Source organism: Eumetopias jubatus, unplaced genomic scaffold (genome assembly GCF_037043125.1).
Source record: "Eumetopias jubatus isolate StellerSeaLion01/CBP00866 unplaced genomic scaffold, mEumJub1_p1.0 scaffold_1, whole genome shotgun sequence".
Classification (NCBI taxonomy): Eukaryota; Metazoa; Chordata; class Mammalia; order Carnivora; family Otariidae; genus Eumetopias; species Eumetopias jubatus.
In genome coordinates, this window is record NW_028274807.1 from 210,118,364 (window position 1) to 210,186,920 (window position 68,557).

Consider the following 68,557-nt stretch of genomic DNA (forward strand, 5'->3'; position numbering starts at 1 on the left):
CTGCCCTCCCTCCTTCCCTGGCTTCCAAGGCCTGTGGCCTGAGATTCAGAGCCACGGTCCTGTAGCCCCCTTGGCTGAGCCCTGGCAGAACAGCCCCTTTTCATGTTTAGTTGCTTTTGTAGAGGAGGAGGGGCTGGGTCGGGGATATCTATCAGCCGCAAGCCCTTAAATAAAGCAGCCGATGCAGACTCCTGCCTCTCTGTGATTTCCTGGGTTCTGGGTCAGGCCCCGGGGCTCAGTGAGGGAGAGGGGGAGATGGAGGCATTCGGAGGTGGCCTGGCGGGCCGTTGGAGATGGGGTTTGGTTGGTCCCCAAATGTCCATTTTGTCCACGCAACAGGCATTCAGGGTGAAACCAGGGTAGTGCTGGCCCCAAGGAACATGGGTGAACTCACAGATGTCTGGCCAGGCATTTACAGGCACAGACTGTATGGGGCCACTGGAGCCTGGGGTGGGATGGGCGGTTGGTTGGGGCAATCAGAGAAGGCTTTCTGGGGGGCAGCCTAACGGAAGTAACATTCCAGGCCCACTCTGTCCCTCCTGTGAGGCGGGTGCCCCGGGCTCACAGTGACAAATTGGGCCAGAGATGGGAAGTCATTGGCCCGAGGTCCCAGAGCCAAAAGGATGCAGAGCAGGGCCTTGAACCCAGGAGGCCTGGCTTCATAGCCCAGGGTCTGCCTTCCTATGAGTCCAGGGTCCAGGCTAAGGAACCTGCTCATGGCTTCCTTGGGGAGGAAGTGAGAGCACTGTAGAAGATGAAGGGTCCATGAAAGGGACCTTTTTCCAGAGGTGATGAGGGGTCACTGAAGGCTGGAGGTGGGGCCAGATGCACGTGTGTGATACAATAAATAGTGGCCTTTGTCCCTAGTTCCTGGCACAGAGTTCCTCAAACCCTTGCAGTTTCCTGAATGATGGTGTCTTTTGTCACTCAAAGGCACCTCTTTTGATCACAACTGAGTTGATGCTGGCCACCAAAAGACGGTATGATCACTGAGTGGGACCCTCAGTAACACCCACAACCTCTGAGGAAGAGAAAGGGGGGCTGCAGGTTAAGCTGTATAAAAACTTCAACACGATTTGATGAGCTCGGGGATGGTGAACCTGTGGAGCTGCTGGGAGAGGGGGACACCTGGGGAGGGCATGGGAGCTCCACACCCCGTCCCCACACTTTGGCCCGGGCACCTCTTCCATCTGGCTGTCCTGATTTAAATTCTTTTCTAATAAACCTGTAATCTAAAAAAATACAATGTTTCTCTGAGTTCTGTGAGCCGCTCTGGTAAATGAATCAAACCTGAGGAGGTGGTCAGGGGGAATCCCGGATCTATTGCTGGTCGATGAGAAGCACAGGTGACAACCTGGACTTGGCAATGGGCCTGAAAGTGGAGGGACAGTTTCATGAGACTGCGCCCTTACCCTGTGGGATCTGATGCTGTCTCTAGGTCGTGTCGGAATTGAGTGAATTGCTTGGTGGTTTTGGAAAAAATGCCTCTGAACCTGGCTGATGCTGAACACCTGCGGATTGCATGGTGCCCTCAGACGGTCTTGCAGTTACAGAGGTCCTGATGCTCTGACAGCCTGGGGCTGATCAGCACCTGTACCCAGCCTCGAGCCTGGGCACCAGGTGACCTGTGCTTTGCAATCCTCCTTGATATAGCAGGAAGGATGATGGAACCTTCTGGGGCCATGTTGAGGTTGGAGGGGCCCGGCAGAGTGCCTGGGTTTGAGTGACTGGGACCCACCCAGGGCGGTAAGGGGTGTGAACAGCCGAGGGAGGGAGATGCTGAGCTGGCTGGGAGCCTGGGCCAGAGCCTGGGCCACTAGGCCCAGCCGCTGGGTCCAGCATGTGCCCCCCCCCCCCAGGCCCACCCTGCCCCTGACATGCCTCTCCCGGGTGTTCCCACCTCCCCCTCCAAAGTCCCAGGTTAAGGTCCCCTGGCCCAGGCAGGAGCCAGTGGGCATGGGCAGAGCCTTGGACAGGCGCCTGGGTGGGGGGTGCCCTCGGTGGTCCAGCAGAAAGGGGGCTCATTCCTCTGGCTTCCAGGGCCCGCCCACCCCAGTTACACAAGCCAAGTGCTAATATGGTGCCGTTTTCCTGAGGAGGCAGGGCCCTGGGCCAGGCATGGATCCTTCTCAGCATAGCTTCCCCGTGCCAGCCCTGGGGGAGCAGGACCTACACTAGCCAGGCCAAGAGCGCCTGGAATCCCTTTTACAAGGCCCCAGGGGCTGTGTGCGTCTGTGCATGTGGGTCTTCCAGTGTCTGTCTCTGCAAGTCCCCATGTTCCAGCATCATCCCCTGCTACAGGGAAGGAAGGGGAGAACACTTTTCTAACCCCTGCCACCACCACCCCATCTTCTCCTTGGAACTCTGCAGGTGGTGGCTTCCAGGCAGGACAGCTGGGGCCCACATCACTCGGAGGACAGGGTGCCCTAGGAAATGTGGGGAGGTTGAGGCTGTCCACACATTCCTAGGGCTCTGGGCTGGCAGGCCAGCCTCGGAAATCAGCCCTAAGAAGAGGGCAGAGAGTCAGCCGGGCGCACAGGGCAGCCGCGCCGGGTAGTCAGCTACTCACCGGCTCTGTGCCAGTCTTTAAAGGGCCATTGCTCTGGGCCCCCAAAGTGCCCATCCTCCTCCACTGCCTTGTCCCCTCCCACCTGCCCACAATCCAGGGCGGAAGGGGCCCACCTGCCCACGGGGGCCTCCAGGACTCAGCTTGTCTATTCTCATCGGTCAGTGCCAAATGTCAACCCCTGTCCGGAGGCACGGTTTCATGTCAGCTTCCCCATGTCCCCAGGAGGCTCTCTGTCTTCATCTTCCTGATGGGAAAACAGGCCTAGGGAGGGCAAGTGAGTTGCCACAGGTCACCCAGCTAGTGTGAAGCGGAACCGTGATTCACACCCCACCTAGCCTGTCCCAGTGCTCGGGCTTTTTCACCACAACCCCAGGCTTTCCAGAGAGGCAGGCGAGTGCCGAGCATGTGTGTGGGTATTGTGTATGCGGGCAAGGGTGTGTGCTGATGTGTCTTGAGTGGGAGCGTGTACCGCATGTGCGTATCTATGAAAGGGGTTGTGTGTGTGCGTGCGCCCAAGGCTGCAGAGTATGCGCTCGCCATCCGCACACAGTAGTGCATGTGTGCGGATTTTGTGTGTGAGTGCGTGCCTGTCCTGGGTCCAGCCGCGCGGCCGCGGGCTCCATGTGTGTATCTCACGGCATGTGTGTGTGTGTGTGTGTGTGTGTGTGTGTGTCTGCGCCGCTGTGTACATGGGAGATGGAGCGGATCCGAGCAAGCCTCTCGGCACGTGAACCGGAGCCACGCAGGCTCCAGGACAGAGCAGCCCCGAGAGGATGATTTTACAGCTGTTTATTGTGCTCCAGTGAAATAGAAAAAGAAAGTGCTTGCATTACAAACGCCGCTGTCACATCCACATTTTATGCCAGTCGCTGCAAACCAAACCGCGTGTGTCCGCTGCACCTCTGGGCATGCAGTTTGCTCCCACTGCGGGGATGGGGTGGGGGCGGGCCGAGCCTGGGCTCTGGGGGCTTTGCCTGGGGGGACTTCTTGTCCTGCAGGGACCCACCTGTGAGGGAGTGGGGGGACAGCTGGGGTAGCTTTGCTCAGTGCGTCCTTTCGGTGCTGTTGGGCACACCCGGCTCGATGTTGGATCCTGCGGCGCTCCAGGGAGGAGGGCCCCCTTCCCCCCGACACACACGCCCCCCAGTCTGCCCCCCCACCGCAACGCTAACCCTGTAGGCAGATGCCAAGGGGCTGGAGGACGCCATGCAGGGGGAGGGGGTCGGCGGGGCCAGCTCGGCCGTGCCGAGAGCAGCAGCTAGCCTCCCTGGGGGGGGGAAGGCAGGGTGGGGGGCCCAGGGCCCTAGGCAGAGTTGTAGTAGTTGTGCGCGTGGTGGTTGTGGGTGGGCTCGCCCAGCTCCGGGTACTCGGGCGTCAGGCAGTACTTGGGGTCATAGACCTGGCGTGGCAGCCCATACACTGTCATGCCCCGCTGTGAGGCCCCCTTGTTGCTGCCCATCTGCAGGCTGACGTTGAGTGTGTCACAGTGCTCCATGCCCAGCCCTGGCTCGAAGATCTGTCGCTTGGTCCCGGGTGCAGTCATGCCGGCCTGCAGAGGACACAGCGATCAGACCCTGGGGACGGCGGAGGGCAGGGGCCCCACCAGCCCCACCCCATGACCCCCCACACACCTGGCTGGCTCCCTTGTTGGTGCCCATCTGCAGGCTGATGGTGGCCTGGTCCAGGGGCTGGTCCGTGCCCAGCTTGGGGTCGTAGAGGTGACGCCGGGTGCCATAGGCCGTCATGCCCTGCTGGCTGGCAAACTTGTTGGTGCCCATCTAGGAAGCCAGAAGGAGAATCATCCCAAGGGTCACAGAGCCTCACCACGGGCATAGCATGGGACGTAGCATGTCAATGCACGCTTGCATGGCCCTCTAATGAGCCACTGCATCCACTCTCGGGCTCCGGACTGGAAACAGGCCCAGAAAAGGCATGTCCCATAACCTGTAAGTGGCTCAGACCACTGGGGCTTGACTTCCAGGGTTTGAGCCCCAGCTGGGCCACTTATCACCTGGGCAGCCCCGGCAAGTGAAGTAGCTTCTCCAGGCCCCCGTTTCCTCATCTGCATAAAGGGTGCAATGATAACAGCACCCACTCCTTAGGGCTGCTGGAGGAGTGAGTTAGGGTATGGAAAATGGCAAGCACAGTGCCTGCCATACATGTGAGTTAAAGCCAAATATCCTGTGCCCCAAAGCCTGCAGGGACCTGGGTGCCCTCCTGGCCTCCTCGACCTCCCGGCTCAGCTCAGCAGCAAAACCCCCAGGTGAGGAAGGGCCAGTACCTGCAGCCCGATGATGTTCCGCCCTTCTCTTAGCTTCTCTGGCTCAAATTTCCGTTCCTGCTTCTCTGCGTACTTCACCCCTACGTTCACCTTATTCCCTTTCGTCTTGGCCTGGGGAGGGCAAAGGGAGCAGGGGGCTGACAAGGGAGCCTCTGGGCCACATTGTCCCCTCCTGGTACCTGCTCTTCCCCCTCCCACCCACACTGGGCTGGGCCCCACTCGCAGCCCAGACCCTCCAAAGCCACCCCCCCGCCACGGCCCCACGCCCCGACCCTTCGGCCACACTCACCATGCTGGCCAGGGCCAGGAGGGTGGACTGCACCTGGGTGTGGTTGGTGTTCTCAAACAGGTCGTTGGCCTCAAAAATGTCGTGGGGCTTCACCCCATACTTAGTGATGGCCTTGATGAAGTTGCCGATGTTTTCCAGCTGGAGGGGAGCAGGTGGTGGTCAGTGGAGCAGGAGCAGGGGTGGGGGCTGAGGGGCTGTGGGCCAGGGGTTGAAAGAGTTAAAACAGAGCCTGGGCTCACCTGGTGCCAATTTTGGGTCGACTCGTTGACCTTCTTCACGGAGCCTGGCTGGAGCTTATTGATGAACCTACAAGGGGTCAGGGAAGGCAGTGAGAAAGGTGAGCCCCCCCCTCCGCACCCCTGCCCAACCCAGTGGGAAAAGGGGTCAGGATGACAGCCAGTGCGCGATTCTGCCGGTTCCTACTACAACCAGCTCAGCTGCAGCCCCACCGATCCACCCCGCACACCCAGGCAGGACTCAGATGGCAAACTAACCTCTCAGGAGCTGGGCTCGGGTCTCTAGCAGAAAGCCCCCTCATCCCTGCTATGCAGGGGTCTCCTGCTGCTCCACCCCTCCTCCCTGGTGACCACATTTCCATCTCCTGGCCTTTAGGGGGAGCCTGCACTGTGGAGAGCCCGCCGCTCAGGCCTCCGACTTCCCTTCTCTGGCCGACCTCAGCCCCTTGATCTCCTCCAGTCTCTCGCCTTTCGATGACACCGGTACGCCAACAACTCCCCACGACTTCCCTGCAGCCAGGCCTCTCACTCCCCGATCCAGCGCCCTACCTGGCATCTCGAATCAAATGCACCCCACCCCAGACTCCAGACACCCACTTCCCCCAACTCAACTCCCTCCACCCTCCCAGGCTCAGGAAACACACCCTCCCAGGTGCTCAGGCAAAGCCCTCAGATTTGCTCTTGACTCTCCTCTCCCTTTCTCCCATTCCCACACGCAACCCCTCAGCACGTCCGCTAGCTCTGCCTCCTGAAGACATTCAGAAGCCTATGGCTCCTTGCCACCTCCGCCCTGCTCTGAGCTGCCCCTGTCTCTCTCCTGGGCTCTTGCAGGGGCCTCCTGTGGCACCCAGCTTCCACCTTGTCCCCTGAAGACCCTTGTAGCTAGAATGGCCTTTTCAAAATAATTCCAGTTACTCCCCAGCTCAAAACTGCCCCATGGTTTCCTTCAGAATACAGATCCCCATCCTTTAGCAAGACTAAAAGGCCCTACCTCATCTGGCCCCCAGCTAACTTCACTTCCCCTAATCTCTCCTCGCCGTTCCTCCAACACACTATGCTTGCTCCCACCTCAGGGCCTTTGCACCACTGTTCCTCCCACCCCCCCGCCTGGCCCACTCTTGCCTCAGATGCCCTCCCAACTCCCTCACTCACTTGATCCAAGATTCTGCTCAAATGCTACCTCTTCTGAAAGACCTCCAGACCATTCTGTACAAAGCAGCAACCCAAAAAGGGATTATTTCATTGATTCGATCTCCCCAGCTAGGACTCCGGCCCTGTGTGAGCTCCGAGGTAAGTCTGTTTTGTTCACTATCCCCAGTGCCTAGACCTAGCACACAGTAGGTGTTCCATAAATTCTTGGCGCATGAATGACTGAGTGGGTGGGTGGTTCTGCGCTCTTTAATGCCCGAGCAACCCTGTCTGAGCTGGGACACCAAAATGTCCCCCTATTCCTTATTCCCACTGGATATGGTAGAGTAAGATCCCCCCCACCATGCCACCTTTCCAGCACCTAGATCTTGGTAAGGCTGTACCTTCGGGAAGCTTCCCAAGGTCACTCTTTGGCCATCACGGTCACCCTGCCCTGGGTGAGACTCAGAGATACAGACAGGACCCCACTGGGCTCAGGGCCCTATCCAGCATTAGTGTCACTGTGGAATCTGGAACCAGGGCTTGGGAGCTGCGTGGATGTTCATTCCTCTCGGTGATTTAAGTTCTGAGAAGAGTAGAAAACCAGGGCCTACTTAAATTACCGTGGCATAATTCTCATGTCACCAAGCCAGTGATGAATGGCCATTGTTGCCTATTGCTTTTAGCTGTTCCTCCACACTATGCTTGGAACTCTTTCTTGGAACTCCGGAGGCCATAAATGGGCCTGCCCTGTCTGCGTGGTGGTTAAGCCTAGATTCTGGTCATTTCTGTTGGAACAGGTTGGGACTCTGGGCGATGTGTTTTACTTAACTGAGCCTCCTTCTTCTTTCCTGTTAAATGGGCACAATGATTCTTTGCCACCGCTCTTTCAAGGTCTCGGCTATAAAGTATCTAACCCAGCTCTGAGCTCATAGTTGTTTGAGGGGCTGAGGGGGTAGGGATGAATGTCCAGGTTGGGGGGCAGCCCAAGGCAGTGTAGGCTCCACTCACTCGCAAAGAATGATGCCATCTTTGAGGCCATCCATGAAGTTGTTCCCAATGCGGCGCCCTGTCACCCCCTCGATCCACTCTCGAAGCTCCTGCTCCCGCTGGTGGTCATACTTCTGGGCCAGCTGGGGGTGGGGGACACAGAGAAGGTGGTAAGGACACAGTGGGGAGCAGAGTTAACTCTCTGGACCCAATCGGAGGTTCCCCAGGCCCGATCTTCCTCATCCCTTCCCAACTATGGCAATTCTGACCCAGCGTCTATGGGGGGGGGGGGCGGGCTGAAGTGGGCCAAAGGCCAGGGCTGAGGTGGCACCTGCCCCGGGGGAGGGGGGCATTCCAGACGTTCTGAGGTTTGGCACCAGAGAATGCCGACAAGGGGGAGGTTGGAGAGCAGGGTATTCAGAGCTGGGGGGCGGTGCCTGGCCTCTTGGTCCCTGCCTCTAGGCCAAACTTGGGGCTTAGCTTCCCCTGGCCCTGCCCCCCAACCCCCAGCTGGAAGCCTGGGCGCCTCAGGCAGGGGAGGAGGAACCCCTAAGGAGGTGGCTCTGAGTACTGCCTTGCAGGGGACTGTTCTGTCTTGCGTGTCTCTCTGCCTCAGTGTCTCTCCAGGTCCTCATCCCCTGGGCTCCGGCTCTGGCTGGAGGCTCTGGGGGCTTGTCTTTGTCTTACTCCTGGCCCCATGCGCGCACGGCTGTATTTCTCTCTCTCTCTCTCTCTCCATCCCCTTGCCCTCTATCTCTCCCCAGCTCTGTCTTTCCTTGGCCCTGTCTTCCTGTCCCCGTCTGGCCGCGCCTGGCTGGGGGTGGGGCTCCTGGCGCGTCCCTCTCTGCCTCCCCGGTCGCTCTGGTCTCCGACTCCAGGTTCTCTGCCTCTGGTGGGGGGGTGGGGCTCATCTGTCTCCTCTCCGGGCCTCTCCATCCCTGTCTCCGTCTTATCTGGCTCGTGGCTCACCCTCCCCGTCCATCCCTCTCAAGTCTCGGGCTCCCAGAATCTCGGTCTGCGACTCTCGCCCTCTCTCCCCACTCCCCACCCTGCCTCCTCCGTTTCTCCAGAACCCTCCGCCCCAGCCCAGTCAGGCTTCCAAGACTCTGGGGGACGGAGCTGCCCCTTCTCCTGGGGGAGGAGGAGGTGGGAGGGGGCGGCCCCTCACCTGGCCCCGGCCCTGCCGCCCCCCTCCCCACCAGCCCGGCTTTATAAAGCAAACCGGCCCTTATATAGCGCGGCCCCGCGGGCCGGGCTCCCCGAGGCCGCCTTATATGGCGCGGCGGCTTCGCGCGGCTCTGGGGCCGGCGCCGGGGGGGGGGGGGGGGGGGGGGGGGGGCGGGGAGGGGGGGGCCGCGCTAGGATCCCGCCCGGCCCGAGCACCCGCCCCCAGCCAGCCCCCTCCTCCAGTCGCGAGGGTCCCCCCCCCCCGCCCAGGATCCAATCCCAGCTCCCCACTACTTCGCTGTACGCTGGGAAAAGCCACCCCGGGCCTCAGTGTTCTCCTCTGTCAAATGGGGCGCTGCGACTCCTGGCAACGCTCAGGGGAGCATTCCAGGGAGTTAGAAGTTCACTGCCCTGGAGAAGCTGAACCCCATTCCCGGGTGTGTGTGTTGCAGGGGGGCGAGGCCGGGATCCGAGTTCTGCAGCTCCTTTAGGTAGAACCCAAGCTACTCGCCTCTCCTCTCTGAACCTCAGTTTACCCATCCATAGCACGAAGGTGGTATCTGGATGTCTTCCCAGCTCAAAATTAGGAGATACCTGCCATGTCCCTAATGCTCACTCTCTGACCTCCCCAGCTGTCTCCCTCTCCCTTCCGGATCTCCCACACTATCTGGGCCTCACTTGCCCAGAATTCCTGCTCTCAAGCACTCCCCAGTTTCTTTTTGAGATGGGGGTGTGTGTGAGGAAAATCAAGTCCTTTCCCACCGCCCCCGGAACGCAAAAGGAACGGGGGCGGGGGGCAGGTTAACAGGAGACTCTGATCCAGGGGGGATCTTTCTTTACAAGGGAGCGACCACCTCAGTTTACCTGTGGTTGCCCGCATGCCCTCCATTTTACCCACCCCCCAACAGTAGCTGAGGGCTCTGGGATGCTCTGGATGGGGAGTAAGGCGGCCCCTACCCCGTATCTGTCCTCTTTCCCTCTCTGGTTCCAAGTCACATGGAATAGGCAAGAGGGGGTCCAGGGAACCCCAAGAGCAGAGCCTCTGGCCTGCCAGGGTGTGTGGGCCGAGCGGGGGCCCTACCTTGTTCTTGACCTCAGCCGACAAGCCATAGGCGGGGCCCCGGTTGAAGTGAGCAGAGGACATGCCGGCTGGTGGTGGGCCGCGGTAGCAGTAGCTCTGAGGACCCTCTGAGGACTGGACCAAGGCAGCTGCTAAGGCTCCGTCTGCAAACTCTTCCCTCCTCACACGTTTTTGAAGCTCTGGAGGCGGCCCGGGCCTCTTCCAAGGTCATCCCATTGGCTGCAGGGGCCTGCCAAGGGGCGGGGCAACCCCCACCTCGGCCATCCTCCCCCCCGCCCTCCCCCCCTCGTGATGTCAGGGCCTTGGTATTGGGAGCTGATTGTGTCATTGTTTCCACCTAGGGGGTTGGCCTGGGTTATTATTTGGGGTGGGGGGGCTTGGTCATAAGAGATGAAGACTTCCCCATCCTTGCCGGCCCTCTGCTGTTCGTCGGACCTCTGACTGGGCCTCCTCGCTTCTTTGTGTCTGTCACTGAGGCCATCTCTCCTTGTCTCTGAGGTCATCTCTCTTCGTCTCTCTGCAACCCATGGTAGCTTAGTGAGAACCACCCTGAGTTTAACTCCAGACACCGACAGTCTCTAAGTGGGCCTCTGTTGCCACATCTGTAAAATGGGCTAATGGATAGTGCATGCCCAGTGTGCAGTGCCTGGCACAGGGAAGGACTCAGGATAATCGCAATATTTCCAATGAGCATCTGGCACCCTACTTCTGTCCCCTGCAGTCCCTCGTAAGGATCTGGGGGAGCAGAGATCCTGGATGTTACCCTCTCCACTACCTGTGGGTTGCCATGGAGTGACTGTGTTAGCAGGTTCCAGGCCATGGACACCCCCTGTGTTTCCCTGTTCCAGCCAGGGTGGCCTGGAGGGAACACCTGCAAACAGCCCCATCTGGCCAGATCTCACCCCTGGATGACATGACCACATCATGCCACATATGTCAAGGCGATGTTAGTGACATCTGGATGACATGTCAGCAACCTGCCATATACTGATGATACCTTAAGGACATGCTGGCCACATGCTAAGGACACGGCTGTGACATGCTAATGTGACAGCCACCCCCATGTCAGGCCCTGTTACAAGTACTGTACGTGTATCAACTCATGCTTCAAAACAACCTCAGAAACGGATGCTGTTATGCACACTTTACAGATGGGGAAACTGAGGCACGGGATGTGGAATCCGTTTCCGAGTGTCACACGGCGTCAGTGGCAGAGCAGAATTTGAAGCCAGGCCCCTGTGCCTAATGCTACCAGGCTGTCAGGGTTCCTCACCCTCAGCACTGTCGACATCAAGGCTGGATAATTCTTCCTGGCTGGAGTCTCTCCTGGGCCTCCTCGGACTTTAAGCAGCATCTCCAGCCTCTATCTACTAGGTGCCTAGAGCACTCCCTTAGTCTCCACAAACAGAAATGTCTCCAGACATTGCCAAATGTCCCTGGGGAGGGGGGGGGCATATCTTTCCTGTTTGTGAACCACTGGGTTCAACCAACACGCTAAGGGCAAGGTGACTAAAATACGTAGAATGAGCTAACAATTAGGTCCTGCTATACTATATTCTAAGTGCATTGGGTCTGTTAACTCATTCCTCACAACAGTCTTCTGAGGTGGGGTCCGTATGAGGCACAGAGAGGTGAAGCCGACTGCCTGGCGTTACACAGCGCGAGAGTGACGCAGTCGGGACTCGAACGCGCAGTTTGCGGGATCCTGCCCACGCTGGGCGGCCCCCCCCCTCCGCCCCCCCAGCGGGGCCACAGGTCGCTACTGCGCAAGCGAGAACCCACGCCTTGGCGGAGCAGGCGGCTGGCGCCCCCTGGCGGCCCAGGAGGGGCGAGGGCGGGGGCGGGGCCTGGTGGGGTCCGGCCGGCGGTGACGCGAAGCGCTGACTCACTCGGCTCCGCCCCCGGCCCGCGGCCGCTTGGCCATTTATAGAATCCGCGCGGACTCTGAAGTCACGGCCCAGGCACGACGGGGGCGGGGTGGGGGCGCCCTTGGCGCGTCCCCCGACGGGGTAACCCGGGGTCTCCCTAGGGGGGTGGCCCTTTCTGGGTCTGTCGTGTCCCTCGGATTCTAAGTCTGTGTCTGCATCTCTTGCTCTGGCTCTTGGTTGCAATAGGCCTGTCTCTGCCTTGCCTGGTCTTTTTCTGACTTTGTCTATGAATCTGCCTGTCTCACTGTCTGTTTGTCTGTCTATCTCTGTTCCCCTCTCTCCATTATCTCTCCATCTCTGGGTTTCTCTTTCACCTCTCTAAGTCATTGTTTTTCTCACTCGATGTCTGTCCGTCGTTTCTGCCTTTCTCTGTGTCTCTGTCCGGTTGATAGGCGTGGAAGCCGAAGGCGAGGACTGATCCCATCCGGAGGTCCCAACCGCTGGGAACCCACCCTCCCCCACTACTGGCTGCCCCGTGCGCAGTCGCCTACTTAGCTCCTATCTGGTGTTTCCCAGGCCCCAGCCCCTCTGTGCCTCAGTTTCCCATCTAAATGAAAGGTGGGATCTTGTTTTTTGTTTTTTAATATTTTATTTATTTATTTGATAGAGACACAACGAGAGAGGGAACACTAGCAGAAGGAGTGGGAGAGGGAGAAGCAGGCTTCCCGCCGAGCCGGGAGCCCGATGCGGGGCTCGATCCCAGGACCCCCGGGTCCATGACCCGAGCCGAAGGCAGACGCCCAACGACTGAGCCACCCAGGCTCCCGAAAGGTGGGATCTTGTAAGAAATGGAGTCTCCCCGAAGGGTCCAGGAGGTCATGAAAGAAAAACTCTGCCCCGCCTTATTTTTTGGAGACCCCTAAGACCTTCGTGCCTCTTAGGGCCATCTAAAACACACACACACACACACACACACACACTCACACTCTCATTCTCTCTCTCTCTCTCTCTCTCTCTCTCTCTCTCTCTCTGTACTTGTGTGTCTCCAGGAGAGAGTCGCAGCCACCTTCCCCCTGCACCTGCCTGTCTGGGCAGCCCCACTCTGCCAGGCCCCTCTCACTTAGCTTCCCCCTCCTGAAAACAAGCAGGAGCTGTTGTTCATAATGGCTTCTGTTTCTGGAGGGCTCATTCCATACCAGGCACTGTGCCAAGCACAACCATTTAATCCTTACTGCCACTTTCTTGGGGTGGAAATGTACAGGCCCATTTTATAGATAAGGAAACTCAAGGTTCAGAGAGACCAAGCCACTCTCCCAGGGCTAAGCTGCCCCTGCTGCTCCCGCTGCCCCCAGATCCTTCCACATGTATTTCCTGGGCACCCAAACACGCTCCCACCTCAGGACCTTTGCACTGGCAAAGGACACATTTCCAAAAGATGCCTGCATGGCCTCTCCCTCACTTCCTCTGCTCAAATGTCACCTACTTTGGGGAGGCCCTCCCTGACCCGGACCTGCTCTAATAGCATCTCCCACCCCCAGGCTGATTGGGAGAGGATAGGCATGAGGGAACTGTTCCCTTAGTGTTTGCACCTGACAGTGGCTATGTCTGCCTCTATAATAACTTTCACTTTAAAAAAATCGTTTTTAGGGCGCCTGGGTGGCTCAGTCATTAAGCGTCTGCCTTCGGCTCAGGTCATGATCCCAGGGTCCTGGGATCGAGCCCCTCATCGGGCTCCCCGCTCCACGGGAAGCCTGCTTCTCCCTCTCCCACTCCCCCTGCTTGTGTTCCCTCTCTTGCTGTGTCTCTCTCTGTCAAATAAATAAATAAAATCTTTTTTTTTTAAAATCACTTTTAGGTAGGGCACCTGGATAGCTCAGTTGGTTAAGCATCTGCTCAGCAGGGAGCCTGCTTCTCCCTCTCCCTCTGCCGCTCCCCCTGCTTGTGCTCTGTCGTGCTCTCTCTGTCAAATCAATAAATAAAATCTTTAAAAATATATCATTTTAAAGCCCCCATTTACACCTGAAACTAATATAACATTGTATGTTAAGTGTATTTTAATGACAAAATAAAATAAATTTTAAAAAACCACCCACCAAGGGCGCCTGGGTGGCTCAGTTGGTTAAGCGACTGCCTTCGGCTCAGGTCATGATCCTGGAGTCCCGGGATCGAGTCCCACATCGGGCTCCCTGCTCAGCAGGGGGGTCTGCTTCTCCCTCTGACCCTCCCCCCTCTCATATGCTCTCTCTCTCTCTCATTCTAGCTCTCTCAAATAAATAAAAATCTTTAAAAAGAAAAACAAAGCAAACCATTAAAAAAAAACAAAAAAAAACAAAACCACCCACCAATCTCTATCTCCTTTCCAGGCTTTCTTTTTCTTATCTCCTATTTGCTTACATCTATCTCATCCTATGAGAATAAAAGCTCCACAGAGGCTGGGTTTTGCGTGTTTTGTTCAGTGCTCTAGCTCCAGTGGCTAGTACAGTGCCTGCACGCAACAGGGGCTCAAAAAAAGGCTCCCCGGATAAATGGAATTAAAGTTGGTGAGCCAGGACTCGAACCACATTTGTCTGAAATGTTGGTGTTTAACCACGCACAAAGGAAGGGCCTACTTTGCAGGCACTTCCTGGACTAAGGACAGTTGAGCTGGGTGTCTCCTTTGTGTTTCCATTCCAACCTTCCCCTAGAAGATAGGGGGATGGGTCACAGGCTGCGGCTGGGGTTATGTAGGTCATTCTACAGCTGCCCACTCCCTTGTCCAGCCGTGAGCTTTGCAAGATGTTTTGTCGGAAAAACATCTGGTTGAACAAGAGGAGCCTTTTTACAGATGTGGCCCGCTGACTGCCAGATGGGCAAAATTCAGAACACCTGACAACAGGTGGTGCTGGGGAAGCTGTGAGAATGGGGTGGGTGGGTGTGGGCAATTTGTGGATAGCTTTCAAAATGACAAGTGTCCTTACCTTTTCTGGTGGTTAATTTTATATATCAAGTTGATTGGGCCATGGGGTACCCAGATAGTTGGTCAAACATTATTCTGGGTGTGTCTGTGAGGGTATTTGGGGATGGAATTCATATTTGAACTTATAGACAGTAAAACAGATCGCCTTCCCCAATATGGATGGGCCTCAATCAGTCAGAGGCCTGAATAGAACAAAAAGGCTGACCTTTTCTTTTCTTTTAAGATTTTTATTTATTTGACAGAGAGAGAGAAAAAGAGAGAGGGAACACAAGCAGGGGGAATGGGAGTGGGAGAAACAGGCTCCCTGCTGAGCAGGGAGCCCGATGGCAGGACTCAGTCCCAGGACCCTGAGATCATGACCTGAGCCAAAGGCAGATGCTTAACAACTGAGCCACCCAGGCGCCCAAAGGCTGTCCTTTTCTATCCAGTAAGAAGAAACTCATGGGATGCCTGGCTGGCTCAGTCAGTAGAGCATGTGACTCTTGATCTTGGGGTTATGATTTTCAGTCCCACATTGGGTGTAGCGATTAGTTAAAAATACAATCTTTAGGGCGCCTGGGTGGCTCAGTCATTGAGCGTCTGCCTTTGGCTCAGGTCATGATCCCAGGGTCCTGGGATCGAACCCCGCACTGGGCTCCCTGCTCAGCGTGGAGCCTGCTTCTCCCTCTCCCACTCCCCCCTGCTTGTGATCTCTCTCACAGACAAAAATAAATAAAATCTTTCTAAAATAATAAAATCTTTAAAAAGAGAGAGAGAGAAGAAGAAACTCCTCGTATGTGATGGCTTTGAGCCGGGATGTTGGTCTTCTCCTGCCTTCGGACTGGAATTGAAACATCAGCTCTTCTTGGGTCTCAAGCCTGCCAGCTGTGACACTGGAACTTATTGGCTCCCTGGGTTCTCGGGGCTGCAGACTGAGACTAGAACTACATCGTCTGCTCTCCTGGGTCTCCAGCTTGCCAACTGCAGATATTGGACTACTCACCCTCCATAATCATGTGAGTCATTTCCTTATAATAACACACACACACACACACACTGTCTCTGTCTTTGCTGCTCTTTATTCTGTTGGTTCCATTTCTCTGGAGAACCCTGCTATCTAATATAACTTTTGATCCAGAAAAATCTCTTTTTTTAGAATATACCTAAGAAGTACAAGTGTAGGTGTGAAAAGAACATTTATTGCAGGGACCTTTTAAGAACATTTTTACCCTGTAGATCCATCAACAGGGAACAGGTGAGACAGACACAGATGAAGGCAGAGCATGCAGCATTTTGTGTCAATGACATAGCAACCCTGTGGTGCTGTGGTTAAGAGTAGGGACAAGGGGGGTCCTGGATCCATATTCCATGGGTTTGGGGCATGCCCTGGTGCTTTCTGGCTGTGTGACCTTGGATAGGTATTTTAACCTCTCTGCGATTCAGTTTCCTCCTCTGGAAAATGGGCCTATTGATAGTGCCCGCTTCCTAGGTTTATTTTCTAATTTTTTATTTTGAGATAATTTTAGACTTACAGAAAAGTTGCAAAAATAGCACAGAGAATTCCCATATACCCTTCACCTTGCTGCCCCCACTGTTAACATCTTACATAACCATAGTACATTTATTAAAACTAAGAACTTAACCTTGGTACAATACTATTAATAAACTACAGACTTGATTTGGATTTCTCCAGGTTTTCTACTGGTCCTTTCTCTGTTCCAGGACCCAATCCAAGATCTCTCATCGCATTAGGTTGTCATGTCTCCTTAGACTCCTCCAGTCAGTGACAGAGCCTCAGTCGTTCATGACCCGACACTCTTGAAGGGAGCCGGCCAATAACTGTGTAGACTATCTCTCAGTTTGGTTTATGTTGATTAGATTGAGGTTTTCACATTACTGGGAAGGATACCAGAGAGGTGATGTTCTCTTCTCATACCAGGGGCTTATGATGTCACGGTGACTCACTGCTGGTGATTTTAACCTCCGTCCCCTGGTTAAGGAGCTGTCTGCCAGGATCCAACCCTGTGAAGCTGCTATTTTTCCTAGGGTTGTTTTGAGGACTCTGCGTTAAAGGGTCTACATCGGGGCTCCACACACACTGTGGTGCTCTGTGTTAATAAATACAAAAAAGAAATATGTAAACGCCTCTGTTTGAATCCGTTACTTCTGTAAGGCTAAATAAGAAAATGAGAGCCGTAACTGCCTCAACAGGAGAAGGGATACACTGGGGGCTCGCCAGGTCCGCGACACCACCATCACCCACGCGTGCCCTCACCCACGACCCAGCCGAGCAGAGCGGAAGTGCGCCTGCGCAGAGCTGGGCCCTGGAGCCAAGGGCAGAAGCTCTCCCAGCAGCTGCCCACGTGGCTGTCAACGTGCTGGAGTGGGGCGCACCAGCCCCCCTGGACCGGCAGCTGATTGGCTGGAGCTGCTTTCAAGCCTGGCCAATCACAGGAATCTTGATGAGGCGGAAGTGCGGCGGCTGCGCAGTCTTTGAGGCATCCTACCCGTCGCTGAGTAGCCTCTTGTCCCCCCCGGCAGCGCCCTGCGTCGCGGAGGCCAAGGGACTGCAGATATGGCTTTTCGGAGGTGGATAACTGTCCTCGCCTGGAGCCTCTGTTACTGCCAGGCCTCTGTTTTATGTGTTAATCCGCTTGGGTTAATAGCCTTCAACTGGAGCTCCCCGCTCCCCCGCCCCCCAGCCCAGGAGGCCCGAACTCCAGTCTGACTTCATCTCTTATCACTTGTTTGTTTTTTTTTAAGTAGACTTTTTTTTTTAATGCCATCTCATTGTTCCCATTTGTACTTTTTTTTTTTTAAGATTTTATTTATTTATTTGACAGAGACAGAGATAGCAGGAACACAAGCAGCGGGAGAGGGAGAAGGAGAAGCAGGCTTCCCGCCGAGCAAGGAGCCTGATGTGGGACTGGATCCCAGGACCCTGGGATCATGACCTGAGCCGAAGGCAGACGCTTAAGGCCTGAGCCACCCAGGCGCCCTAAAGTAGACTTTTAAAAAATTGTGGTAAAAGGTACATAACATAAAATGTACCACTTTAAGTGTCCAGTTCTGTGTTACTAAGTACGTTCACATTGTTGCGCAACCATCACCACCATCCATCACCACCATCTATCACCAGAACTTTTTTCAATCTTCTAAAACTGAAACTGGGGCGCCTGGGTGGCTCAGTCGTTAAGTGTCTGCCTTCCGCTCGGGTCATGATCCCAGGGTCCTGGGCTCAAGCCCCACATCGGGCTCTCGGCTCAGCGGGAAGCCTGCTTCTCCCTCTCCCACTCCCCCTGCTTGTGTTCCTTCTCTTGCTGTGTCTCTCTCCGTCAAATAAATAAAATCTTAAAAAAAAATAAAATAAAACTGAAACTTTTGCCATTAAATGCTAACTCCTCATGCTCTCCTCCCTCCAGCTTCTAGCAACCACCATTCTACTTTCTATCATTTGCCTTTTTTAGGGACCTCATATGAATGGACTAATACAGTATTTGTCCTTTTGTGGCTTGTTTATTTCATTTAGCACCATGTCCCCAAGGTTCATCCGTGTTGTATCATGTGTCAGAATTTCCTTAATTTTTAAGGCTGAATAATATTCCATTGTATGTGTATGCCACGTTTTGTTTATCCATTCATCCATCCATGGACACTTGAGTTGCCTTTGCTATTGTGAATCATACTGCCATGAATATGGGTGTATAACTATCTGTTCGAGTCCCTGCTTTCAGTTCTTTTGGGTATATACCCAGAAATGGAATTGCTGAATCATATGGTAGTTCTATTTTTAATTTTTTGAGGAACTCCACCATACTTTTTTCCTTAGTAGCTGAACCAGTTTTAGTCCCACCAGCCAGTGTACAAGTGTTCCACTTTCTTCAAATCCTCAGTGACACTTGTTTAGACTTTTAAAATATATTATACATACAGAAAGGTGTGTAAATTATACCTCAATGATTCAGTTATATTTTAAAACTTTTTTATTTTTTTAAAAGATTTTATTTATGTATTTGACAGAGAGAGACACAGCGAGAGAGGGAACACAAGCAGGGGGAGTGGGAGAGGGAGAAGCAGCCTTCCCGCAGAGCAGGGAGACTGATGCAGGGCTCGATCCCAGGACCCTGGGATCATGACCTGAGCTGAAGGCAGCTGCTTAACAACTGAGCCACCGGTGACCCCATATTTTAAAACTTTTAAATTCAGCTATTACCTAAAGTAAAATGTACAATCTTAATGGAGAGCTTGATGAATGTTTACATACATATACACCCATGTAATCATCACATAGCTCTAGCCATTAAATATTTCTTTTTAAAAATTTCTTTATTAATGTCAACATTTTGTTAATCACATGTAGCATTTTACATTTTTACTTCATGAAAATATGTGCTTCCTTGGAAAATTCTAAGTACTTGGAGAACTTAAGTTTCTCTCTTTTTTTAAGATTTTATTTATTTTTTTTATTTTTTTTAAAGATTTTATTTATTTATTTCAGAGAGAGAGAGAATGAGAGATAGAAAGCACGAGAGGGAAGAGGGTCAGAGGGAGAAGCAGACTCCCTGCTGAGCAGGGAGCCCGATGTGGGACTCGATCCCGGGACTCCAGGATCATGACCTGAGCCGAAGGCAGTCGCTTAACCAACTGAGCCACCCAGGCGCCCAAGATTTTATTTATTTATTTAGAAAGAGAGATCGCGGGAGTGCATGCCAGTGGGGCAGAGGGAGAAAGAGAGAGAGAATCTCAAGCGGACTCTGCACTGAGCACAGAGCCCAATGCAGGGCTCAATCCCATGACCCTGAGATCATGACCTGAGCCAAAACCAAGAGTCAGATGCTCAACCAACTGAGCCACCCAGACCCCCAGTTGGAGAACTTAAGTTTCTTTACCTGTTCTCAAATTAATTTTACATTTCCTTCTGGATCCAGCACACAACATGATTTTTTTTTAAGATTTTATTTATTTATTTGACAGTGAGAGAGAGAGAGAGCACAAGCAGGCAGAGGGAGAGGGAGAAACAGGCTTCCTGCTGAGCAAGGAGCCCAACATGGGGCTCGATCCCAGGACCCTGGGACCACGACCCGAGCCAAAGGCAGCCATTAACCGACTGAACCACTCAGGTGCCCTGAATTTGTTTTTTAAAATGTATTAATATTTGTTGAATTAATAAATGTATTTTGATGCTTTGTTTGAAATGGCGGATTGACAGAAGGCATAAATCTGAATACTTAAATTATACACAGGACACAGAGATTCTGGCTCTACACACAAGCAAGAAGGGATTAAAATATTTTTTAATTACAAAAGGTAAATGTTCCGGAGCACCTGACTGGCTCAGCCGTTAAGCATCTGCCTTCAGCTCAGATCATGATCCCAGGATCCTGGGCTCGAGCCCTCATAGTGCTCTCTGCTCAGCAGGAAGTCTGCTTCTCCCTCTCACACTTCCCCTGCTTGTGTTCCCTCTCTTGCTGTCTCTCTCTCGGTCAAATAAATAAACAAAATATTTAAAAAAAACAAACAAAAGGTAAATGTTCCAACTTCAAATAGGTTAACATTAACAAGATAATACATTTGATCTTACCTAAAAGGCCAAGATGCCATTAATGTTAACAAGATGATAGACACAATTATATCCTAAGCAGTTTTGAGGTTGCACTTAAATTTTTTTCAAGCTGCAAGTAGTTGTAAAATGTTTCTATAGAACAAGGGTCTTTTGTCTGTCTCCCCGAAGGACTTGTCTGTGCTCACTGTTCCTCCTCCATGCTTAGAACAGTATCTGTTACAAAGGCAGCGGTCAATAAATTCCCGTTGAGTGAATCTGAGTCCTCTCATGGTGGGGTGGGAAGAAGCCACAGGTTCCTACACACAGCTCCCCACACCCTTTGGCCGAGGGTCCAAGTCTGCAGCAGGATTGAAGAAGCTCTTCTAGATCTTTTCAATAACTTCCCACTCTCTGCTCGGGGTCATGAGATTTCCCTTGCCTCTGGCCTTGGACAGTGTGAAGTGGTACATCCACAGCATGCCGAGGATGTCCAGGGCCAGCAGAGCCAAGGTCAACACCCCTCACATTTGAGAATGGCCTCACAATGATGCCAGCTACATAGACTATAGCAAGGCCACTAGTGAGTTTCAGGGGCAGCTCGCTGTACTCAGGAACCAACTGTGGGCAGGTGAGTTGGAGGATCGGAGGCTGAAGGAGAGGGAGGGGGATGCAGGAGAAGACCAGAAAGGCCCCACATGTCCCCAAACTCAAGTACCCAAGATTAACGAAGGGCTTTGAGCAGACACACACTGGCATAGAAGTCTTCCAGGTAAAGCAGACTGCCCTGGGGCTGGGAAAAGATGGGGAAAGGTAGTGGCAGGGTAATTAGTCAGGCATGCGGAAGGCAAGCCACATGGGGCTGTCACAAGGGACTGTTGGTAGGGTTTCAAGATTGGGATGAGCATCAGGCCCATTCATGCATTAATTTAGTCATTGTTGTAACTAACATCTATTGAGTACCTACCATGTCTAGGCCCTGTCCATAGAGCTGGGGACACCACATATAACAAACAGAATCCAGGGGCGCCTGGGTGGCTCAATTGGTTAAGCATCTGCCTTCGGCTCAGGTCATGATCTCAGGGTCCTGGAATCGAGCCCCACATTGGGCTCCCTGCTCAGCTGGGAGCCTGATTCTCCCTCTCCCACTCCCCCTGCTTGTGTTCCCTCTCTCGCTGTCTCTCTCTCTCTCTGTCAAATAAATTAAAAAAAATCTTTAAAAAACAAACAAACAAACAAAATCCCCCTGTCCTCATGGAGCTTATGGTAACTGAGCCCACAGACGATGTTCAATACATGTGGGCATGGAGCGGGGCGTGTGTGTGTGTGTGTGTGTGTGTGTGTGTCCAGGGGTCTTTACCAAAGCAATAGAAGCCAAAGAGAGTAACCTTATGGTAACACGGGAACATCTGATCCCAGGTGTGGAGAATGACCACCAGGTCTGGAGGGAGCAGGGGTCAGAAGGGTGCAGGGGACTGTGTGAATGGGATCCCGGGGTCCCACCCAGCTGGATCCTATCTAACATTGGGCAGGTAACCAGAGACAGCAGCCACAGTCCGTGAGGTGAGCAGGTGGCCCACTGAACCCTGGTCAGCTCTGGACAGGGCAGCTGGGGGCCTGGCATGGAGGGGTCAAAGCCTTGGGTCAATCTCTGCCTGGGCTAGGGTGGAGAGAGACCACAGGCTGGTCAATGAACCCCCTTAGCTGGACCAGCCTCAATCTGAGAACCTTCCTGAAGAGATCCCTTCATCACGTGTCCAACCCACTTCCCCATGCTGCCAGCTCCCCACACCCACAGGAGTGCAGAGTAGGGGTGGGAGTGAAATGGAGAATGTCCCCCTCATCCCCCCCATCCTGCCCCCCACCCCCTGCCCAACCCCACTGATTCTGTAAGAGTAAGATCGATGTTGACTGTCTCCGTGGAAAGCAGGTTGTACCTGCTGAGAGCGCTGATGGCAATGGAAAGAAGGATGAATACACACTTGGAGAGGGGACAGGGGCAAGTTAGGCCCCGCCCCTCTCTCTGCGTGGCCCTTCTGCCCTGCCCCGGCACTACCTGAAGTCCCACTGCAGGCATTTGTTTGAGTCCAAAGCACTCCTAGGCCAGCCAGAGACTGCTCAATACGTGCTGGCTGAGCACCCAGGAGCTCATCTGGCGCAAGATGAAGTCAGAAGGTTGAACCACGGAAGGGGGGCGTCATAGAGATGGGCTGGAGTGACCATTGTGCTGTGGCCTAGTGTGCACCCCAGGTACTGCCTCTGCCCAACTGCCCAGCTCCCACAGCCAGTGGGGAGGATGCCAGCTGCACTATCTCCAATGTGGCCCTGACCCAAGGCAAGGGGATTATCCAGGATCGCAGGTGTGCTGCACACAGAGGAAGAGAAGTCCAAATCCAGGGACCCAGACACTACATCTCTCATACACACTTGGGGGTACAGCCAGTGTGTACCTTGGGTCTACCCCAAGGGAAGACCCTGGGGGTTAGGGGCACACAGTCACACACAAAGATACACATGGGGTACTACAAACACAGTGACAGCCCCCACTATGGTGGGTGCAGTCATACAGAGAGAGAGGCATAGAGACCATTGTCATAGACACAGCCCCACACAGTCACAGAATCGACCAATACTGAGGCACAATCATAGACAGTGTCTTATACTGTCCCTGACATACCAGTGGTGGGGGACAAGCACACCCCTACAAGTTAGAGACACACAGGGGGTTACAGACATACACCAACCGCTGGACACAACCACACGTGTGGAGTTGCATGACATCAGAGACTGTCCTAGACTTGGCATAGCCAGACCCATAATACCATTGCTGGGACAGAGTCACACAGAGTGAGAGATACACAGGGTGTCATGAGCACAGTCATGCACATACAGAGAGACTCATACAGTCACACACACACAGACAGATATGGGGTGTCACACCTTCACATGGGTCTTGACAGTAGGACACAATCAATTATTCATCCACTAGTTGGGAACACACACCGCATCATAGTCAGTGACCTACCAGGGTTCAAATGCAATCACATGTACCTTATGGCATGTGAATGATCACAGAAACGTTGCCACACCTACTGCTAGCCCCTCAGAGTCGTGGGACAAATTCCACCCCCTCCCACATGCACAGAATCACAGACACCCTGAAGGTTGTACAATTACAGGTGTGTGCGCAGCTACTGACACGTGGACACACAAGGACCACGTGTGCCCAGACTGGCCTCACTCACACTGATATACATGGGGCCCATTCCTGACCCACACTCACACCGCCACATGCAAACTTACACACCTTTGCTCAAGTTCTGAAATACTACAAAAATTCATGAAAACCCCCACACTCTTAACACCCCAACATCACAGTACACACATACATACACCCCTGCGGCCACAGGACTCAATCACAAACACAAACACACAACCCCACAGGACCCTCGGCCCTCAGTGAGGTTGGCCCAAGGTGTCAAACCAGACTCCATGCCTTCCCAGTGAGGGAGGTGGAGGAAGGTGTTAGGGTGAATTCCCCATAAAAATAGCACGTATATGGCTGTTCTGCATAGATTAACTCAAACTTCAGGAAAATCCCACGAGGTTATTATAATTGGCCCAGGGTGAGAAAACCCAGGCACAGTTGAGTTAGTCACTAGCCCAGAGTTATGGAGCTAGATGAGCAGAAACTGTCTCCATCACTGCTATCAGTGCTGTATCCTCAGCGCCTAAAACTGCGCCTAGCACACGGAGGCGCTCAGTAAAGGTTAGTTGAGCAAATGAAGGAATCACAGCACTTCTACCTTCAATATTTCATTCCCACATTTCAGGTGGAAAAACGGGCCTCCAGGTGGATTCACAAGCCCCGCCCCTCAAGTCCAGCCTCCCAGCCCGGATCGGTCCAGTCACTCTTTTCCCGGCTTTAATCGGGGTGGGACCTGGTTCGGTATGAGGCGGGACCAAGGTCTTTCTGCCTTCCTATTGGTGCTCCTCCACTTGGGGCGGGACCTCTCTAAACCGGCGTTCCGATTTGCGGTCTCCCTGTTGGCCCGTGACCTGGAAACAATCTGGGTAAAATGGCGGCGCCCGGAGATGAGACCGAGTCGGCCCGGAGTCCGCGGCTTGCCGCGTGAGTATGTAGGTCGCGCATACTGAGGAGGCGAGCTCGAACTGCTGGGTCCTGGGCGGCCGGTTCTGGGCCGGCAGGGCGGGAGGGCGGCCCAGACCGACCCAGCTGCAGGGCTAGGGCACCATGACCTTTTGAAATGCGGGGCAGGGCCGTGCTGGGAAAGGCCGCTCTCCGTGTACGCCCCTCCCCACGTCCCTAATTTCCTATTTTGCAGATGAGACAGCTGAGGCTCAGAGAGGTTAAGGCCCTCTCGCGAAGTCACGCCGCAAGTTGGCCGCTAGGCCGGAATTCGAACCCGCGTCGGTCCGATTCTCCCAGGAAATCCAGAATCCTGACAGCCAGCCTCAGAGCTGCTGTAGGTACACCCCGCCATGGGGTTCAGACTTACAGATCATAGACGTTTTGTAAAAATTTAGCTCTTCTCCCCATTCAACTGATACTTGTTAGGTACCGACCATATTCCAGGCACTGTCCAGGTGCTGTAAACACAGCAATGAGGAAGACAGACAAAGCCTCCGATCTTCTGGGGGAGCTAGACATCAAACAAGTCAGAAATAGAGGGAACAGGTGATTTCAGATGTTAATTGCTAACGATGCATTCATCACGGTGATGGGGCTTTAGATTGGGAGTGGGGCTATGGTCAGGGAAAGCCTCTCATTTGAATATAGACCTGAATGACCAGAGACAGCTATGGACTGATCTAGGGGAAGAAATTTCCAAACAGAGGGAAAAGCAAGTGCAAAGGCTCTGAGACTAGAATAAACTTAGCTTGTTTAAGAAACAGTGTAGCTGAGGGCGCCTGGGTGGCTCAGTCGTTAAGGGTCTGTCTTTGGCTCAGGTCATGATCCCGGGGTCCTGGGATGGAGCCCGCAGTAGGGCTCCATGCTCCTGGGGAGTCTGCTTCTCCTTCTGCCCCTTACCCTCCCCTTGCTTGTGCTGTCTCTCTCAAATAAATAAATAAAATCCTTTTTTTTTAAAAAGTTTTATTTATTTATTTGACAGAGAGATACACAGTGAGAGAGGGAACACAAGCAGGGGGAGTGGGAGAGGAAGAAGCAGGCTTCCCGTGGAGCAGGGAGCCCGATGTGGGGCTCGATCCCAGGACCCTGGGATCATGACCTGAGCCGAAGGCAGACACTTAGTGACTGAGCCACCCAGGCGCCCCTAAATGAAAAACTTAAAAAAAAAAAAAAAGTTGAGTTTGGAGGGGTAGACCCTGTCTGAATATTTTAAGTGTGATAAAACAGTAGCGATTTTTAGGCAGAGAACACTGAATTTAGTTTACATTCTAAAAAGCTCTCTCTGGATATGGCAGGGAGAATTGACTGGTGGGAAAGCTGGGTAGGTATTAAAGAGATCATGGTTTGGGGTGGTGGCTTGCAGATTGAGAGAAATGGATGTATTTGGGATAGATTTGGATGTACTTATCAGGACTACTCAGTGGATTGAATGGGTGAATGAGGGACATAGTAGACTCAGAAATGACTCCTAGGTTTGTGGCCTGAATGACTAGGAATGGTGGTATGATTGGCTAGCATTCGGAGGAACAAGTTTAAGCAGGGATATCATTCTGGAGCAAATTAAGTTTGAGATGGCTAGGTATATGCCAAAGTAGCAGTTAGGTATGGAGGTTGGAGCTCAGGACTGTTAGTAACTATTTGGAATTCAGGGCTCCTGGGTGGCTCAGTTGATTAAGTGTCTGCCTTCAGCTCAGGTCATGGTCCCAGGGTCCTGGGATCAAGCTCTGCATTGGGCTCCCTGCTCAGCGGGGAGTCTGCTTCTCCCTCTCCCTCTGCCTCTCCCCCCACCGGCTTGTGCTCTCTGTCACTCACTCTCACTCTCTTTCAAATAAATAAAATCTTTAAAAAAATAACTATTTGGAATCCATCAGCACATAGATATCATTCCTGAGACTTTAACACACATATGAGAAACCTGGGCTCTTCTTAAAATGTGGATTCTGATTCAGGAGGTCTGGGTTAGGGCTGAGATTCTACTTTTCTAATGAGCTCCTAAATGATAATGTTGAATAGCTGGTCCCTGGAATATTGAATAGTGAAGATTCAGATAAGGTCTTAATTTTGGCTGCATATTAGAGTCTTTGGAGTGTCTTGGGTTTTTTTTGTTTGTTTGTTTGTTTTTTGTTTTTAAAGATTATTTGAGAGAGAGCACAAGCGGGGGGCGGAGGGCAGAGGGAGAGGGAGAAGCAGACTCCCTGCTGAGCAGGGAACCCTACATGGGGTTCGATCCCAGGACCCTGGGATCATGACCTGAGCCAAAGGCAGGCACTTAACTGACTGAACCACCCAGGCGCCGCTGGAGTGCTTTAAAATGCTGATGCCTGGGCCCTAGGTTTTTAGATACTTTGATTTATTATATCCAGGGTATGGCCTGGATATGGGGATTTATTTTTTTATTTTTTATTTTTATTTTTTTTTGACAGAGAGAGACACAGTGAGAGAGGGAACACAAGCAGGGGGAGTGGGAGAGGGAGAAGCAGGCTTCCCACGGAGCAGGGAGCCCGATGCGGGGCTTGATCCCAGGACCCTGGGATCATGACCTGAGCCAAAGGCAGATGCTTAACGACTGAGCCACCCAGGCGCCCCTGGATATGGGGATTTTTTAAAAGCTCCCTAGATGATTCTAATATGAACAAAGTTTGAGAACCATTAGTGCTGCCTACAGTAGTACAGAGAAGAGAGGAACAAGTTGAAAGACACCTCAGGGTAGCAGACAGACACATCCAGAATGTGGGATACTTTGCAGCTTTATTACTCAAAGTATGATGCCCAGACCTGCAGCATCAGTATCATTTGGAAGCTTGTTGGATGTACAAGGTCTTTAGCTCTACCCCAGACTTGCTGGATCAAAATCTGCATTCTTTTAAAAAAGATTTTATTTATTTATTTATTTGACAGAGCGGGAGAGCAAGCGAGAGAAAGCACAAGCGGAGGGGAAGAGCAGAGGGAGAGGGAGAAGCAGACTCCCCGCTGATCAGGGAGCCCGACGTGGGGCTTGATCCCAGGACCCCGGGATCATGACCTGAGCCAAAAGCAGACGCTTAACCAACTGCACCACCCAGGTGCCCCCCAAATCTGCATTTTAACAAGATCCTGGGTGATTTAGCTGCACATTCAAGTTTGCAGACATTGCAAACTTTAAAGAAGGAAGTGGGTCTTGCTGAATGGCTGAGAAATAGCCTGGGTTCTAGGAAGAAAATCTAGAATGCCAAGAAAGTGGGAGGAGGGCCTCACCCATGGTGCATGCTTCTGAGAAATTGAGCAAAATGAGGCCTGAGAAATAATCATTGGCTTTGGTAACAAAAGGGGCCTTTACAAATGGTGTCAGTGGAGTGGTTGGGGCAGCAGCCAAGCTGGAGAGAGTGAGGAACATAGTGTGTATATGACTCTTGGGAGAAGCTTTGCTGTAAATGGAGCAGAGACGTGGAGCAGACGCTGGAGGGAGTCTTTGGGACAAGATGGGAGATGCTAGAGAAGGTTTAAATGGTAATAATAATCCAGATACTTCCTAGCTCATTTTATGAGGTCAGCATTCCCTGATACCAAATCACACATACTCAAAACTACAGACCATTATCTCTTATGAACGTGGATGTAAAAATCCTCAACAAAATAACTAGCAAACCAAATTTTAGCAACATATAAAAAGGATTATATACCGTGACCAAGTGGAATTTGTCCCAGAAATGCAAAATTACTTTAAAATCTGAAAACCAGTTAATGTTAGATACCATATTAGTAGAAGAAAAGACAAAAATGACATGATTGTTTCAGTTGAAACAAAAAGTACTTAACAAAATCCAGTACTGTTTCTTTTCTTTCTTTTTTTTTTTTTTAAGATTTTATTTATGGGCGCCTGGGTGGCTCAGTTGGTTAAGCAACTGCCTCCGGCTCAGGTCATGATCCTGGAGTCCTGGGATTGAGTCCCGCATCGGGCTCCCTGCTCAGCAGGGAGTCTGCTTCTCCCTCTGATCCTCTTCTCTCTTGTGCTCTCTATCTCTCATTCTCTCTCTCTCAAATAAATAAAAAAAAAAGGATTTTTTTTTTTTTTTGACAGAGACACAGCGAGAGAGGGAACACAAGCAGGGGGAGTGGGAGAGGGAGAAGCAGGCTTCTCGCAGAGTAGGGAGACTGATGTGGGGCTCGATCCCAGGACCCTGGGATCATGACCTGAGCCAAAGGCAGGCGCTTAACGACTGAGCCACCCAGGCGCCCTCCAGTACTGTTTCTGATGAAAACATTCAACATCTGGGTATAGAACGGAATTTCTTTTTTTCTTTTTTAAGATTTTTATTTATTTATTCTAGAGAGAGAGAGAGCATGAGGGATAGGGACAAGCAGACCCCATGCTGAGGGTGGAGCCTGATGTGGGGCTCAGTCCCACAACCCTGAGATCACAACTTGAGCTGAAATCAAGAGTCGGACGCTCAACCAACTGAGACACCCAGGCACCCCTAGAAGGGAATTTCTTTAACCTTATAAAGCCCATTTATGAAAAACCCACAGCTCACATCATACTTAGTGATGAAAGACTGGATGCTTTTCCCCTAAGATCAAGAACAAAAAAGGATATCAACTCTTGCCACTTTGTACTGGAGGTTCCAGCAAGGGCACTTGGGAAAGAAAAAGAAATAAAAGATATTCAGTTTGGAAAGGAAGAGGTAAAACTATATTTGCAGGTGATGTGATCTTGTATATAGAAAATCCTAAAGAATAATAAAAAGCTATTGGAACTAATAAGTGAGTTCAGCAAGGTTGCAGGATATAAGATCAAATATATAAATATAAATTGTATTCCTATATCCTGGCCCTGAACAATGCAGAAATGAAATTAAGAAAATAATCCCACAAATAATAGCTCCATAAAGAATGAAACATAAATAGGGGCACCTGGCTGGCCCAGTTGGTAGAGCATGTGACTCTTGATCTTGGGATTGTGAATTCAAGCCCCATGTTGGGTGTAGAGATTACTTAAAAATAAATCTTAAAAAGAGAATGAAATGTGAATAAATTTGACAAAATAAGTGAAAGAATCATACACTGAAAACTGTAAAACATTGTTAAGAGAAATTAAAGATCTAAATAAATGGAGAGGTATCCCATGTTCATGGATCAGAAGACTTAATATTATTGAGATACCAATATTCCCTAAATTGATCTATAGACTCAACACAATCCCTATCAGAATCCCTCTGACTTTTTGCAGAAATTGACAGCTGATTCTAAAATTTGTATGTAATTGCAAGAGACCCAGAATTGCCAAAACAATTTTGTAAAAAAAGAACAAAGTTGGAGGACTTACAGTTCCTGATTTTAAAATTTTAAAGACTATAATAATCACAACAATGTGGTGCTGGGATGCCTGGGTGGCTCAGTCAGTTAAGCATTTGCCTTCAGCTCAGGTCATGATTCCAGGGCCCTGGGATCGAGTCCCACATCGGGCTCCTTGCTCAGAGGGCAGTCTGCTTCTCCCTCCCCCTGCCGCTCCCCCCTGCTTGCTCTCTCTGACAGATAAATAAATAAAATCTTTAAAAACAAAGCAAAACAAAAACAGTGTGCTACTGGCATAAGACCCAACATATAGATCAATGGAATTGGGAGCCCAGAATTAAACTCTTACATTTATGGTCAGTTGATTTTCAGCAAGAATGCCAAGACAAGACAAAAGAGTACACTTACCATGATGAGCACTGAGTAATATATAGAATTGTTGAATCACTTTATTGTACAGCTGAAACTAACTATGTTAACTATACTGAAATTAAAATTTTAAAACTTAATTTAAAAAAAAAAGAATGCCAAGACAAATGGGGAAAGAATGGTCTCTTCAAACGATAGTACTAGGACAACTGGATATCCATTTGAAATGAATCCCTTTCTCACACCATACACAAAAATTAATTCAAGGTGGATCATAGGACTGAATGTAAGAGCTAAAGCTATTAAACTCTTAGAAGAAAATAGGAATAAGTCTTTTTTTTTTTAAGATTTATATTATTTGAGAGAGAGAGAGGGAGAGAAGTCCCAAACAGACTCCATGCTGAACGTAGAGCCCAATGCAGGGGCTCAGTCTCACAGCCCTGAGATCGTGACCTGAGCTGAAACCAAGAGTCAGATGCCTAACGAACTGCGCCACCCAGGCGCCCCAACATAGGAATAAATCTTTATAACCTTGGCCTCGGCAGTGGTTTTTTAGATACAACATCAGCCTTACGGCTCTATGAATTGGTTGTCATCAAAATAAGACTTGTGCTGCAAAGAGTAACATCAAGAAAGTGAAAAGACGACCCAACGAATGGGAGGAAGTATTTGTAAATCACAAGGGTTAATATCCTGAATATATAAAGAACCCTTACAACTCAGTGATAAAAAGATAAGTAGCCCAGTTTTTTAAATGTTCAAAGGATCTAAATACACATTTCTCCAAAAGAGAGACACAATGGCCAATAAGGACAAGAGAAGATATTCGGCATCAATTTTTAGGGAGGTGCAAATCCAACCATGAGATATCACTTCACATTCACTAGTGTGTCTAATCAAAAAGCCCACAAGAACTGGCAAGTATGTGGAGAAATTGGAACCCTTATATATTGCTGGTGAGAATGTAAAATGGTGTGGCCACTTTAGAGGATAGGTTGGCAGGGAGCGCCGGGCTGTATCAGTTGGTAGAGCATGCCACTTGATCTGGGGGTCGCGAGTTCAAACTCCACGTTGAGCATGGAGCCTACATACAATAAAAAAAAAACAGTTTGGCAGTTCCTCAAAATGTTAGACATAGAATTACCATATGTCTCAGCAATTTGACTTCTCTGTATATACCTAAGAGGCATGTAAAGACCTCTTCACACAAAACTTCCACGTAAGTGTTCATAGCAGCATTAGTCATATAGTCAGAAAGTGGAAATGCCAAATGTCCATCAGTTGATGAATGGATAAACAGAGCTTTGTTATATCCATATAATGGAATTTTTTGGCAATTAAAACGAATGAAGTCTGATACATGCTACAATATGGATAAACCTGAAACACCTGCTAAGCGAAAGAAGCTCGTCCCACAAGAGTACTTGTGGTATGGCTCCATTTATACGAGCTACCCGGAGTAGGCAAATTATAGGGACAGTAGGTTAGTGGTTGCCTGAGGCAAAATGAGAGGGACTGCTGATGGGTATAGGTTTTCTTCTTGGGGTGACGAGAATGTTCTAAAATAAGATTGCGGTGATGGTTGCATGACTCTGTGAATAAACTAAAAAACCATTGAATTTTACACTTGAAAACGGTGAACTATATGATATGTGAATAAAATTGTTAAAAAAAAGAAAAAAAAAGATCCAGAAGCGCCTGGGTGGCTCAGTTGGTTAAGCATCTGACTCTTGGTTTCAGCTCAGGTCATGATCTCAGTGTCGTGAGATTGAGCCCTGTGTCGGGCTCCTCACTGGGCGTGGAACCTGCTTAAGATTCTCTCTCTCCCGCTGCCCCTCCCCCTCTCATGTGCACTCTCTCATATTTTTTATTTGAGAGAGAGAGAGAGAACAGAGGGAGAAGCAGCCTCCCCACTGAGCAGGGAGCCCAACGGGGGACTTGATCCCAGGCCCCTGAGACCATGACCTGAGCCGAAGGCAGATGCTTAACCAACTGAGCCACCCAGGTGCCCCATAAATAATTCTTAAGAAGAAAAAAAAAAGATCCAGTAGGGAGGGAGACCATAGCAGGAGCAAATTCCTCCAGTTAGTGGAGGGTTTAGCCCAACAACATGGGGATCCTTGGTTCCAACACCCATTTTAAGTCCATCCTGTGGATGAGGAGACCAGGGGGGCTGGTGAGTTAGCCATGCCATCTGGAACATGGTCTCTGCCCATGAGGGGTCTCATCTCCGTTAGCAGGTGGGGTGCCAGGCTGATGCTGTCTTTTTCTCTCTCGGCCAGGTGGTTGTCTAACGAGCAGCGGCATGAGCTGGGCCCAAGCCATCCTGCTGGCTCGGGGCCTCTCTCGGGGCTGGGGAGGCATCTGCGGGGCTGTCCTCACGGGAGCCCCCTTCTCTCAGGTAACCATCAGCTGAGCAGCTGTCCGCTCACACCAGCTGGCCTATCTGCTCTGAGGGCCAGCTGAATGGGCCTTATTCATTTTAAGAAGCGCTGCGGTCCATGTGGATAGGGGGGTTGAGTTTGGAAATGAGGATAAAGGAGCTAAGTAGATTTGGGTGGTGACTTGTGGGTAACTCCTGCCTCCATTTGTAAAGATGTGGGCAGAACATTGAACTTCTGTCCCTTCCCAGAGTGACCAGGTGGCCTAAGCCAATCAACGGGCACAGACAGCAGTAACAGTGATGATAATAATAATCAGGCATACCTTGTTTTATTGTGCTTCACAGATAATGTGGGTTTTTTTGGCTTTTACAAGTTGAGGGTTTGTGGCAACCCTCTGCCGAACAAGTCTGTTGGTGCCATTTCCCAACAACATTTGCTCATTTCATGTCTCTGTGTCACATTTTGGTAATTCTTGCAATATTTCAAACTTACTCATTATCATGCATGTTATGGTGATCCGTGAGCAGCAATTATGACCCGCTGAAAGCTCAGATGCTGGTTAGCATTTTTAACAAGAAAGTATTTTTTAATTAAAGTACGTACATTTCTTTAGACATAATGTTATTGCTCGCTTTATAGACTACAGTATAATGTAAACCTAACCTTCCTCTGCATTGGGAAGCTAGAAATTCATTTGGCGCACTTTATTGTGACATTTGCTTTATTGTGGGGGTCTGGGACTGAACCCCCAATATCTGGGGGGTATGTCTGTGCCTCCCTTATTGAGCACACCCTCTGTGCCAGGCCCTGTGCTATGCTTTTTGTTTACATTATCTCCTTTGTGGTGTCTCCCTTTCTTTTGGGCATTCTAGAGCTTCCATTCTGATTTTTGACCTATGCACATACCACCTGCAGAATTAGTTGCCTACGATTTCACTTTAAATGGACACTTTTTTTTTTTTTTTTTAAGATCACCTCACATAAGTAGGACATTGGGATGGCTGTTGGGGCAGCAGAGCAGAGGGACTAAGGGCAGGGACTCTGATCTCAGCTCTGTTACTTTGCAGCTATGGGACACCAGACATCCCATTTCACCTCTCTGGGCCTCAGTTTCCTCCTCTGTAAGCACTCTCTCAATGGGCAGTTGGAAAGATTAAATGAGCTTCACACTCAGAAAGTGGTCAACAATGCCTGGAAGAATATTCAGTAACTGTTAGCTCTTATTTGCCAAATAGATAGATAGATACATCTCTCTCTCTCTCTCTCTCTCTCTTTCTCTTTCTCTCTCTCTCTCTCTCACTCTCTCTCTGTATATTTTTTTTAAAGTAGGCTCCATGCCCAATATGGGGCTTGAACTCACGACCCTGAGATCAAGAGTTGCATGCTCTACCAACTGAGCCAGCCAGGCGCCCCTCGCCATGTATTTTTATTATTTATTTATTTATTTGTTTGTTTGTTTGTTTGTTTATTAAAGATTTTATTTATTTATTTGACAGAGACAGTGAGAGAGGGAACACAAGCAGGGGGAGTGGGAAAGGGAGAAGCAGGCTTCCCGCGGAGCAGGGAGCCTGATATGGGGCTCGATCCCAGGACCCTGGGATCATGACCTGAGCCGAAGGCAGACGCTTAACGACTGAGCCACCCAGGCGCCCCCCGCCATGTATTTTTAAAGATGCCTTGTATATAGTTATTCTAATTTAAACATTCAGTTTCACTTAAAATAAGAAATTTGGTGTTATACTATCCATACAGGGGTTAGCAGACATTTTCATAAGGAGTCAGATATTAAGTATTTTTGGCTTTGCAACCCACACAATCTCAGTTACAACTACTCACCTCTGCCAAAGTAGTGCAAATACAGCCCCAGACTAGACATCATGAATGTGCCTGGCTATATTCGAATATGACTTTATTGACAAAAGCAAACAGCTGGCCATAGTTGCCCCTCAGGTTTGCCCCCAGCAGCCTCCACTCCCCACTCTGGGGAACAAGGTCTTCTTGACCCAAGGGAAACACCATCGTAACAGATGGGGAAACTGAGGCCTGAGCAGTAAAGTGGGATGTGGGCATCACCTAGCAGAGGACAGTCAAGCCAAGATTCCTTCTGATTCCAAAGTCTGCATTTTCTTTTTTAAACTCAGTCGTTGAGATGTATCTTTTGAACAGATAATACTGTTAGTTACAGTGGGCAATTCAAATAGTTCTGGGGCTACAGCAGACAAGGGTCTGTCCCTCTTTTGCTTGGCCACCACTTAGCTCCCCTCTCTAGAGGCAAGAGGTGTTACCCACTTAATGCATTTCTTCCCAGACATACTTTACAGGAGCAAAAAACGTATATGCATACAGTCGATTCTCATTATCCACAGTAGTTACGTTTTATGAAGTGGCCGCCTACGCCAAATTAGTTAGTGAATACCAAACCATCGCTTCCAGGGAAATATGGGGTAGGTTCCTGTGAGCCTCTGCTCACATTTTCATCAGCCAGTCAATACATACCTTGTTGTATGTGTGTTTCTGTTTAAAGACAACTGATTGGCTCTATATCGTTGATTTGTGAACACTGAACTCCCAGCCACCAGCACTATAACTCACGCCTGAATGAAGCTCCACTACTACATGCTATTTGCTCTGTAAGGAGCAGCAGAGCCTTCTGCAGGGAGGAACACTAGACAGCCCTTCAGCACTATGCTTGGGGGCCATTTTCCACAGCAAAATCACCAACAAGAAGATGTGAAAACCATGCACTAAAAAAACATCTCTAAGAGGACACTTGTTGACAGTGTGCGAGCCAAAACGAGAAGGCTGAGCGTCGCCTTGTTCGAACTCAGCTGGGAATGAACAGACTTGGGCAACTCCAATTGTTCACCGCACTGCATGTGTCTGTGAATGACCAGGAAAGTGTTAAGAGTATTGACTTTGGGATTACAAATCAGTTTTAGCAAGTAGGCAAATTTGCAACTAGGGAATCCACAAGTAATGAAGATCTATTGTATAGAAGTTGATGAGGTTTTTTTACACCTCTGGGAACTTACTCTACCCTGTTGCACACGTTGCTTTTTTTCGTTTCATAATATACCTGGGAGCTCGTTCTGGGTCACACAAGACCCTCCTCGGTGCCTCTCAGAGATGCAGGTGCTCCCTGTTCACTTTCACAGCCAGGTGCTTAACCATTTCCTTGTGGATGCACATTGCAGCCATTTCCACCACTACAGTGGACATGCAGACGGCATTTGGCCCAGGTTCCTTTTATAGCTGTCAGATTTACAAACCCGATACAGGATCCCTGCATCAGAGGGTGTGTTTGCTGTGGTGAATGTGGCCAAGCAGTCTCCATGGGGATTTCACTGTTGTTTTCTCACACTTTGTAATGGTGCCTGATCTTGGGCTTGTCACCACAGCACCACACCTCCTCAGGGGCCCTTCGGGATGCCCATTGGCACCTTTCCCAGGAAATAGCCAGCCCGGCAGTCCCCCTGGGGGCCCTGGGAGGTGCCAGATTCCAGCAACGGTTCTCTGTCCCCAGGTGCCTCTCCAGGCCCCACGGGGCCTCCACTGCAGCGCAGCCGCCCATAACTCTGACTCGTGGCTGGTCCCGCCCTGGCCTGAGCCCCGGAAGGGACCCACGAAGGCCCTGACCCTCCATGAGGAGCTGTTCCAGCAGACACTGGAAGGGGCGCGGGACAAGGCAAACTTCGTGCGTGCGGTGCAGAACTTCGGGCAGCACAACGTGCACAAGCGGGGCCATGTGGACTTCATCTACCTGGCCCTGCGCAAGATGCGGGAGTACGGTGTCGAGAGGGACCTGGCTGTCTACAACCTGCTGCTTGACATCTTTCCCAAGGAGGTCTTCCGGCCTCGAAGCATCTTCCAGAGTATGTTCATCCACTACCCACGGCAGCAGGAGTGTGGGATCGCCGTCCTGGAACAGATGGAGAGCCACGGTGAGGCCAGCAGGCTCAGGGGTGGGGAGTGGGTTTCTTCCTTCTCCCTGGTCTTGGGCCCCTCCACTGCTCCACAGCTCTGACTTGTCTTTTCTCTGCCTGTCTGTTTGGCTGGCTTGCTCCCCTACCCACCTCAATCTCTCCTCTGTCTCCCTTCTCTTTCCTCTCTCCCTCGGACTGTTCCTTTCAATTCTAATTCTGTTCTCCCTCTCTGTCATCAATCCCCTGACTTCAATTCTTCCTGTCTCTGGTTCTTTCCATCTGGGCCTCCTCCTGATTTCCTCTTGATCCCGGCTCCCCTGCCCCTCTCTGTCTCCCATGTCTCTGTCTCCCTTCCCCCTTCGGCCCCCTGCCTGAGGCTCTGCCTCCTTATGCCCGACATAGGCGTGATGCCCAACAAGGAGACTGAGTTCCTACTGATTCAGATATTTGGACGGAAAAGTTACCCCATGCTCAAGTACGTGCGCATGAAGCTGTGGTTCTCCCGCTTCAAGAATATCAACCCCTTCCCTGTGCCCCGGGACCTACCCCAGGACCCTGTGGACCTGGCCAAGTTGGGCCTGCGGCACATGGAGCCCAACCTCAGCGCCACGGTCACCATTTACCAGGTATCCACCCCTGTCCACACCCTCAGCTGCAACCCCAGCCTGGGCCCCCTCATTCACCCTGAGTGATTGTGCTGAGACAGGCTGAGCCCTCACTAGATTCCTGTGGCCCTCACTCCTCACTGCAGCTTGACCTCTGACCTCTGACCTCTCCTCCTGCCCCTCTCCCCACACTGTGTATTCTGGGATCTGTCTTCCTTTCTGGACCTTGAGCCTTCCTTTTTTTTTTTTAAGAATTTATTTATTTATTTGAGGGGGTGGGGGCGGGGGAGAGGGAGAATCTCAAGCAGACTCCATGCTGAGCTTAGAGCCCAATGCAGGGCTTGATCCCAGGACCCCGAGATCATGACCTGAGCCAAAATCAAGAGTTGGACGCTCAGCCAGCTAAGCCACCCAAGTGCCCCGGTTCCCAACCATTCTATGCCAATTTACTTCTCAGGCCTTTGTGCTTACTGCTCCCTCTGCCAGGACCACTCCTCCCTGGGACTTCATGTTCTTCCAGGAATCTCATCTATGCTGTCCCTTCCTCAGGATCCCCTTCCTGACCACCCTGGCTAAGGCACGGGGTGCCTGGCCTGGTTGCTCATTTACCATGACTCAGTTTCCCGTGTCTCCCAAGGTTCAGCACAGAGTCTGGCACAAAGCTGAGCTCAGCAGTTGTTTGTTGAATGACTGAATGAAACAGTTCACACATGCACACACACACATGCCCCGATGTCCTAGGGGCCCCACTCATGCCAGACCACATGGAGGATCCTGTGGTCCTGGAGGCTGACCCCAGGTAACAGTTTCTCTCAGAGCTGCTGGTTCTGAGATGGAGAAGCACTGGGGCTGTGGGAGCCCAGAAGGGGCAAGAGGAAGGGAGGGCTTCCTGGAGGAGGTGAGGGTGAACTGCACTCAGGCGGGACAAGACGCGAGGAGAGCATTCTAGGCAGAGGGAGCAGCATGGGAGGGCAGCTGGGAGATGCAGAAAGGGCTGCTTCTGGCCAGTGCAGGGGGTCAGGCTGGGGGAGAAGGGGCACAGAGGCACCAAGCTAGAGTGTGGTTTGAACTGGTTGGTGGGGAGGGAGCCACCGGGAAGTTTTAAGAAGAGGAAGGATGGGGGGGAAGTCATGTTTCTGGAAGGAGTTTGTTTCAAAAGCACCCTCCGGTGGCCACGTGGATGGTACTGAATGTGGGCGGGCAGAGGGCCAAGGGATTAGGGCAGTAGGTAATGGGGTGTTCGGGTGAGAAAGGACAGAGGCTTGGCCTGGAGCACATCGCAGAGGAACGGTAGTGTTTAACTCATTCCTACATTTGGAAAGTAAAGCATTAGAAGCCACATAGTCCTCAGGTACACACAATGAAGAGTTCTCCTCTCCTAGCCTGGCCCTTCAGTCCCCAGGCTCCTTCCCCAGAGGTGACCACATCTGTGTCTCCTTCCAAAGAGATCCTATGCATTTGCAAGCAGACACATCCTTTGCATGTATTCTTGTTTCCCCTCATTATGAAAAGTATGTACAGAAAGGTTGAAAACATGGTAAAATGATCACCAACACTACCTAGATTTAGAATAGGAACAATCGAAGACTCCATCAAGAGAGGGCACTGTCTACGTAGATTCTAACACTTCAGTCAAATTGGTTAAAAAAAAAAAAAAAGGGCGGGCGCCCGGGTGGCCTAGTTGGTTAAACGACTGCCTTCAGCTCAGGCCATGATCCTGGAGTCCCAGGATCGAGTCCCACATCGGGCTCCCTGCTGAGCAGGGAGTCTGCTTCTCCCTCTGAACCTCTTCCCTCTCATGCTCTCTATCTCTCATTCTCTCTCTCTCAAATAAATAAAGAAAATCTTTAAAAAAAAAAAAGGGCAAGTGAAAAGTTGAAGTATTTTCAGTGGTACAGTAAGCTCCCTTCAGTGTGAGAAGTAGGGGTAATAAAAGTGCATGTACCTATTTGCCTATTTTCACAAAAATAAATAATGCAAAGATGAATCTGAAATGGGTAGAAATGATTATCTCTGGGCAAGCAGAGGAGATGGGGTAGAGAGAACAGGAGTGGAAGAGAGACAGCTATTTAATATGGATTGACTTTTAAACTATGAAAATGTTTACATGTATTTTTTAATTCAAAGGGGGGTAATTCCCCTAAAATTGAAAACAAACAGAAACAAATGGATATGGTTAAATATCAAATTGATAGTATAATCAGTGAGAGAAAAAGTTCTTCCGAGTCAGTTGTCCAACTGCCCACCCTTAGTGGCATCTATTCTTTTTTTTTGTTTACTTTTTTTTTTAAGATTTATTTATTATTTATTTTGAGAGTGAGAATGAGAGAGAGTACATGAGAGGGGGGAGGGTCAGAGGGAGAAGCAGACTCCCTGCTGAGCAGGGAGCCCGATGCGGGACTCGATCCCGGGACTCCAGGATCATGACCTGAGCCGAAGGCAGTCGCTTAACCAACTGAGCCACCCAGGCGCCCCTTAGTGGCATCTATTCTAAGAACAAACATACCTGTGGGGAAATCCTAAACTTAATCCCACAGCAGTATGGTTAACAGTAATATCAAAACTATTTCTGTAGTTTGACAGATAAGTAAATGTATTACTGTTGATAGGAACCAAGATTTTTAGTGTGAGAAAAATATACAAACAGATGTAAAAACAAGAAATCCATAGTGTGAAATTTAAAATAAAAAATCAGTATTGGGGCGCCTGGGTGGCTCAGTCAATTAAGTGTACGACTCTTGATCTCAGCTCAGGTCTTGATCTCAGGGTCGTGGGTTTGCTGATTTGCTTCTTGTGTCTCCTTCTTGGAGTATACTGTGCATGTGAAATTAATTTTTCTTTTTAAAACTTCACAAGCATGGAGCATTTACTATGTGCCAGGCACTGTTCTCTCAGATGGTTTTAGAACCATCTGAATTAAGTGGTGTTATCTCCATTTTGCATCTGGAGAAACTGAGGCACACAGGTACATCGACTTGACCACAGTCACACAGCCTGTGTGGCAGATCCCGGATTTTAAAAGTCAGGCTCTAAGTTTCCCTCTGTGTACACATTTTAAATGACGGCAGCTAGTGCCAAACTGGATAGAAGTAAGGAAGGGATGGGCTTGAGTGATGGGTAGGAGACCAAGAGGAGCCCTGAATTCGCTGGGATCCCCTTCCCCCATTTTTCTCCCCAGCTTTTCTATAGGGGCTGGGGGCCACAAGCTTCCACCCCTCCTCTTCCTTGCAGATGCCTTCTTCCAAAGACTCCACAGGTACAGCCGATCCCACTGAGCCCCACATTGTAGGTAAGGCTCTGGCATGGGGGGGCTGGATTCCCACCAGGCCTGCTGGGTGGTCTCCCTGGGCCTTTGGGCAGAGTCCATCAGCCAGGGCCCCCTGGGCATGTGTGTCTTCACACCAGGAATCCAGACTCCTGATCAGCAGGCTGCCTTGGCCCACCACAACCCAGCCCGGCCTATCTTCGTCGAGGGCCCCTTTTCCCTGTGGCTCCGAGACAAATGTGTCTATTATCACATCCTCAGAGCTGACTTGCTGCCCCCTGAGGAGAGGGTAAGGGCCCAAAGCGTGAGTGGGGGGGGGTATGGGTGTGTTTGGGGGGTTGTTGGCATCACCCTGATGGCTCATGTTAGGTCTCAGAGGGGCAGGCAGAAGGGGAAGGGATAGCTCCTGGTTTCGGGAGGTAGGCTGTAGCTGGCTGCAAGATTCTGGGCCTCTGACCCTGCTGTACCCACCTCCCTGGGGTAGGAAGTGGAAGAAATTCCAGAGGAATGGAATCTCCACTACCCGATGCAGCTGGACCTGGAGTACGGGAGGAGCGGCTGGGATGACTACGAGTTTGACATCCATAAAGGTAAAACTGGGAGGGCAGGTTTCCAAACACTGGACATAATGAGGCCTCTGGGGTGGTAGGGTGGCACCCAGGCTGAGACCCAGCCCAGTTACCCCACATCCAGACCCAGTAGATGTCCAAGTACAAACACGTACACACACACACACACGCACCCCACATGCAGGCCCAGTAGATGTCCAAGTACACACACACACGTACTCCCAAGGGCTCCAGGCCTGTCAGCCCTTGGTCATGGAGCATCTCTGTGCTGGCTACCGAGTGTGACCAGGACAGGCCAAGCTCCTCCCCTCGAGCAGCTCTGGGCAGTGGGGGAACAGGCAAGTTAAGTTATATTCTTGGGGTCTCAAGGGAGGAGCACACCATCCAGTGTGGATGGGATGTGGGGAGACTTCCTGGTGGAATGTTGAAGACCCAGGAGGCATTGCTCAGGTGAAGCATGGGGTTAGCAATCTAGGTAGATGGGATATCTTGTGCAAAGCCTTGGATGCACAAGAAACATCCCACCTGTGGCCTGGAAGGGGTGCAGGCATGGGAGGTGCTCCTCCAGTCCCCACTGCACAAACTGAGCACCTGTTTCCCCAACAGTGGAGGAAGGTCCTGTCTTCGCCATATGCATGGCGGGTGCCCACGACCAAGCTACACTGGCCAAGTGGATCCAGGGCTTGCAGGAGACCAATCCAGCCCTGGCCCAGATCCCCGTGGTCTTCCGCCTGGCGGGGTCCACCGGGGAGCTCCTGGCGTCCTCCTCAGGGCTGGAGGAGCCGCCCCCACCAGAGGGCCAGGAAGAGGAGGAGGACAGTCAGCAGCGACAGCAGCAGGGCCAGAGCTGAGCTTGAGCGATCACCTGCACAAGCTGTGGACTGGTGTGATAGCGTGAGATAGATGCCTTTTGAGTGTACAGCAAATAAAAGTTTTGCGTCTTGGGGCTGCCTTCTCTCTTCTCTGGCATTGTGGCGTCTCTGTACCTTTAATGCTTGGTGGCCTGGCTTTTCAAGGGATCTGCAGCATCCGGGACGGACAGATTGGACCCCAGGCTTTCCCGCTGCCTTCACCTGACAGCTCGTCCCCTTCCCTTGTCATCTCCAGGATGCATTCAGGATGAGGCGTGGAGAGAGGAGCCCCTACCTCCCAGGGTCTACGGGCTCATCTAGGTCTTTCTTCCCGCGGCTGGCCTCAAACCTAAGCCCCTCCCTCGGTCTCTGCGAAGTTAGAAAGTTTAACAGAGAAAAGGAGTAAGAGAAGAACGGGTTGTTGGTAGCGCTTGTGATGCGCATGCGCAGTTTCTGCTCTCGGTCTCCTCTTGGCGCCGTGGGGCAGTGAAAGTCCGTGAGAAATTTCCCGTCGGCGCGGAAGATGCGCGCCACTTCCGGCCGGGCTCCTAACAACGGGGGAGGTTGGTAACCAGGGAGGGGGGGATGGCGGAGCGGGTGCCGGAGCCCGAGGCGGAGGCGGAGGCTGAGGCGGGCGCAGGCGGGGAGGCGGCGGCCGAGGAGGGCGCGGCGGGCCGCAAGGCGCGGGGTCGGCCGCGGCTCACGGAGTCCGACCGAGCCCGGCGGCGGCTCGAGTCCCGGAAGAAGTACGACGTGCGGCGTGTGTACCTGGGCGAGGCGCACGGGCCCTGGGTGGACCTGCGGCGCCGCAGCGGCTGGAGCGACGCCAAGCTCGCAGCCTATCTCATCTCGCTGGAGCGCGGCCAGCGTAGCGGCCGCCACGGGTGAGGGGGCCCGGCCCGAGGGAGGGAGGGAGCGAACGAGGGCGGAGACGCCTCCATTCCCCGCCGAGCCTGGTCCCGCCCCCTCTGCCCCCGGCCCCGCCCCCGGCACCTGTGAGCCCCGCCCAGTGACCGGCCTGCCGGCCTGGGTCTCCTGCCGCCGGTCCTGGGACGCGCCTGGCTCGCGGCCCCGCCTCCCGTCTTTCCGACTGCCCAATCCTAGGATGCGCCCAGCCTCTCAACCCGCCTCTTAGCACTTGGCCCCGCCCGCTGGATTTCTGGCTGCCCAATCCTAGTTCGGGCCCCACCTCCAAGCGTTCTAACTGCCTAGTCCCTGGAGGGGCGGCCCAGCCTCCTGAGGCCTTAATGCCCCTTCTTCCTTGCTGGTCCTTGGGATCTCACATGCCTCATCCTCTAAAACCCCTACTGTGTAGCCTGGGGCTGTGAACTGGATACACTCGGCCCCCCAGCCCTGTCCCTTGTGAGGTTCTGGCACTCCATCTGGGGCTGTGTGTGGCCCCATTCCCACAACCCTCGACCCCAGACATAGGGAGACTCCTCACAATCCAGATCGCATTCCTTTAAACCTCTTGTTGGCTCCTGGGGAGCCCCTTAGCCCATGGAGACTCAGGGGAAGAGGAAGTCCCAAGTTAGCTGCTCAGGTAGAGGGCAGAGGCCTTTGCAGAGTCTCAGTCTTGAGAATGAGGAGTGTGGATGCAATTTTTCCCTTCCTGCCTAATAGGTTGGTGTGACAATTAAATGAGTTAAAATACAGCAAAAGGCTTAGAACATGGTTGGCACATAGTGAGCACTCCAGGTATTAGTTGTTATGATGATATTTGTTCTCTGTCACAAGCAATGCTGCGCCAGAATCCTTGTTGTGCCCTGGTTTTTATTTGCACACATTGGCATGTTTCTCTGGGGGGAGAGTCTAAGGGTCAAGAATCAACCAGATCCTTCTGAATTGCACCCACCGCCTCCCTGGGGTGGCAGGCTGGCTTATATGCCCAAGAGTGGAGCAGGAGATGCTCAAGCTAGTGTTCCATTATTGGAGTTTCTTTCTTTCTTTCTTTTTTTGACAGAGAGATAGAGAGTGCAAGTGGGGACAGGGGGTGGGGGTGGAGGGGGAGCAGAGTGAGAAGGAGAGAGAATCTTTTTTTTTTTAAAGATTTTATTTATTTGACAGAGAGAGAGACAACGACAGCAGGAACACAAGCGGGGGAGTGGGAGAGGGAGAAGCAGGCTTCCTGCCGAGCAGGGAGCCCAATGTGGGACTCGATCCCAGAACCCTGGGATCATGACCTGAGCCAAAGGCAGACACTTAACGACTGAGCCACCCAGGCGCCCAAGGAGAGAGAATCTTAAGCAGGCTCCATGCCCAGCACAGCTTAACCCGTTGTGGAACTCGATCTCACAACTCTGAGATCATGACCTGAGCTGAAATCAAGAGTCCCACATTTAACTGACTGAGCCACCCAGGAGGGCCCCACCCCCTTATTGGAGTTACTGATTCAGTTAATCTGAGTAGAGTTGCAGACCTTGTGCTTTTTACTACAAAGCTTCCGGGAGATATGTGCAGCTGGAGTTGAGAACCACTGGCCAGAGGGAGCCCCTGGAGGTCCCTAAGCTGAAAGTGGTATTTGCAGAAGCTCAGTTTGTGTAGTCCTGCAGAACTGGGGCCAGGACACGGAGACAACCCAGGCCGTGCATGGCAATAACCGGGCCCCGGGACACATGGGTAGTTGGGAAAATACACTACCCTGAGTGAGGCATCTCCTGTGGAAATGGACATGACCAGAGATAGGGGGTCACTTATTTCAAGTCTTCAAAATTATTTGTAACTGTCTTGTACCTGGAAAGATTTCAGTTCAAGACTATGCACAACATGGACCAGAAGACAGAAACGAAAAGTGGGATGAAAAGAGAAAGGAGGGACGCCGGGATGGCTCAGTAAGTTGGGCATCTGCCTTTGCCTCCGGTTGTCATCTCGGGGTCCCGGGATCAGGCCCACGTCGAGCTCTCTGCTTTGCAGGGAGTCTGCTTCTCCCTCTGCCTCTGCCCCTCCCCACCACTTGTGTGCTCTCTCTCTCTCAAATAAATAAATTAATTTAAAAAAAAAAAAGAAAAGAGAAAGGAAAAGGAGGGGCACAGCGGGGCCAGGATCAGTGCTATTAGATTAAGGCATAAGTCACAGGGGACATGACAAGGGCAGTTTCGTGGCATGGTGAGTTAAAAACCTGACCAGAGGGGTTCAAAAGACATGAAGAAGTGGGAATGGAGAAGGGGCCCTGAATTTGCCTCAGAGCCATCCTAGCAGCCAGTGGGAAAAGGGAAACAGTGGTCAGTAGTGGAGTCTCCAGTGTCCATTCGTTTAAGGAGCGCTTAATCAGCACCTGCTATGTGCTGGGCACTCATATAGGTGCTCGTGGTGCAGCAGTGAACAACAGAAAATGCTTTATGGAGATGCCATTTAGAGGGCAGAGACTTGTCTACTGTGCAAAGGCTTGTCTACTGCATTACTATACATCTACTATTATTTACCATAATGAATAAATTATGTAGTGTGTGAGAGATTGATAGGGGCTATGTAAAGAAAAAAGGTGAAATAGGGAAAGAGGAATCAGGACGGGGTGCCGGAGGTCTAGGTAGGGTGTTAGGGTGGGCCACAGTGAGAGGATGGCATCTGGGGTACAGACCTAAAGGACGCCAGGGAGAGCCCTGCAGATATCTGGGGGAAGAATGTTTGAGGAAGAAGGAATGGCAGGTGCAAAGGCCCTGAGGCAGGGCTCAGCCTGGTGTGAACATGGGGTAGTGAGGAGACCCGTGTGGCTGGAGCGCAATGAGGATGAAGAGTGGGAAAAGGCAAGGACAGGAAGGTGACAGGGCCTTGTGGACTGCATGGAGGGCTCTGGTTTTTTTCTCCCAGTGAAGTGAGAGGCCTGATAGGGCTTTTTGGCTTTTGTTTTGTTTTGTTTTGCTTTTTTTAAGTACAGAATTTTGGACAGAGGGGTCCCATACCTGGCTTATATATATATTTTTAAAGATTTTATTTATTTATTTGAGAGAGAGAGAGAGAATGAGAGAGAGAACACAAGAGGTCAGAGGGAGAAGCAGACTCCCTGCTGAGCAGGGAGCCCGATGTGGGGCTTGATCCTGGGACTCCAGGATCATGACCTGAGCCGAAGGCAGTAGATTAACCAACTGAGCCACCCAGGTGCCCCCCTGGCTTATATTTTAACAGAAGCACTCTCCAGGATGTGTGTGGCAGGAGGATTGGGCGGGGGATGCACTGAAACAAGGTTGGCTAAGAGTTGGCAGTCTTTAATGCTGATGATGGTCTCCAGGAGGTTCACTCTTCTCTCTAGCTTTGTATGTGTTTGAATTTTTCTTTTTACATCTTAAAATGTTAACAAGCAAATGAAAAGAAGCACACGGACTCTGATGTTGAGGCTGTGGGAGGGGAGGGCCAGAGATGGCAGACCAGGAAGGAGCTGACTGCACTGGTCCAGGTGAGTGAGGTGGAGCCATGCAGAAGTGGGGAGAAGTGGTTGACATTAGGGCCAACAGGGTTTGCTGATAGGTATGGATATGAGAAACGCCCCCAGGTTTGGACCTGAGCACCTGGAAAGTTGCAGGTGCCGTTAACAGAGAAGGGACAGGTCAAGGGGAAATATGACAGCTCACATGTGAGTTGTCTGCAAGACCCCTACATGTAGTGTTGGGGAGGCGTGGTCAGGAGAGGGCCAGGTGGGAGATCCGGATTTGGGGGTCACCAGGTCAGTGATGGTATGATGCCGGAGGTTGCCAAGGGGGCGCGGGTAGACACACAGGTCTGAGCCCCACGCTTGCTGTCTGTGCTTAGAGGAGTCAGGGAGACGAAGAAGCAGCAGCTGGGAGGCTGGTGGAGAACCCGCTGGGGGGGCATCCTGGAGGCCAAGGGAAGGGTCTGCCAACGAACACTGCTGGGCCGAGTGAGGCGGCCACCCCTGGGGGCCGGAACGGGGCAGTGTGTGGCATAGTGAAGAAAACCCTGACTCGAGGGGCTCGAGGGAGACAAGAGGAGAAGACAGGAAGACTGCACATGCGTATAGACAGCTCAAAGGGGGCATATGGGCGGGAGTTGACAGGGAAGGGGCTCCAGATTATTTAAATCCAGGGTAGAAGAACTGATGGTGTGCTGGTCAGTTGGAGGGGATGATGGAGTTGAGCGTGAAAGCAAATGGCAGAGGAGAGTGAAGGAGAGCTGCTGGGCACCGTTTGGGGGTTGGCCACTGCGAGGAAAGCAGAGCTGCAGAGAAGCCCCAGCAGCTGCTGTCCTCAAACGGCAACGTGTAAGGGGTGGAACTCAGAGAAGTGGGCAAGGGGAGGGAAGGCAGTTTGAGGTGTGGCCTTGTTTAATCGCCACAGTGATTCTGTGTGGGAGGCACTATTTTCCCCACTTACCAGATGAGGACATTGAGGCTCAGAGGGGACAAGACCTGCTTGAGGTCACACAGTCAGTGGTAGAGAGAAGACTTGAACTCGGATCTGACTGGCACCAAACACTAAGTAGTGTTCCCAGTACCCCAGTCATGGCAACACTGTGAGTGCGCAGAGGTGGCCATGGGCGTTTGGACGAGGATCTGGGCGGCTAGCCTGCCCCCTTGGAGGGGAGGGGAGAGCCGTGGGCGGAGATGGAGGCATCTGGAATGAGGTGGGGGGGGCAGAGACCTGGACAGGGGGTGAGCCAGGGGCAGGAGGGGGCAGAGGAGCCCGGGGGAGCTGTCCTGGGACCAGATGTGGGGTGTGGGGGCTGTGAATTGTTACCAGGCTGGACGGGTCAGGTGGAGTAGATGGTAAAGCTGACAAGAGACCTGGGCTGCCTCAGGATACTTTGTGGTGAGAGCATGGTTTGGGCCATAGCAGGGAGGCTAGCGTTCCAGACACACAGGGATCATATCTACCATTTGCTGAGTGGTTACTAAGTGCCAGGGGCCACACCAAGCTCTCTGAATGCACATAACCTCAAGGTTATGCACCAGTCCCACAAGGAAGCATGGTTATGATCCCATGCTACAGATGGGGACCTGAGGCATGGGGAGTCAAGGTCATCCAGAGTCTCAGGGCCTTCTGCTGCAGCGTAGAAAAGGAAGGATGAGGGGCACCTGGCTGGCTAACTCAGAAGAGCGTGCAACTCTTCATCTCGGGGTCATGAGTTCAAGCCCCACATTGGGTGTAGAGTTTTTTTTTTTTTTAAGATTTTTTTATTTATTTGAGGGGGAGAGAGAGAGAGTGCGAGTGGGCAGAGGGAGAGAGAGAGGAAAGAGAATCTCAAGCAGATTCCCCGCTGAGTGCCGATCCTGACTCAGGGCTTGATTTCACAATCCTGAGATTGGAGCCAAAATCAAGAGTCAGATGCTTAACCAACTGAGCCACCCAGATACCCTGGGTGTAGAGATTACTTAAATAAATTAATTAAAAAAAAAAAAAAAAGGATGAGGAAGCAGCCAGAGCGGGCAGGCAGACCCAGAAGCATGGCATCAGGAAGGGAGAGGGAGGCCCCTAGTGGGTGCAGGAGAGGTGACTCCAAAGCACCCGCCCTCAGCACGTGTAGAGCCAGTACTGGGCCACAGCCAAGTGGCCTGTATGGGATCAGGATCCTACCTGGCAGTTCTGGTGGCCATCCGAGTTTGGGAAGCCTTGGGGGGCCCCAGTGTTTGGGCCCAGCCTTACCCTGGGCACCCTGAGGCCTTGGTCACAGGGGCACACAGTCAGGATGTTGGGCTCCAGCCAAAGTGGGAAGGCCCCAGAGGCAGGTGGGCATGATGGCCAGGGCACGTGGACCTGAGCTGGCTGCAGGGGCAGGACTGATGGAGGGGGCAGCACCTTGGGCTGGGGTCCACATAGAGCAGGCAGGTAGGGTCAGGGGCAGGGTCTTCTGCTCAAGGTCACACAGGGCTGAAACAAGGGTTTCAGCTGGCCGCGTCTTCATCTGGAGGCTCGACTAGGGAAGGAGCTGCTTCCAGACTCCCTCAGAGCATTGGCAGAATTCATGCCCTCCTGGGTTGTACAGCTGAGGTCGCCACAGCCTTGAGGCTGTCAACTGGGATTGCTTTCAGCTCCCAGAGGCCGTTCTCAGGTCCTGTCCCCTCATAGGCCTCTCATATCCTCGGCCTTAAGGGCTCCCCTGATTCGGCCAGGCCCACCTTGGAAAGCTCCCTCCTGATTCATTCAAGTCACCTAGGCACAGGAGTGGTATCCCATCATATTTTCAGGCCGCCCCACTCATGGGGGAAGAGGACTGTAGAGGGTGTGTGACCCTGAGTTGGGAATCGTGGGGCCAGTGTAGAATTCTGCCTGCCACACTTTTCGTTACCCCTTTTCTGAGTTCTCCACTCCCTGGCCACAGGACTCTGGGCAGGCAGCCTCACTCCTCAGCCTCATTTCCCCACTTGGCAAAACGGGTGGCGATGCTAGACCATGGTCCAAGGGCTGGTGTCAGTGGAGGAGAGAGTCCCCTGGGAAATAGAACAGCAGCTACAGTTAGGCCTTGGAGCAGGATGCTGTCGCTAGCTCAGCATCAGCAGGCCCTGTGCTCACTCCCCCTGCCTCTCTGTCTTACAGGAAGCCTTGGGAGCAGGTCCCCAAAAAGCCAAAGCGGAAGAAAAGTAAGTGGGGCTACAGCCAGCGGGGAGGGGATGGGTGTTGGGAGTAAGTGGCTTTGTTGTTCGTTCCCTCACTCATCCTCAGGCCCCATTTGTGGAGGGCCTGCACGGGCCAGGGCTGTGCGGACTCGCACAGATCCAGCCCTGCCCTCACAGAGCCCATGGTCTCAGGGGAAGATGGGGGACAGGCCCAGCAGGGCCGTGGCAGGGGAGTGGGGGCCCTGGGGGCCCGTAGGAAGGGTCTGACCCAGCTGGGCCTGGGGGCGGGGGCAGGAAGGGGACTGGCACCTGTGCTGTGCCCAGTGGGGTGCCCCCACCACCCCCATCTCACACATAAAAGGCCAAGTCACCACCCCACGCCGCAAACTGGCAAGGGGCCAGGCCAGACCACAGACCCATGTCACCAGAGCAGTCCCCTTAGCTCCTGCACTGTCCTGCCTTGGTGCAGGGGAGTCACCCAGGGGAGAGCTGGACAGGGCAGAGGGAACAGCTGAGGGGAGCAGGGCGTGAACAGTCGGAGTGGAGGCCTGCAGTACATCCCTCCCACCCCTCGGCCGTGAACCTCTGAGCCCTGGTGCTGTGGGTCTCGGGCCTTGTCCAGCAGGGTGAGGGCCACCGGCCCAGGAACAGCCGTCTGGTGGCAGCGAGTCCCACCCCTTCTCACAGGTGTCAGAGGCAAGGGGCGAGCTAAGTCTGTGACCTCCAAAGCTCAAAGGGGTGAGGAGGGAGATACAGAGGCAAGCGCCAGACTGGAGGGGCGACTAGGGGTGGGGTCCCTGTTGTCTCCACCGTCGTCACTGGGTTGGAGGCTCCAGACAACATCCCTAGGCCCAGGACCCTTCTGGGCCCCCTCCTCATCTCCCAGCCTGGGAGACTGGGAGGACAGTCCCCTCCCCCTTGGCTGCAGGACCAGCATCGTTAGACATATGGCAGGTTCCATTTCTTGGGCATTCAAAGTGTATCCAGCCCCGTTCCGTGCCCTGTCAATGTCTTCCCTCCCTCCTCTCTGGCAGCCCTCAAGGAACGGGGACTGTCATTCTCCCCTGGCCCAGAAGAGGTTCAGAGAAGCCAAGTCCCTTGCCTGGAGCCACCCAGCTACAAAGTGGCAGTCAGAATTTGAATCCACAGGCTGGCTCCACCGGGCCCACCTCCTTAAAGCATCTACTCATCCAGCAGACGTACTATGTGCCAGGCACTGTGTAGGCACTGGGGATACAAGAGGAGCAACAAACGGGTCCCTGCCCTTGGGGAGCTGGCATTCTAGTAGGGAAGACAGAAACATGGACAGAGATAACCACAAATGGTATTTAGGTGCTACCTGGAGAGAAAGAACAGCAAGTCAGGTCGGCTAGAAGGACAGTGGGGAGGGGGTGGCAGACTGAGGGAAAGACCTGAGTGAAGGGGGAAGGGCAAGGCAGTCATCTGGAAGGAGACACAGTCTGTGCAAAGGCCCTGAGGCAGGGCCATACTCTGCTCATTTCAGGAACAGGGAGGAGGCCATGAGGCTGGGATGAAGTGATCAAGGAGAAGGGCAGGTGATGGGGCAGAACATGTAGGGCCTGGTGGCTCTGGGGAGGACTTTGGCTTTTAACACCAGCCAGGTGGGAACCCTGATGGATTCTGGGCAGAGGTGGGGCATGGCCTGACTCAAGTGTTTGCAGCAGGCCCCCTCTGTTGGCTGTAGGCCGAGTAGACTGTAGTGGGACAAATGTGGGAGCAGAGAGACCAGGGCAGAGGGGACTTAGCTGGTCCAGGCCAGAGACATTGAGACGTTGATGAGGGTGAGTCTATTAACAACAAGCAGCAACTAACCACTGCGCACCTATCACGTGCCAGGCTCCATAGTTTATGTGGTTCAACTTATTCAGTGAGGACAGTCTGGCCGGTCTCCGTTATCACCAGCGTGGATCTCACCTCTCAGAGCCTGTTTCTTCATCTGCAAACTGGGGACGGGCCTGGACAGGGTGCAGGAAGGTGTCTCACCGCCCAGGGAGCCCTAAGGCCGGGGCGTCCTGGGGCCCTGGGGGGGCGAGCACTACCCCTGACTCCGGGCCCCGCCCTGTGTGTGTAGGGAGGCGGCGCAACGTGAACTGCCTGAAGAATGTGGTGATCTGGTACGAGGACCACAAACACCGCTGCCCGTACGAGCCGCACCTGGCCGAGCTGGACCCCACCTTCGGTCTGTACACCACGGCCGTGTGGCAGTGCGAGGCCGGCCACCGCTACTTCCAAGACCTGCACTCGCCCCTGAAGCCCCTCAGCGATTCAGACCCTGACAGCGACAAAGGTGGGTCCGAGGGGTGAGGGCTCTATGGCTCCTCATGGGCTGGGGCGCCCTGGACTCCCTGCCCTCGCGGGTCTTGTCGGCCTCAGGCCAGCACTGGAAACATCAGAGCAAGGAGGCTGGCGCTGGCCTCAGGGATGGCGCCTGGGCCCGGCAGGCTGAGCTGCAATCTTCCAAGTCCTGGAGCTGAGAGGCAGCGGCCCCCATTTTCCAGAGGGACAGCTGTGCCCGAGGCCAACTGGGCCGGGGGTCGGGGAAGCCTGGCTCAGCGGCTGGAGAGAGGGGTGGGTGCCGGGCCTCCTCAGGCTGGGCTGCTCTCTGGGCCTCTACCTCCTCCTCTGTTTTTCCTGGCCCTTTCCCCTTCTGTTCTGGGCTCTCTCCCAGCCTAATCCTCCTGCGCTCTCTGCCCGGGTCTCCTTCCTCCCCGTTCTCTGTTCTTGAGCTCTCGTCCCCCCTCCCTCTCTCACTCTTCTGTTTCATCCTCTCCCTTCTGTCTCCTGCCTTCTCCCTGTCTCCCCCAGTCTCTCCCTGTCTCCCCCACACCCCCACTCCCCTCCCCCCATCGGTCTCTCCCCCCACTACCCCTGCCCCTCCTCTGCCGGCCCATGTGGGTCATGGGTCCTGAACACGCAGCAGGACTGGGAGGGACTCCGTTACCGAGGCCCAGTTGGTCCTGGTTGGGGGGTGGGGTGCAGAGGAGACACTGTGGGTGGCGAGGGGCTGCCCACCTGCCTGCCGGCCTCAGGGGCTCAGCTTCAGCTGCGAGAAGGAGTCCGGGGCCCACCGCCAGGTGCCCCGCCAGGGCGGAGGGTGAGGTCAGTTGCCAGGGCTGAGTGCGCACTGGCAGGAGCCTCAGAGCAGGTGGCATCCCAGCTGGCCAAGGGGAAGCCGTGGGCGAGAGGTGTTCCAGGCGGGCCCCCTGGCCAATGGCTGTCCCCTGTGCCCCAGCCAGACCCCAGCATGCAGCCGGCCGCTCCCCGGTCCTCTCCCCACTCCAGGTGCCCCCCGACCCAAACCACCTTACAGCTCTTCATTAGCCCCACTTGGCAGTCGAGGAAACTAACTGTGACTGACCCCTCTGGCGATGGGTCCACACCCCCACCCAACTTTGACACCAGTGGCTGCCCAATCTGGCTCTCAGGAATGAATGCTGAGATGACGGGCTGGTGGGTCGGCTGTGGCTGTAGGGGGGCGGGGGGGGCTGTGGGGGAGGGGCTGTGTCCCTGTCCCAGCCCTGTTCCCTCAGCAGCTCCCTTACCAGCTCTCTGCCTGGGGTGGCCCAGGCTGCTTCTCACTAAGTAGGAGCACCTCCTGCCGGGACTGTGAGAGGCCAGGGGATGTGCAGCCATTTCTGTGATTAATGTTATGATCACCTGGAAAGAAGTGCAGTCTGGCCTTCACAGCTAGACTCTACAGTTGGGGAGGCAGGCGCACACCCAGGCCATGCCCCCAACTCACTAGGTGACTGCCCCCTGCTTTAGGGTGGAGCCCAGGGACTCAGCTCACCCTGCAGATTACAGGGTGTTACAAGGAGGGGCTGATCCCCCTACCCCACTCCTGCTGCTGTCTGGGGGCCTTGAGTCAGGGATGGGGCATTATGATAAGAATGATAATAGAAAACATTGATAGGGTGCTTACTCAGAGCCTGGTAGTGTCTGAGGCGCTTTACACAGATTTCTTCATTATTCCAAACACCCCCTGGGGTAGGTGCCAATTTATCCCCAGGCCCAGAGAGGTTACGTAAGGCCCCCACATTCACACAGCTGGAGCGGGGAGCACCAAGATCCCACCCTGAAGTCTGGCTCCAGAGCCTGCGTGCTCCATGTGAACTTCTGGGAGGATAGGACGCATGGTCCCCAGACAATGCGCCCCGACTCCGTCATGAGTGTGTACCCGAGGGTCAGTTCTTGATTTTTCTGTCCCGTTTCTCCCTGTGTGTGTGGACTTCAGCACGAAATACCTGGGCGAAATGTTGGTCTCCTTGACCTTCATCACAATGTTGGGCTGAGATTCATTCGTTTTTAGAACTGTGTGCTCAGTAGGTGCCAGGCGGCCTTCTGGGCACTGGGGCCTGTGCACAGGGCCCCCTATCCTTGTGGAGATTATGATCTAGAGGGGAAGCAGAGAGGAAACAAGATAAACAATTAATATCTAGAGTACAGTGGAAGGTGGTATTTTGGAGGAAAATTAAGGAGAGAAAAGAATGCTATTTGAGATAAGGTGGTCAGAGAATTCCCTGAATAAATAGCATTTTAGGAAAGGGTCTGATGGAGATGAGGGAGGGAGCCCCTGCGGGTGTCTGAGAGAAGAGTGTTAAGGCAGAGCAAATAGCAAATGCAAAGGCCCTGGGGCAGGAACCCCCCCCTAGTATCCCTAAATATGTGGATGTAGTGCCAACGGGTTTTGCTGACAGACTGGAAGTGGGTGTGAGAGAAAGGGAAGTCAGGGGCAGCCCTAGGACTTTGTTTGGCCTGAGCAACTGGGAAGGACAGAACCGCCATCATCCCCTGAGACGGGGATGTCTGGGAAGGGTATGGGCTTTTTCTTAGGGAAGATTCAGAGCCCAGAATTGCTGAGCAGATTCTGAGGTGCCTGTGAGACCCCCCTGGGGGCAGCAGAGAAGGCAGTGGGAGGTAAGAGCCCCAGCCCCACAGGAGGTCCAGGCGGGAGCTGTCCATACAGAGGCATCGGAGTATGGGTGGTGGCAGGATAATAAAAATCAATATTCAATCTTTGTCCCTGGTTCCTGGCACAGAGCTCCTAAAATCCTTGGAATTTCCTGAGTGATGGGAATGTTCTTCATTGTTCATCATGAGCCCTTTTCATAAGGGGCCCTTTTGGAGCACACCCGAGTCTGTGCTAATCTAGGTGACTCAGGCAGGGTCCCCTAGATAGCTTCAGGTTGGGGGCTGGTCACCAAAGACCAGACACATGATTAGATGGGGGAATCTCTCAGCCCCACCCCTGACCCCCAAGGAACAGACTGGGGCTGGAGACTGGGTTGCAAAAACTCTTTAAATAAGGAGGTCCAGGGAGCTTGCGGCTTGGTGAACACCTCGAGGTGCTAGGAGGGTGGCACGTCTGGAGAGGGCGTGACAGCTCCCGCCCCAGCCCCCACACCTTGCCCGGGGCACCTCTTCCTTCTGACTATTGCTGAGTTGCATCTTTTGTGATAAAACTGTAGTCATAAGTAAAGCACTTTCCTGAGTTCTGTGAGTTGTTCTAGCAAATTATCAAACCTGAAGAGAGCGTCGTAGAAACCCACAATTTATAACCAGAATTACAACGGCCAGGGTCTTGTAGCCCGTGTCCAAGGCGGGAGCAGGCAGTCTTGTGGGACCCGAGCCCTTACTAAGCATGGCATCTGAATTGACTTGTCAGACACCCAGCTGGTGTCAAGAATGAGGGCCGTATTTACCACCATCAGGCTAGCTGAGGCCCTGGGGTGGGCGGAGCACTGAGGAGAGCCCTGGCTAGAACCTTCCAGACCTGTAAAGGCTAACGAGGCTAAGAAGGGGCCCTCAGAGAGGGCCCAGAAAACCAGAATTCGGGTCTGGAGGCAGAGGGAGGAGAGCGTCTCTGAGGAGCAGGGGCAGTCGGGGCACAAGGGGGACTGAGAAATGACCAGTGTTTGTGGCACTGAGGGGGTTACCGTGCCCAGCCCCCAGTAAGCCCTCGACGGATACTGTTGCCGCCACTATTGCTATTGTGACTGTCCCCTTTCCTCTGTCACCGCAGTGGGCAGTGGCCTGGCGGCTGGCAGCTCCGACTCTTCCAGCTCCGGCTCGGGCTCTGACTCTGAGGAGCCCCCTGAGGGCCAGCCAGCCAAGGTAGCGGCGGCGGCGGTTACCCCCACCAGCCCGGCGGGCAGCAGCGGGCTCATCACGCAGGAGGGCATGCACATCCCCTTCGACGTCCACATGGAGAGCCTGGCTGAGCAGGGCACCCCGCTGTGCCCCAACCCGGCAGGCAGCGGGCCCGAGGCCCTGGAGACGGTGGTGTGCGTGCCAGTACCCGTGCAAGTGGGCCCAGGCCCCGGCACCCTCTTTGAGAACATGCCCCAGGAGGCGCTGGGCGAGGTGGTGGCCAGCTGTCCCATGCCGGGCATGGTGCCTGGCTCGCAGGTGATCATCATCGCCAGCCCTGGCTACGATGCCCTCACAGCCGAGGGCATCCACCTCAACGTGGCAACAGGCAGCGGTGCCCCCGCTGGGGGCCTGGGGGACGAGGTGCCCTGCGCCATGATGGAGGGTGTAGCAGCCTACACCCAGACGGAGCCCGAGGGCAGCCAGCCCAGCACCCTGGACCCTGCTGCCATGGCAGGCATCGAGACCAAGAAAGGTCTGGGGGGTGGGGGGGCTGCTGTGGTCGCTGGCAGGGGTTGGGGCGGGACCTGGGAGGAGGAGGGAGGGCGGAGGGGTGGCCCCAGAGCCAGCTCCTCAACCACACGAGTCTGCCCGCGGACACCCGCCCTGTGTCCACCCCCGTAGAGAAGGAGGACCTGTACATGCTTAAGAAGGAAGAGAAGGAGGAGCCCGTGGCCCCAGAGCTGGCAGAGCCGGCGGCGACAGGGCCCGAGAGCGCAGAGCCTGAAGCAGAGGCGGACGGGGAGGAGCTGGATGGCAGTGACATGTCGGCCATCATCTACGAGATCCCCAAGGAGCCCGAAAAGTGGGTGCCTGGGCAGCCGGGGGGGCTGGGACAAGGAGCAGCCCATGGGCCCACAGCCGGCCTGGTGTGAGAGCCCCGACGCCATGGGCCCCTTCCCCTCCAGGAGGCGGCGGAGCAAGCGGACTCGGGTGACGGATGCCGATGGCCTGCTAGAGATGTTCCACTGCCCCTACGAGGGCTGCAGCCAGGTCTATGTGGCCCTCAGCAGTTTCCAGGTGAGGCCACCACCCAAGCAGGCTGAGCGGGGCCTGCGTCCGTTTCCTGCGGGGCCTGCGTCCATTTCCTGCCGCCTCTGTGCTGGCGTCTGCGCAGTGCAGCTCACGAAAGGCCCCACTTGGCCCCACCGGGTGCCACTGGCCTGCCTCCCACACGCCCACCTCTCAGTAGCTTCTCACTGACCCTGCCTCGGCTGCAGGACACCAGGCATCACCTCGCTGCCTCCCCTTTCAGCTCTCCAGTGCCCTTGTCCTGCCTTTAGCCGGCCTGAACTCAGCCTGCTTTTTGCCCCGGCCACCTTCTTGGCTCTGGATGCCTCTTCTCCAGGCTCGGCTCGGGATGCCTCTCCACCCGGAAGCCCACCCTAGTTCTCCAGGGCTCGTGGGGCCTGCGAGCCCCACGTTACTGCACCACCAGGACATCCCTGTAGTTTGTCCTCTGGAGCCTGGATGGGATGCCCCAAGGGCAGAGACAGGGTCCTGTCACATTCCCACCTGTGGCAGGAGGCGGCACCAGTAGGCCTTTGAATTTGCTGAGTCTCATTTTCCAGTGTGTGTGGAGCACCTTTCGGGTGCCAGGCCTAGTGCTGGGCCCTGGAGCTACAGGTGTGCTGGTGAGTTAAAGAATAAAAGAACAAAGGAGTGACTGAAGGGGCTGCCTGCTCCAGACTGTGGGGGCAGCACAGCTCCATGGCAAAGCCTGCTGTGGGACTGAGAGCCAGAATCCAGGCCAGCCCTGCCACTGCCCACCCGTGAGACATGGGCCAAACCCTAAGCCTCTGGAGCCTCATCTCCCGATCCATAAACAGCCAATAGCAGGGCCCCACCACAAGGTTTATGACAAGGCTGACTGATGCCCCAGCCCAGGCCCTGGCTGGCGTGGTTGCACAGGAAAGCTGCAGCTGATCCCAGTTGTGTCCCTGGGCCTTTGTTCAGAGCTGGGGGGCCTTGCAAGGGCAAGGGCATGGGCACGGACACCCCTCTTCCTTCCTCCAGAAAGGCTGGCCCCAGCCTGCCTCCCAGCTACCCTTATCTATCCCCACCGCGGAGAGCCCTGGAGGTGGGCCCATGACACCCACAGCCCCACTCCCCCACTCCTGCCCCTCTTGCCTACAGAACCATGTCAATCTTGTGCATCGGAAAGGGAAGACCAAAGTGTGTCCACACCCTGGCTGCGGCAAGAAGTTCTATTTATCCAACCACCTGCGGCGGCACATGATCATCCATTCAGGTCAGGCCCAGGGTGGGGCTGGCAGCGCGGGGCATAGGGTCATGGGCCTTGGATCTAGGGCGGGGGCAGGCGGGCTGAAACCCCCAGGGAGCACTGGGTCCCCAGGCATAGGACTGCCCCCCCCCCCCGCCCCGGACTGCCACCCTGGGCTGCTGACTCATTGGGAAGCTTTGGGGCCTGTGTCCAGCGGGAGGACACGGCTTCAGATATTTCAAGAGGCGGGAACCTTGGATTCTTATGTGAAATCGCCCCGAAGTTGATACTGGGGTCAAATTCAGACCCACTTTGGCTTGACAGTTTGCACTCCGTGCCTCCCGGGGAGCCGAGCTCACATATCAGCTCTGCCCCAGCGCCTTCCCGGGCAGCCTCTGAGCCTCATACGGGGCTGTGAGCTGCCCTCGGTATTAACCGCCCTCGTTATTAAAGTCAGCAGTGGCTCCCAGAGGCTGTGGGATCTGGTGTCCCTGAGCCCGGAGGTCCGGGAGACCGCTGGGGAGACCCGGTCTCGGCAGCGCGGCAGAGACGTCCCGCAGCCCCCGCCCCCGACGGCGGCGTGCTCAGCCCCGCATCTCCCCCAGGTGTCCGTGAATTCACCTGCGAAACCTGCGGCAAGTCCTTCAAGAGGAAGAACCACCTGGAGGTACACCGACGCACGCACACCGGCGAGACGCCCCTGCAGTGAGTGACAGGCTTCCCCGCGGGGCGGGGGTGGGGGGGAAGGGGGCTGAGAGGGAGGGTGCCTGGGCCTGGACCGGCAGAGGGCGGGTCCACCCCTGGGATTCCGGGGCGGGGGCAAGGGGGGCGGCTGGGTCCTCGTAGCTTGGGCCCCGCCCCAATGCGGCCCCACCCCAGTCTGACCCCGCCCCCGGTCGCCCGCCGGCTCCCGGCAGGTGCGAGATCTGTGGCTACCAGTGCCGACAGCGCGCGTCGCTCAACTGGCACATGAAGAAGCACACGGCCGAGGTTCAGTACAACTTCACGTGCGAGCGCTGTGGGAAGCGCTTCGAGAAGCTGGACAGCGTCAAGTTCCACACGCTCAAAAGCCACCCGGACCACAAGCCAGCCTGACCCATCCAACCACTGACCGCCCCTATTTATTCGTCCGCTCGGACACGACGCCCGGGCTTGCCGGGGCCCGCACAGCCGCGGGGGCCTCCCGGACCGCGGGCCGGAAGGAGGCGTCCCTGCCCTGCCCCAGGGCTGGGCCCCCCTCCCCCCGGGGCTGGTCCCCCCCAACCCTGCCCTATCTCTGGAGGTGGCGCCTGGGGCCGCACTGCTAGAACTGTGTCAAGAGAGCAGAGCGAGATTAAAAGAGTGAGAAAGGAGACGCCCTCCCCCTAGGCCTGGATGATTTGGGGGGCCGGGCCCCTCTTTGTCTCCATCCTGGTCCCTTCCTGAGCAAGGGCAAGGCAGGCGGTGGTGCCCCTACATGCTGGACAATGAATGCCCTTTCCCTCACAGCCTCTGCGCTGCCTCAGCTATCTGGGCCTGGCAGCTCCAAACACTCCCTGTCGCAGGCCCAGGGTTGGGAGGTTGGGAGCCTGGGAGAGCACTGGACATCTCCCAAGACTTAGGATCCTGATGCCCGCTCCTAAATCCCTCATGGAACACGAATTCCCCACCGTCAGAGAGCTCTGGGACCGGTTGGGGAGATGTTCAGTAGACCCCTAAGTGAGACATTTACAACTGTGACAGGCCCCGTGCAGGAAACAGAGTGGTTAGTTTCTGGCTGTTTAAATCGGTGGTCAGGGAGGTCGTCTCTTGAGATGGTGGCATTTGAGCATAGACCAGAATGACAAAGAGGTTCAGTCCCTGAAGAAAGCTGGAGGAGGCAAATCCCAGGCCGAAGGAACAGCCAGTGCCAAAGCCCCGAGGTAGAACGGCTCGGCGTGTTCCTGGAACAGGAAGCCGCGGTGGGGAGGGGAGTTGGCAGCGATGAGGCGGCTGCCCTGGCCCCATTTCCCGGAGGAGGATGCTGAGGGCGCTGCCGCCTCCTGCCGGCCGCCAGCAAGAGAGGCGAGGAGCGATACAAGGCCGGCGGCCGCCAGGTGGCGCGCAAGCTGCGTGGGCCCTGGTGGCTGCAGCCACGTGACCCCGGGGACCGCAGCCGCGAGCCCGGGCACGTGCCCGAGGGAGCCCTGTGGCGCCACGCGCAGATTGGCCCCTTAGCTCCTCACCAGCTCGTGGGGGCGGGGCCGCAGCTAGGCTTCGTTTTACACTTTGGACCAGGGGTTATCCCAACCAGGGACGGACGTGTCGGCGAGGATGAGCAAGTCCGGCCGCTGGGGCCACCCAAGCGAGCTCCCTAAATCTCCCAGGGCTCAGTCCCCTTCTCTATCCCCGCACATCCAGAGCCAGCAGTTTCCATGGAAACCGCATCCGGGTCTGCGCGCCCAGGAGGAGCTCCCCTCCCGGCGCAGGCACAATTTGCAATCCGATAGGAGCCGGGAGGAACACGGGGTGGGGAAGAAGCCCTCGCTCGGGGTCTCTAGGTTCGACAGCCAGGTCGCCCCGGCAAACCCAAGAGGGGCCACCAGGGACCTGCAACGCCACCGCCCTGATTGCGCGGGCCACTGTGATTGGCCTGTTCTCTCCATCAGCGTGGCAGCGCTCTCTGCTGCGCGCTCTCTCATTGGCTCAATCTCGAGGGCATCCTCCCGCAATTGGTTCTCTCGAGGGCAGTCCCTGATTGGTCAAATTAGGCTCTCCTCGCTGGGTTTGATGGCATTCTCGGACGGTCTGGAACCTAAAAGGGCGTGCAGGGCCGAGGATACGGTGGAGGCTGCGACTCCCGGACGAAGGGCCTGGTGCTACCCAGCCCACAGCGTCCTCGGCCAGACCGTCGGGCTGCTGTCTGTGGTGCTGAAGTCTCAGTCGAAAGCGACTCTGCCCTAGTGAGAACATTTCCTCCCGCCTGATAGCCGTCCCGACGTAAACGTGCCCTTGAGCCCGCGCACCAAAGGAGGCTGCACCAACCGCTATTGCCTAAGAGAGAAGCCAGATTACCCCTAGCTGAGAAGAAGCGTGACTCCACAGGCAGGCCAATCCCGAGCCTGGAAAGTCAGGACATTTATACAACAGATCCACCCACCCAAAATTTATGGCGTCTGAGAAGGCCCGGTGGTTTCCCGGAACAGCAGGACGCCAGTGGGTTTGGCCTGGAATTCTAAGCCCCAAACTTCTTCACCCCCCCCCCTTGGATAAGTGCTGAGTGCCCTTGCACTGTGTTGGGGGGAGTGCCAGTCCCCACCTTTCTAACGAACCTTTTGAACCTAGCCTACTCAAAAGCCGCAGGGTCCCAGTTCCTTCTGCAGGCAGATGAGAGGCCCTGCCACCCCCACCTTTTTCCACCGGTCTTGGGAGCCTACACCTGCTGCCCCCAAATCTGGGGACCTGGTCTCTGCTTATAGAAATCTTGGTTCCTCGTCCCTTTCCAGTCTTCTTGGTGGACAGCAACTCCGGAAGTTCGTCCAATCAGGCCACCGATATCTCCTCACTCTCTTCGCTCTAAGAGATCAGGGTGTTGGACCCAGGAGGGGAGCCGTCCCTGTCTTTCCGGCAGAAAGCCCGCCCAAGAAGGGGCGGCAATGCAGGAAGCAGTGTCCACGGGGGCAAAGGGGCCCGAATCTGGCAACCCGAGCCCCCAGGGCGTGCTTTCTGGGGGTGCGGAGTCCCAGCCAGCGCGTGCTCGCTTCCACCTGCCGCGCCGTCGGGCGCCGGGAGGAGGCGGGGCTTAGCTGCCGCAGCCAATAAGCGACGCCGGCTCTGGCAGCTGCTCCTATAAAGGGCTGGGGGCGGCGGCGGCGCGGCCCAGAGCGCGGAGCGCGCAGCGCGGGCTGGAGGGTGGGAGGGAGGGCGGGCGAGGGGAGAGGACTGAGCATCCAGGACCGGACAAGCCCGGCCGAGGGGCGGCCGCGAAAGGCAGAGCGCCGCGATCTCTGTCAGGAAGCGCAACCTCCCCGGGCCCCGCGGGGCCGCGCAGGGGGCGTTCTCAATCCCGCGCCCGCTCCCTCTTTCCATCCCCTGCCGCCCGCAGGCCACCCCGGGGCCCGGCTATCCGCGCGCGCGTCCTCGGGCTCGGGCCCGTCCCCGGCCCTCGAGGGAGCCGCCGCCTTCATCTACACCTCTGCAGCGGCCGCGCCAGAGGCCGGCCGGGCAGGACCCCGGCGTGAGCATCGAGCGCCCCCCAAGGAGTGCACGACCCCCGGAGCCGCCCTCAACACGGACCGCGCCCGCCGGGCACACAAGAATGGTCACTGTAGGTATTCCCTTGTCGCTGAGATGGAACCTGGTTGGGGAGCGGTTAGGCACAGGCTCCGCGGAGATGGCGGGGGGGGGTGGGGTGGGGGGGTAGGACCAGGCCTAGCTAGGCCCCGGTGGGGGGGTAGGACCGAGCCTCGGGGCCTGAGAGTGGGCTGGGCCGCACCCAGAGTGCTGGGGGCGCATAGAGGCTGGCCTGAGAGGCCTTAGGGAGCCGAACTCTGGTTCGGGGAGGCGTCCTATGGCGCCCTGGGGGCGGGATAGCCCCCCTCCAGCAGGCCTGATGGGGGAGGGGCCGCAGCAGCGGAGGATGCCTTCTCCATCCAGGCCCGGACCCCGCAGGCCGCCCAGGCAAACGCAGGGCCCCAATCACTGGTGCTGGGCCAGGACAAGGCGGCAAGCCGTCCCCGAGAACCCCGGGAAAGCGGGTGGCGTCGGATCCGCTCCCCGGGCCCTGACCGCGCCCGGGGAGCCGGGCGTCTCGTCCTCGAGCCCGTCGACCTTGCGGCAAGCGGGGAGGGGAGAGGAGGGGGCGCGCCCGGAGGCCCCGCGGGCCCGCCGCCGCTGTTGCCGCGTCCCTTTGTTTCTCGGAGCTTCTTAGCGGGCCGTAGCCTCGCGCGGGCGCCTCAGGCTTCGGGAAGGGGGAGGGGAGAGGAGGGCCCGCGGTGGGGGGGGGGTGCTTCCTGACTCCTGGGCCCCCGCCCCACGGGGGATGGGGTAAGGAGCTCAGGGATGTCTCCTAGGCCAGGTCCAGGCGCCCCACCCCGCCAAGGCTCTGGGCCTCGGGGTGACCTTGAGAGCACCCGCCCGCCCGCCCGCGCCGCTCGCCCCACTCCCGGTGCTTTCAGCAACCACTGAGCTGGTCAGCTCCCGAGCCCGCGGACACGCCCGGCCACGCCCTGTATAACCACGCCCATGCCCCGCCCATCTGGACCCCGCCCCCTGGGGCCCCCAGGGCCCGGCCTCGCCCGAGCCCTCGGATTTCCACTCGGCAACCCGGGCGTATCCCGGGGGCGGGGCTGGCCAGTCCTAGCCCCACCCCGGCTCCACCCCCGCCCCCGCCGCGCGACTCCGCTCCCCGCGCCGCCGCGCGTCCTTTGTCTGGTCCCAGCGCCCAGACCTCCTTCTTCCGTACTTACTGTCTTTCCGGTCTGTGTGTGTGTGTGTGTGTCTCTGTGCACTGTGTCTCTTTCTGGGCCTTTTCTTGGAGTCGTGGCGAGCACAGTGGGTGGAGGGATGCTCAACACTCCCTCCCTGCGTGGGACCCTGGGACCCGCCCACCTGGCTCGGAGAAAGGAGGCCGGAGAGGCCCTACTTCCCTGCTGTGTGACCTTAGGCAGGCTCCCTCCCCTCTCTGGGCCTCAGGCTGCTAACCCAGGGGCAGGAACGTGAGTGCAGCCTCCTGACGACCCCCAGAACCCCCACAGCAGTCCAGCATCCATTCCTCTGATCTGTTCCTTCATTTAAAAGAGGGAAACTGATGCACAAAGGGGCGAGGGTGTGGTCAGAGGTCACACAAGGGCCTTGAAGCCCTGGAAGGCCTGGTTACTCCCCTGGAGGGCACTCAGGCAGAGGTCCACCATAGGGACAGGCTGGGAGGAAGTGAGGGGATAAATTGAGACCGTGAGGGGGAGAAGGGCCCAGAAGGGGGAGGCCTAGTTAGCACCACGTGGTAGCCCAGCCTTACCATGCATAGCCACTCAATGCCCTATTGTGGCCAGTACCCAGGCATCTATTACTGTGACTGGGGCCAAAGGGGTCAGTCACAGGAGGGTCTACAGAGCAAGTGACCTCTGGTGTGTTCCCTGCAAAATCCATATGTCGTGTGTGTGCAATGGTGCGAAAGAGTTGAAGAAAGAATGGCAGAGAGAAGGCGGGGAGACAGATGGGTTCAGAGGGGAGAGAAGGACAGAGAAGCAGGGAAAAGAGGAAGAGAGAAACAGAAAGAGAGAGAGATCCAGAGGAAGAACTGGAGAGTCTGGGAGGGAAGGTTCCATTGCTCCCAGTTGGTCTCTGCCTCACCGTCTTGGGTCTACCTTCCTCCCCTCTGACTTCACTCCTCCACTCCTGACCTGGGACAGCCCTCCAAGGTCCCTGTGATCCGTGAGTCATCCCAGGCCACGCATTTGCTGTGGGCTGGGGCCGGGCGGGTGTGGTCTCCACCAATCCGATCCCTATTAGCGGCTCAGCCGGCTGAGCTGCAGAGGAAACGCGACACTGATCCTGCTAAGCTCTGGCACAGATGGGAAGGAGATGGGGTGCTGGGAAGATTAGTAGGCTGGGTCTCAAGATCCCAATTACCTTTTAACCCCATCCAAGTTGAGGACATTTGGAGTGCCTCTGTAGGCTCTTGGATAATCAGATCAGTAGTCAGACTTCATCACTACCTCCACCGCCGGTCACTCCCAGGCAAATCACAGGTCCCTCTGACCCTCAGTTTCTCCATCTGAGAAATGGAGAAGATGATCTCCAGCTTTCAGTGTGGTTGTGGGAAGTCAGTGAAACCTTTGCACCTGCACAGTGCCTGGCACATAGTAGGGGTTCCAAAGCTGGAACCTGCTGTGTCCTGAAACAGTGTTTTGTGTACTGCTAATTATGGGGCAGGGGGGCTCTCCTGTAGCAGATATCACCAACCAGTCACAGAACTCTAGTTTTCCGAGCCCAGAAGGGAATTCAGAATCCATCTTTGTGCGTGGGGAACCTCGGTGCCGTATCTTTAGTGGAGGGACCAAGGCCCAGAGAGGCAGTGTGAATGTTAGAGGATACACGGTGAGGAGGTTGGAGCCAGAAGCCAGCACACGGTGGCACCCAGTAAATATTTGTTGAATTGAATGGGTATACTCAGCCAACAGAGTGGGTTTAAATGTAGTGATGCCTGGGCTAGGTGTAGAGTAGGGGCTCAGTTTCACTTTGCTGTTATTTTTTACTATTATTGGCTTTTTTTCTTAGTAAAGTAGGCTCTGATGTCCAAGCTCCGGATTTGAATTCTTGATCCACCATTTGCATGCTATCCAGCCTTGTGTAAATCCCTACCCCTGCATTGAGGTTCAGTTTCCTCTTCTGGTAAATGAAGAAAAGAGTCCCATAATGTTCAGTGTTGGAAGAATTGCCCGGAAATTTTCACATAAAGGATTTTGTCTGGCACACAGCAGGGCCTTGATACATGGCCATCGGTAAAGTATTAACCTTATGAAACTGGATACAGATCTGTAGCATGCATTCTCGCTTTATGGCAGTTGCCTGTGGCAGACATTGTTAATCAACCCAGTGTGTATTCCTGCTCAGTCTGGATGAGGTTTCAGAATAACTCTCCCGGAAGCCCCCGGACAGCCACTCTCAGCCAACTGGAGATGCAGGGGAGTTGAACCTCCGTGCCATCCCTTAATAAGAATACATGGAAAGGAAACAGAGGCTCAAAGAAGAGCTAAGATCATCCCTGAGGACACATACCTATAAGGTGGCAGAGCTCCCCCATGCATTGGTCACTGTCATTAAAAACAGCTCTGAAGTCCAACATAGCCAGGTTTGAAATCGAATTCCCCACTGATATCACTCAACGTCTCTGAGCTCGGTTGCCTCCCTTATAAAATGGAGAATGTGTTGCTATCTCTAAAGATGATTGGGAGCAATAAGTGAAATGATGCCTGGAAGCACACAGAAGATGTCAATGGGGCAGGACCAGTATTAATAGCAGGTATTAGAGGCAGGGATGGCAGACATGACAAGCTGCTTCCTCTGATCGTGCCCATGGCAGACCTGATCCCAGAATGCATTCCAGCTGCACCCACGTGTGGCTTTAGATCCTTCCCTGGGGTCACTATGCCAATAGCTCGGAGTTTGCAGCAAAGCAGAGCAGGGGCCCAGAAGCATTATGGAGCCTACCCGAGGACACACAGCTGAGAAATGTTAGAGCTAGCACTATTCTTCCGTCGGCAGTGGAAGTTGAAAATGTGGACTCTGTATCAGAAAATCTCCTGTGCAAATCCATTTTGCTGTTTATAAGCTGCGTGAGCTTTAGTAATTTTTAAAACATTGCCGAACTTCACTTTCCTCATCTGTCTTAGTCAGCTCAGGCTGCTCTAACAAAATACTGTAAACTGGGGGGCTTAAACAACATTTATTTCTCATAAATCTTCTTCTGGAGGCTGGGAAGTCCAAGATCAAGGTGCCATCTGAGTTGGTTCCTAGTAAGGACTTGCTCCCTGCTTTGCAGATGGACATCTTCTTGCTGTGTCCTCACATGGTGGAGAGAGAGATCATCTCTCTCCTGTCCCCCCCCCCTTTTTCTTAAGATTTTATTTATTTGAAAGAGAGAGAGAACGAGCTGGGGGGAGGGGCAGAGGAAGAGGGAGAAGCAAGGAGCCCAATGTGGGGCTCCATCCCAGGACCCTGGGACCATGACCTCCGAGCCTAAGGCAGACACTTAACTGACTGAGCCACTCAGGCGCCCCTCTCTTGTCCCTTTTTGTAAGGACGTGGATCCCATTCATGAAGGCTCCATCCTCATGACCTAATTACATCCCAAAGGCTCCACATCCAAATACCATCACATTGGGGATTAAGTTTTCAACATATGAATTTGAGGGGACACAGGCATCCAGTTCATAACATCTGTTAAGCAGGGGAAATTAAGCTCTCTTTTCAGGGTGGTTGTGAATAAGAAGAAGAAAAAAAAAACAACATTGCATGTAGTGGGTTTTGCACTGTGCCTGGCACACTCTCCAGCATTTGGGAACAAGTATGGTATTGAACTTTGGGTCAGGGCTGGCTGAGATGAAGTGTACTTGCTGACTCTTTCTAATTCTGTAGCCTCAAAGACATTACTAATCAATCACAGTGATCTCTCCTCTGAAACTGAATATGGCTTCTAATCCTTCCTAATTCATCCCTTTCGGAAAACCCTACCAATCAATTTGATTTTTCAAGTGAGGGCAACCCATCTGCCAACCATGACACTGAAGAATACCTAAGGAAATGCTGGCTACTTTACCTTCCCAGGCCCATGACAGATAATCCCAGCACTGTTTCCTGCTGAGCCCAGATGGGGCTTTAAAATTCTTCTCTGTGTAGTCCTTATACATAAAATAGATGTAGAATATATTTGAAAATTGCTAAGGAAGTAGATCTTAGAAGTTCTCATCACAGGAAAAAAATTATAACTATATTTGATGATGGTTGTCAACTAGACTTATTGTGGAGATAATTTTGCAATATATACAAATATTGAGTCCTGAGCTAATGTAATATTACATGTCAATTATTAAAAAACGGATATAGGAAAAAAACGTTAAATAAAATTCAACATCCATTCTTTAAAAAAAAATCTTGTTAGGATACTAAGAATAAAATTAAACATTCATAAGTGAAAACCCACAGCAAAAATCAAATTTAGCTGTGAAATGTTTTAAAACATTTCCTTTAACATCATGAATAAAAAAGCCACTATCACACTGTATCCCTTGCAATAAGACAAGAAAAATAAATAACAGGTATAGATTGGAGATAAAGAAATAAAACTGTCATTATTTGCTGGTGTTATTATGTTATACATTTAAATAGCTCAGGGGCACCTAGCTGGCTCCATCAGTAGAGCATGCAACTCTTGATCTCAGGATTGTGAGTTGAGCCCCACATTTTGTGTAGAGATTACTTAAACATAAAATATATTTTTAAAGATTTTATTTATTTTTATTGTTATTGTTATTTTTTAAAGAGTCTATTCATTTATTGGAGAGAGAGAGAGTACAAACAGGGGGAGGGCAGAGGGAGAGGGAGAAGCAGACTCCCCGCCGAGCAGGGAGCCCCAATGTGGGGCTCGATCCCAGGACCCTGGGACCATGACCCAAGCTGAAGGCAGACACTTAACCAACTGAACCACCCAGGTGCCCTTATTTTTTATTCGAGAGAGAGAGAGCGCATGCTGGGGGAGAGGCAGAGGGAGAAGCATACTCCCCGCTGAGCAGGGTGTAGGATGCAGGGCTCGATCCCAGAACCCCAGGATCATGACCTGAGCCAAGGGCAGATGCTTAACCAACTGAGCCACCCAGGTGCCCCTTAAAAATAAAATCTTTAAAAAAAATAATAGGGGTTCCTGGGTGGCTCAGTGGGATGGGTATCTGCCTCCTGATTTCAGCTCAGGTTGTGATCTCAGGATTATGGGATCGAGCCCCACATCAGGCTCAGTGCTGGGTTGGGGGGGAGTCTGCTTGAGATTCTCTCTCTTCCTCTTCCTCTGCCCCTCTTTTCTCTCCCTCTCAAATAAATACATTTTTTAAAAATAATAAAAAATAGCTCAGTGGAAAAACTGAGGGGGGTGTAAATGCCTAGTGGGAAAATTATGCACAAAGCAAAAGAAATGTTAACACATTTGGGATAGGAATTCCCTTTGGTGGGAGAAGGGCAGTACATGGTCAGGGAGGAGCTTATGAGGACTTCAAAGCTAATAAAAAATATTACATTTCTTATTCTGAAGACAAAAGTGTTCATCTTATTATTCTAGAAATTCACAGACTGATTTTAGACAAACAGGCAAACATAGCAAACAGACGTATATGGCATCTATATATGGAATTTTTCACAGTAAAATCACACATAAGGTGCTTGCTTGATGCTGAAGGAGTGGAAGGGATTATTAGAATAATACTTGTCCTCTCTCCATGTTTAAGCCCATGTCAGACATGGCTAATCCATCACCACTGAGCCCCCCCTCGCTCCCACTGATGCCTGTGTAGGGACTGGGCCGTGAGCAGGTGTGGCCTGTTGTCTCCAGCAGATACTCGGGGCCATGGAGTCTCAGGTGGCGGGGGGCCCGGCCGGCCCGGCCCTGCCCAACGGGCCACTCCTTGGTACAAACGGAGCCACTGATGACAGCAAGACCAACCTCATCGTCAACTACCTG

General features: G+C 53.8%; 4 protein-coding genes across 8 annotated transcripts in view; 3 read left to right on the forward strand and 1 right to left on the reverse strand.

Annotated features, from left to right (window-relative positions):
• ELOF1 (elongation factor 1) overlaps window positions 1–188 on the forward strand; it is a 5,840-nt gene extending 5,652 nt beyond the window's left edge. For all 3 annotated transcript variants that reach the window (XM_028088914.1, XM_028088915.1, XM_088017184.1), the window contains exon 4: window positions 1–188. This exon is cut by the window's left edge. The gene's annotated coding sequence lies outside the window, so the exon portion shown is untranslated.
• Window positions 189–3,872: 3,684 nt separating this feature from the next.
• On the reverse strand, window positions 3,873–9,804 carry CNN1 (calponin 1). The gene is made up of 7 exons (XM_028088887.2): window positions 9,742–9,804; window positions 7,515–7,636; window positions 5,379–5,445; window positions 5,140–5,277; window positions 4,851–4,961; window positions 4,201–4,347; window positions 3,873–4,118 (listed from the first exon to the last, which is right to left on the reverse strand). Exons 1-7 carry the CDS (start codon window positions 9,802–9,804, stop codon window positions 3,873–3,875), a joined length of 894 nt encoding a protein of 297 aa, XP_027944688.1.
• A 14,330-nt stretch (window positions 9,805–24,134) lies between these two features.
• Window positions 24,135–41,568, forward strand: ECSIT (ECSIT signaling integrator). 3 transcript variants are annotated; one of them, XM_028088911.2, is made up of 9 exons: window positions 24,135–24,215; window positions 24,430–24,570; window positions 32,159–32,277; window positions 35,784–36,201; window positions 36,586–36,809; window positions 39,978–40,077; window positions 40,194–40,342; window positions 40,538–40,643; window positions 41,229–41,568. In XM_028088911.2, exons 3-9 carry the CDS (start codon window positions 32,182–32,184, stop codon window positions 41,471–41,473), a joined length of 1,338 nt encoding a protein of 445 aa, XP_027944712.1. In that variant the 5' UTR covers window positions 24,135–24,215; window positions 24,430–24,570; window positions 32,159–32,181; the 3' UTR covers window positions 41,474–41,568. The 3 variants fall into 3 exon arrangements, with proteins under 3 accessions (XP_027944712.1, XP_027944714.1, XP_027944713.1); XM_028088913.2 differs by having other exon boundaries at window positions 40,020–40,077; XM_028088912.2 differs by having other exon boundaries at window positions 24,144–24,223.
• A 490-nt stretch (window positions 41,569–42,058) lies between these two features.
• Window positions 42,059–58,710, forward strand: ZNF653 (zinc finger protein 653). Its single transcript, XM_028088680.2, has 9 exons — window positions 42,059–42,357; window positions 48,958–49,001; window positions 51,070–51,285; window positions 55,021–55,623; window positions 55,773–55,953; window positions 56,057–56,168; window positions 57,285–57,399; window positions 57,978–58,077; window positions 58,290–58,710. Exons 1-9 carry the CDS (start codon window positions 42,059–42,061, stop codon window positions 58,465–58,467), a joined length of 1,848 nt encoding a protein of 615 aa, XP_027944481.1. The 3' UTR covers window positions 58,468–58,710.
• Window positions 58,711–68,557: the final 9,847 nt, after the last annotated feature.

What these genes read in the sequence shown, in the direction of transcription:
- ECSIT (XM_028088911.2), top strand. Translation starts at nt 32,182, where the DNA reads ATGAGCTGGGCCCAAGCCATCCTGCTGGCTCGGGGCCTCTCTCGGGGC. An exon ending in CGGGAGCCCCCTTCTCTCAG is followed by an intron (nt 32,278 to 35,783) that starts GTAACCATCAGC and finishes CTCTGTCCCCAG; the next exon opens with GTGCCTCTCCAGGCCCCACG. An exon ending in CCACGGTCACCATTTACCAG is followed by an intron (nt 36,810 to 39,977) that starts GTATCCACCCCT and finishes GCTTTTCTATAG; the next exon opens with GGGCTGGGGGCCACAAGCTT.
- CNN1 (XM_028088887.2), bottom strand. Translation starts at nt 9,804, where the DNA reads ATGTCCTCTGCTCACTTCAACCGGGGCCCCGCCTATGGCTTGTCGGCT. An exon ending in CGACCCAAAATTGGCACCAG is followed by an intron (nt 5,278 to 5,378) that starts GTGAGCCCAGGC and finishes GCTCCCCTCCAG; the next exon opens with CTGGAAAACATCGGCAACTT. An exon ending in GGAACATCATCGGGCTGCAG is followed by an intron (nt 4,348 to 4,850) that starts GTACTGGCCCTT and finishes CTGGCTTCCTAG; the next exon opens with ATGGGCACCAACAAGTTTGC.
- ZNF653 (XM_028088680.2), top strand. Translation starts at nt 42,059, where the DNA reads ATGGCGGAGCGGGTGCCGGAGCCCGAGGCGGAGGCGGAGGCTGAGGCG. An exon ending in CAGCGTAGCGGCCGCCACGG is followed by an intron (nt 42,358 to 48,957) that starts GTGAGGGGGCCC and finishes TCTGTCTTACAG; the next exon opens with GAAGCCTTGGGAGCAGGTCC. An exon ending in ATCCCCAAGGAGCCCGAAAA is followed by an intron (nt 55,954 to 56,056) that starts GTGGGTGCCTGG and finishes CTTCCCCTCCAG; the next exon opens with GAGGCGGCGGAGCAAGCGGA.